Source organism: Monodon monoceros, unplaced genomic scaffold, assembly GCF_005190385.1.
Source record: "Monodon monoceros isolate NGI ecotype Baffin Bay Population unplaced genomic scaffold, NGI_Narwhal_1 Super_Scaffold_1, whole genome shotgun sequence".
In the NCBI taxonomy this organism is placed as follows: Eukaryota; Metazoa; Chordata; class Mammalia; order Artiodactyla; family Monodontidae; genus Monodon; species Monodon monoceros.
Window position 1 is genome coordinate 16,791,409 of NW_021703765.1, and position 72,089 is coordinate 16,863,497.

The 72,089-nt window shown below is 44.2% G+C and overlaps 1 protein-coding gene across 1 annotated transcript; it reads right to left on the reverse strand.

The window, feature by feature from the left end:
• Positions 1 to 7,421: 7,421 nt before the first annotated feature.
• ST8SIA3 (ST8 alpha-N-acetyl-neuraminide alpha-2,8-sialyltransferase 3) lies at positions 7,422 to 45,788 on the reverse strand. The gene is given in 6 exon segments (XM_029217679.1): positions 7,422 to 8,188; positions 10,707 to 11,264; positions 13,537 to 13,656; positions 15,052 to 15,525; positions 15,527 to 15,548; positions 45,680 to 45,788. Coding segments are annotated over 6 exon segments (1,566 nt in total). The 3' UTR covers positions 7,422 to 7,905.
• Positions 45,789 to 72,089: the final 26,301 nt, after the last annotated feature.

The window sequence follows — 72,089 nt, forward strand, 5'->3', positions numbered from 1 at the left end:
TCGGTGAAGTTCTGCTATGGACTTAGGTGACTGTCCTATGTGAGTAAATGAAGCAGCATTTGGTAAACCATGGTATTTTTGTTCTGTGTCCTGGGTGAATTTCAGTGCTAATTGCTGATATTCCGTGTTTGGATCTCAACCCGTCAATAAACCCCTGCCAGGGTTCTTGGCTGTAAGGCTGCATTCTGCCTAGTAAGGGCTTAGATCTGGATCTTGAAACGGGGTTAAAGAGTATTTCTCTCATGGATACCAATTATACTAAGTCTTGCAAAATGGTCTGGATTCTAGATTTCAGAGGGAAATCTCCCCTTCCTTTTTGAAAATAATTAAATGACTTTATTTCACCTACGTACATTGACCAAACCTCTGTCCCATTATCTACCAGATTTTCTCCCTACCCTCCCTAGCTAAAGATGTTATGGAGGTGGCTGGTTCCTCAATGCTGGTTTTTCTGTCGATTTATTCATCATAAAATGGGGGCTACTGTCAAATCCCTTCTGTTTGTAACTATGGACTTAACCTCTTTGGTGTCCAGAAAAGAGCCAGAGGATGAAGCCCTACTTTGTGCCCAGGCTCCATGCAAATCGTTCTGAATACAGAAGAAAACATTTTAACATGTACCTGACTCATTTAAAATAAAATGTAGTGTGTTAAGTATAGAGAAACAAGCTCATTTTGGTAACTGTTAAGAAGAACAGAAAACAGAGGCATACCCTGGCCTTTGGAACATAATATAGAAAATGTCCAAGTTGAGCTTCAAACATTCACAGTCTAGAAAGGTTTTACAGAACCTATAGGATATTTTACTACAGCAAGGAAAGCAGATTTGGTCCTTTATGATCTGTTTTTGATTGACTACATGCAGAATAAAAACCTATGGCCACTTATTGTATGTAAGGAATTAAGTACATTTTTTTTTCCAGCATTACCTTCCAAAGGACTTAATTAAACCCACCTAAGAATGACTTACATCAGAAAACCTTTAATTTGCAAACAAAGCTTGTTCTGTGGCTCACTAGGGTATCTGATTTCTAGATACTCAGGAAATAGGGCTTTCACTTATAACTAGTGGTGAGGAAGAAGGAAAGTCGTGCTCAATGCCCAGGGACTGCAGTGGCCAAATGTTTTCTGGTAGAGTTTTTTCAGGGTCCAGCCTTACACTAGCTTAGCTGAGGGCAAGGCATCATATGGTGCCTTCCTTTACAGTTTTCCCAGTAGTATTCTTATTTAGTGGTGTTTTTAGCCCACTAGGAATTTTCTGAGTGCAAATAAAGCCCAGCTGAGTGCATACTCAGGCTCCAGATATGGGCATGATGCTTAGCTGAGTGTCCCCCTGGTAAGGCAGAGACATTTGAACTACGAAGCCTCTCCAGGTGTAATGGGTCCAGGTAAGCATATTGGATGTGTTTTTTCCCCTGCTCCTTTGCAGGCACTAATTTCTGGATGCCTGTCAATCTTGTGCCAGAAGGTTGAGGAGAGGACAGAGAAAATTAGAGAACTGGGGAAACAGGCGATGGACTACAGGATGTAAGAAAAGATCAGCTAAACGTGGTTTCAACTGGCAGTTAAAGAATGTTTACCTGGAAGGTCAACTTTAGAAATCAGACAAGCCATGGCTAGTAATTTCCTAAGGTTCTGAGGGGTTTGTTGAGTGCTTCCTAAGAGTCATATGGCTAGGGAATGTTTTGAACACCTTAGGGCCCTTAGCCTCAAGGACCAATAATATACTAAAAATTAGTAGAACTGATCAAGGTGGAAATGCCTCTCTGTGCGGAGGGGTGGCCCTTGGGAGTCCCTCCAAAGCCACTGCTAGTCGTCCTATTTGGTATCACTGACTCAGAAATTGTTCAGGCAGTGCTGTGCTGGAGCCAGCTCATAGTGGCTCTTGAGAACATATTGTGACATTTTCAGCTGGTTGACATCAAGTTAGTAGTTTGAAATTGGCTATGATGAGAGTATTTACACCATGGAAACTGGCAAGTCCTACAGATCAGGGCTTCATCATTCTTCATAGCCAGTTGTTAAACATTTAGCAGCACACCAGAGAGCTAAAGCTGTCTCTTAACCCCACAGAAGGGAACTCAAAGGAGATCTTTAGTATCTCTGATGATTAAAGGCTTTGCATGTGCACAGCTATAGTAAGGAGCCTGGCCACAACTTCATTAGGATGGAGGCATCTCATTCAACAGAGGCTGGCACAAGGCAGCCAGTGCCAACTGGCCACCTCTCTTATACTCACTTGGTCTTAGAACTTTAGCTTCTTGATTTTTTTTCTTTTTTGACTGGTTTCATTTTAACCCGAAGATGTGTGCATTTGGGGCATTACCTGGGGGTTGAGAGATCAGACCACTTGAGGAATATTTTAGGCTCTGGGAATGACATCTAAGTAGAATCTGAATGAATTGTTTAACTTCCCTGTTTCTCAGTCTATCTATTTATAAATATGAGTGACCTGAGATCTGTCTCTTAGTTTGAAATATAGTGAAACATAAAGAGCTGGCCTTGAGGTAAAGTATGTTAAAGCTATGTTCCCCGCTCTGACTGTCTTCAGGCTTGCATCCATTCTGACTAAATTAACCAGTAACTGTTCACTTACGAATTAGTGACTGGTCAGTTTAGCCAAAATAGTTGAATGGTTAAGTCACTAAGACTGTGTCTATATTGCCCTGATAACTCCAGGGAACAGATCTGATACTAACTGCATGAAGAGTGATAAGCATTCAACTACTTTGGTCAACATGGCATACATGACTTTGCTCTATATTTTTGTTTCTCAAATTGTGGCCACAACAGAATCACCGGGGAATCTTTGTAAGCTGGGCTTATTCCAGGACATTCTGAGTCAGAGGTCTGGGGTGGGGAGCAGGGATTGTATTAGCTTCTCCTGTCATTCAGCTTTGCTTGTCGGACTGTGAGTCCATTGTAATTAACAACAAGAGAGTGAGCTTCACTGAGGATAAAAACATCTGTTCACACACATATATCTTCAATAATAAGTCATCACAATAAAAAGAAATTTTAAGAAATACTGCATAATACAATAATGACATTCTAAAATGTTTCCCATTTCAAATGTTATATCTATGTGGCAAAGCACTCAAAGTGTGAGAGAGGCATATTTAGTCATTTTGGTCCTTGGTATCAACTCACCTGTGGCCTTGATTAATTGGGCCACAGAGCCCAGACAGGTCCATCAGGTGGCCTAGGGGCTCTAAGTCCCCAGCACCTATGATCCTCCATCTGGGCTTTTCAGCCACATACACATAACCCCAACTTTCTTTGTAAGCAAAAGCATAGTTCTACACATTCAGGGAGAAGTAGAAGCTAAACAGAAACTTTTGCCTGGCACATTCAAACAACTGAGGGGAAAAGGACTTAAGGATCCAGAATTATACAGAAAATTGCTAAGTCTCTCATTTTGCACATGAAGACCCAGCCCAAATTATTCATTATTATTTGCACATCTTCTTAGCATATTGAACTAAATGCAATAACGTGGAGTCTGTTGTTGCAATTACTTATAATATGGGAGGCATTGACAAAATGTATTTTTATCTCAAGTGGCCTCAACTGAAAATCATACATATGGAGTAGTACATAACCATCTTCAGTATTCAACTTTTAAATTGTGTATACATATTACTAAAACACGATTTTATTAAGACGAATAGATTATTAGATAAGAGTCCATCTGTCAACTGGGAACTGTCAGTAACTGAATTGTGATTTACCAGATTTATCAGAATCATGATTTACCAAGTAGGTTTACTCATTTTAGGGGAGAATGTAGCTTATTACCAGTGGACTGTTGTATACCTAGGCAAGCATCTCCTTTTCCATTTTTCATTGAGAAATAATTTTTTTTTTGGTGGGGGGAGAATCTTTTTTCCTCTTTTACAGCTTTTATAACTTATTTTCTGTGTCTTGTGAACCCAAGACCATAATCACTTTCCCTTTGAACCCATTTTTATTTGATGCTGATAAGCCAAGAAGTACTAGATGAGGAGTCAGAATCCCTCCACTGATTTCCTGTGCAATCTTGGGGAAATCACTTAGCCTTTCTGTTTCTTCATGTCTCATTTGGAAAGTCAAGAATTAGGACTAGAGCTACTCAAAGGCTCTTCCATTTCCAGCGTCCTAGGGCTCTAGAATTCTGTCCCTGCTACCTTTGCCCTCAAGTCAACACCACTTTACTGTCTGTGAGTGTCTAATAATTAGTAATTTGCCCTAAGTCAGAAGAAATGCTCTTCCATTCCTCAGCTTCCCCACCAAGTTAGGTTACTCCTGGCACTCACATTCATGGATAACTGGAGGCCTGGGCACAAGGAGGCTGGGGGAGCCTCTTCTTTTGCACATCCTGGCTGGTAACCCCATGGTCAGTGCCTGACATCAAAGTTACACACAGACAGCACAGAGGTCACAGTCAGCACTGCTAGGCATATGCACTACTAAACGCACGGCACTTCTACAATGATCAAGGACAGTTAAGACACAGGAGCAAAGGCGGAGGAAGCCTAGATGTTTAATCGTCAAATATGGGGAATATTTTCTGGGTTTGGGAGGGATTCATAATACCACACCTTAAATCTGCCTCACCTGGATCTGCATGTCTGCACATGACACTCAGAACAACTGATGAAAACTGAGGGACTAGCATTAAACAGGTGGCTAAATGTTTGTGGTTTTTTTTCCTCTGCAAGTGAATTGGTCATTTGTATTGGTGTCATGTGTAGACAGACTTGGGGGCTTTATGGTGATATTTATTCCAATAGCTGGGGGTGGGCTCTGCCGTGAGTATCTGAAAAGAGGAAAGATTCTGACAAAAGGATGCACTTAACCTAGAACCAATAAAGCAAGGGCAATGCAAATGCCAGGGGTTTGTACCTGTAGCTGAATCAGGAGGGAGGACCCAAAAGGCCCGTCTGCCCAACTCCCTGCTCTTGACCACACAGCCCCGGGAGTTCTGCCTACTTACACCACTGCCTTTCTAACCTGGACTCCTGGGACCCACCAACTCTTTTGGTCATGACAGTGGTTATATAGGTTTAATCTTTGAAACCGTCTTTAAAAACAAGAAGAGTTTTTGTGTGATCAGCTAGAGGCTGCTTTTCTCTATGCTGGAACTGTAGGTCAAGGGCATAACTAACAATAAAAACAACAGTAAAAGCTGCCATGTAGTATTGAGTGCTGACTACATGCCGAAAACTGGGATCAATGCTTCACTCAAATATTGAATCTAATTTTTGCAAAAGGAGGATTTAGGCTGCATATAAAGAATTTATAAGAGAATTGTGGTTAACCACTATGGGAGGACTTGGGATTTTCTTCAGAGTGTTTTCAAGAAAAGGGAAGTATGGTCTTTTTGGATCAGCTCCCGGAAGTCCTACCTGGAAACAGGGGTTGAGCCTGATCTCTTAAGTTCTTCTAGTTCTGGGAGACAGGTCTGTTTCTTCAACATTTTAAGTTTTTTGAAAGTGATGGATGAAATGATGTTGGGAGATGGCAAAGTCCTCTCACTCTAGGTTAAAATGGAGCCAAGAGTGAAGTGAGATTTACAAAATCTCCCTGAACTTAAAAAAAAAAAATCCCCAAACTTGCCATTCTGATATCTAATTTAAATGGTCCACTAACAGACAATTAACTGGTTTTAGGGATTTTGGTCTTTTGCTCTTTTAACCTTCCTGGTTCAAAGTGTCTACATATTTATATTTAGTGAAATCTAATGGGCACATTGGCATTAAAACTCCAGAGGCAGAAGCTGGCTCATATAATATTGGCATTAATATCACTTAGCTGTAACCAAATGAACTAAGTGCTTAGGAAGAGCCAGCTAAACACTCCTGTCAGTTATCCATCTCTCAGTGACCCTAACAGAGAACAGCATGAGAACTGTAGTACTTTCCTCTTTAAAGTGATAGGGAATAAGCATGTGGTTTCGGTGCCCATCAAATTATACCATTGAACTTTAAAATGTTTTAAATATCTCTCCTTCTAATTATTTCAAGTTTTGATCTGTTTTAGTGTTTCCCATTTTAAAACATCTATTCCTGTTTTTTCTTGTCTGTTTGGATGATTGCCGTTCACACAACATTGTGAGATGCGTCACAATTGGTAACACGTTTGCACCTGTATGATTTTTCTTTCACTGGTTAGTACTGGATCTACGTAACCTGCTCTGATTAGCTTTCTGGAAAAAAATTAGAATAAAACCCCCCTTTAGGACCAGGCAGAACATGAGCATAAGGACTGAGTCTTTCCTTACTGAATTTGGTTTGATTTTAGGCGTGATGATACCTTCTCAAGGAGGGGCAGTGAGCTGATTACTGAACTATAGTAATTATTTGAAACGGTATTTGTAACATGACAAGCAATCTAGATGAAGATTTCTGGAAAAGAACAAGCTACCCCACCTCAGTGTATTATAAATGTGCTTGACTGGTATTTGGAAAGAAGAAAGAAACTCTTATTAAAATTTAACATCAACTTGGCCAGGCTTTGGGCTGAACTGGAAGAACAAAGTGCTGCTCACTGAAAAGCCAGGGACAGGAGTGATGGGATTTCTACTCCTAAGGCTGAAATAATGGAAAAGAGAACAGCGAGTGAATTCCTCTGCAGCAGGCCTATACATCTCCAATTCCAAGGGTTTATTTAGTACCAATCTTGCCACTACACGGTGGCTTTTCCTTTCGAAACGCTTAATTTGTAGGTGTAAAGATCCAATTTCCGTGGCAAGAGGGAGTATGTGGTGTCTACGATTGTCTTGAAGTTCTGGAGCAGTGCTGACGGACACAGTGATACTCAAGATGACCTCGCCTCAGTGCTATTCACATGGGGACCTGGCCAGCCTCAGAGCATCTACTCTGCTTTAACCCTGCTGGTTCTCAGAGGCCCTAATCATAGTTACAACACTTTAGGGGACATGGGATCCATAGCAACTTCTAAGTATTCTCCTTCCAGGTTCTTAAGCTGACTCCTTGCCTCTACATTCTGAGAGAATTCCCAGCCCAGTGCTCGGGTTGGGACTGTGGGAGGCACTAAACCCAGGCTGCAATGCCCTGCAGACGTGGCAACAAAATGATCTGCCATAACAGCCCTCACGCCAAGAGATGAGATGCTGCCCACGACCTAGGCTTTCTTCGTGGTAGTGAAAGATGCACTGTATTATACACCTCTGCTGCAGAATGACTTCACGGACTGGTGAGAACTTCATAAGAGGCATTTCTTATAAAGGTAATCATAAGGGGATCCCCATCATGATTTGCTCAGTTTGTCATGAAATATCAAAGTTACCCAGAGCCTTGAACATATCAATTACAGATGCAAGACATACAAGCAAAGCTATTTCAATAGGATTCCTAGCAAAAATATTAAACTCCACGGTGGCGGGGGGGGTCAGGGGGGGGGGTGGGGGGGGGGGGGGGAGAGAGAGAGAGAGAGAGAGAGAGAGAGAGACAATATACGCAAGCCAGTCTTTTATGTTATCATTTTAAAGAGTCTGATCCCACCCAGGCAAAACTGAAATCCTGCTCAAGTTGGCCAGAGGCCTCTGATTACGAGGACTGTATCTGAGCAAAGCTGCAGAAACTACAGCCCTAATCCTCATAAAAAACGGGAGGCAGTTTATTATTAAAATACAAACATGAAAATACTTCAGACCATTTCGTTAGCAGCATAGTTCCAAACGCAACATTCCTTTTATCAATCAAGTTTAAGTCAGGTGGCTTCCAAGCATCTGTCCTGCTAAGACCCTTAAAAGAGCAGTGCAAAAGGGGGAGAGAAGACATCTTTCCTTTCAAGTGGCAGACCACCCTTATAAGACATTCTCTAGGGCTCTATTCTGTAGACTATTCAGTGTGAGTTGGGGCACTTTTAAATCAGCCATTTGGCACTTCCTGTTCGCAGTTCCTAGGCACAGCGTGACAGAGTCAGCTTGGTGAGCCCTTCCCCGTGCATTCGGTACAACAGCTGAAACTCAGCAGGCAGCTGGTGGGACTCCTGCCACTTGGTAGTAAATTTGGTTCCTTTTTTGTCATAGTAATGGTATGGAAGATCTTCCCTTGTGTTGGGGTCAAATCCAAAAGGCCAAAATCCATACAAGTGGATCTCTTCACATATTGCTGACGCAAGGGTGTACATGAGAATACCTGTGCTCAGCCGTTTGGGTGACAAATGTTTGTTTTTCCAGTACCTGTGGAACAATAAGTACAGGTGGATTCAGAGGCCAGTGTTGAAGGTTCTGGTCAGACGGGTCACTGTGACTGGTTTGGGAAGTGAATTTATCCAGGTAACTTAACCAGTACTTGCTTTGAATCTTTTAGACCACGGAACACCTCAGGGTAGGACCGGCTACATAATTTGTGAGACCCCGTGCAAAATGAAAATGTGGGCCCTTTATTGAGAATTTCAAGAGGGCAACAGCAGAGTATTAAACCAAGCGTCGGCCTTTCTAAGCGTGGGCTCGTGTGTTACTATAGAAGTCACACATGTTTGAAGCCATCCCTGCTCTGGGTTGTCCTAAAGAGTGGTGTCTCTGACTCAGTGGTGGTGCCATAAAAGCCCACCAGTGAGAATGACTATGCTTCTCACACATAAAGGGCCCTTGGGCTAGGGAGGAGGTTGTTTAGTCAAAGGGGACCTCCTCTGTTACTTCCTTATCCAAACTTAGAGATTAAATCTGTCTTCTTGGGTTTGGAAAGATTGTAGGGCCTTATTTTTTTTCTACCCGCTCATAAAAAAATCACATTCCCTGTTCCTTTGTCTTAACCAAACGCTCCCAAGCCCTTCTTTGGCGTGCCAGAACCTAAAAAAAGTATTTACACACTTTCCGAATTTTAAAAAATGCTAAATTATGGTTGTTTCTTCCACGTTTAGATAGTAATTTCAAGCCTTCCTACCTAAACTGCCAAATATCTGAGACTGCTGTGGAGTGAGGGTGTGTGTGTGTGTGTGTGTGTGTGTGTGTGTGTGTGTGTACGCACACACGTGTGCCTTTATGACTGGCTGTGCAGGCATAATCAAACTGTTCATGAATCAGGTTTTCATGGACTGTACTTCCTCCAAGTTTTCATTGAACCAGCATGTTCAAGCCCGAGCTGTTGAAAGGCTGGGGGCCAGGTGGGCCACACAGGCCGCTTCCTGAAGGTTCTATCACATGCAGTTCCTTCTTCACTACCTGAAGGCTTCATGTGGCCATTTCCCTTCCAGGTGAAATTCAGAAGTTCAGTCTTTGTTTTAATATTCTTACCTAAGGAGTTAGAATGGCTTCTGATGTTTCTTTTGGTACAGCTGTACTTAAATAGAACAAGAGGGGAGCAAAACGATGGTCAAAAGACCACAGGGCAGGTTGGCAGGAGGCCTGGCTTCTAATTCTGGTTCTGCCCATTTTGGGCAGTGATGTTGGGTAAATAACTCGTTCTTTGTACCTCAGTTAATGTATCTTTAAACTTAGGAGTTGGGTTATATCACCTCTAAAGAAGGTAACCATACATCCTGCGAAACTGGAACAGTCCCAGTTTTTGCCTATTGTCTTTGTTGTAATTCTTAATAGTGCCCTTTTTCTTTCAAAGAAAAGGTTCCAGTGAGCACTGTAAATTCTGGCATCACCCTACCTGTTAGACACATACCGGCTGACTACACAAGAATTCCTCCTTATATGAGAGGTCAACTACACAGATCTTAAATTTGGAAGGCTTTAGAGGACTACAGAATACACTACTATGTACCCATCTACCATGGGATACAGTCCTTGTTTACCAGACCTCCTAGAACCCACTCTAACTTGCAGTAACACCTGGACAGGACGTTAGGACACTGGGGCTGCTCGCATAGGGGAAATTAGAGTTGAGGCAATTTCCTCAGATTATTTAAAGAAAAAATTCTGCAATTAATCTTCCTTTATAAAATGCCCTGCATTTTACAAATGCCTGCTCCCAATTCTGGCTGCTTATTAGAATCAGCCGGGGAGTTATTAAGACATACCAAGTGCCTGAGCCTCTCTCCTCCCCCACCAGACAAATTACATTAGAATCTCTTGAATTAGAGCCCAGGCAAGAGTATTTTTTATATCTCTCCAAGTGATTCTAAGGTACAGCCAGAGTTAAGACTCATCGGACTGGACGAAAATATTGCATCCTGGTTAATCAGTCTTTCAAATTACAAGGGATAACGATGAGCTGATAAAATACTTTTCACATGTTTTGGCACTCAAATCTTGAATTATAAAAGCAGATTATACAATTTTGATTTGTCTAGGTGGTTTTCTAATCTTGGACATCTAACAAACACCCTAATATCAAATAAAAAGGAACATTTAAAGTCGATTCATCTTTAAAAAAAACCAATTGATTTGTCCACTTTAGTCATTGGCATTATTGGGACATGGCTATCCATTCAAAGAAAATTATTGATTTGTGGTGATTTCCATGACTGCTTGTTAGGCTTACCACCAAGGAAGGGGACAGGGAATGGAGAGGAGAAGCTGACGAAGCACCAGTCCCTCCATTTGACACTTGGTTACCAGCTGAGGTAGGAGACTGAACTTCTTACCTAGAATGATCCATTCATTCATTACAAAACATAAGCGTTCATTCTAAGGTACTAAGCTAACCGCAACAACTAACTAATCAGTTCGCTACCACCCCCAAGAGATTACAATATTGATTTGCCATCTGGTAGGGTATGAGTTAAAGGCAATAAAATATACACACCTGTTGACATGTTGCATTATATTTCCAGGCCAAGCCAGTTGGACCTTTAACTGACCTCTGTGTTCAACAAAAAAGTCAACTAGTGTCCTGGTAACAGTTGCTGAAGTGTGGAAGAAAAATGCAGGGATCCAAAGAATGGCCCCATCGAGCTTTTTTAAACTGAGAAAAAAGTTGTTACGGTCCTGAATGGTCAAAAGATTGTTGTAATATTTTTCCAGGATGCTGGGGTTGAAGGTGGTAAGGTTGGTTTTCCTTCCAACATCTCTTTGGAAGGCCTCCGTAGGGGCAAAATTGCAACGGAAAACAAAATCTGACTTATCTATTTGTTGTCCACACCGGCTCCCTGTCAGGATCCCACTATTTCCAACCACAGCACAAATATTATAATGCTTATTCACAATGGGTGACACATCTGGAAGCAGCGATCGGAAGTTATTACTAATAGAGAAAACATATTTATGGCTGGAATAATCATAGTGCATCAGTTGTCCAATCCGAACACTATTCTTGGTCAAAGAAAAATTTTTTATTACATCGACATGCTGAAGAATTTCTTGCCTAAAATAAAAAGAAATTCATTAAATATATCCCATTCAAAAGAACTGATTTTCCATCTTATGTCTTATGCTATTTCATTTAGACAAGAACCATAGGCACTGAACCCAAGAAAGATTATACATTCATAATTGAAGGAAGAACTGCTTCAGAATTTACAAACATGTGCTAGTCTCTCAAATTCTGGGTATAGTCCTTTGAAGCTTGTAAATGTTGTAATTTATGGTTTTTAGCTGCCAATTCTTTGGTTTTCTGCTCTACCTGAAAAGTGTATTTGATCAAGGGGGAGGCATAGGCTAAACTGTGTCAGAAAATACAGGGAGACAATTTACACAGGCCCCAAAGAGCTCACATTAATGCACAAACATTGGTGGCTAAAAGTTTGTAACTAGGGACTACTTGTTTGCTATTGGACTGCAGCATTCAAGGAATATCAAACATCACTGGTGTCCAAATAAGAGGCAAACAGATATGAGTCAGTATGGTACTAACTATTATTAAGATATGAAAATGGTAATAGCAGTGGGTGTAGTTGAATATTTAATAGAAATGAGATGATAATCTCATTAATGTCCTTTAAATAATGAAAAAGGAACATTTTTCTACTTGATTATATAGAAACCCATTTAAGTTAGAGAAACCTAATTCTTAGAAAAAGAAGCTATTGTAAATCCTGAAAATGTGTGCATATTCTAAGAATTCAGAGGATAAACAAGGCAAGGGTGATACTTAGTACTAATTTCTGGTTGCTTTCATGTTGAGCATTAAGTGTAATTAAGCGTATCCTCTTAAAGTCTCTGCTATTTAAAATATTTAAGAGACACCGGTCATATGTTACTCTTCTAGTAGGTTCTTCAGTTCTAAGAAACCACATTGAACCTCCTGGGTCTTTTGCCTAAAAAAAATAGCAGGAATGAAACTAAATGCTTTGCATATCATCATTTTACCTGGAATCCTATTTTTTAAAAATTACTTCATTTGACAAAATACAGAGAAACATAAACTGAAAGCTTTAAGCCAGAACTTCCAAAGTTACTAACAGTGTTCATTACAAACTGTTACAAAGGTAAAGTAAGTTTAAAGTGATACTGGGAAAGTTAATTAAAGCTTACCTAAATGGATTAAAAGGAGGGAAGTTTTGAGAAGGCAATATTGTTCTAACTGGTTATTTGGGTCACATGGCCTAGTGTGGGAAGAATATTTTTATTGAGTCAGAAATATGTTTGGGGAAAAGGTATACTGTATTCGACCCATGAAAAATTTCTGGGCTGTCTATAAAATTAATATTGGATTAAAACCACAAAAGTAAAAAAAAAACTTCAGAGTTTTAGAATTAATCAATTATTGTCATGGACTAACTTCTAATTAATGTTTAAAAATTTTTAACCATACTCATGTGACTGTGTGTCAACCTTTCAAGTAAATATTTTCATGACACCATGGATAGCTACTGAATTTGTTTTAATTCCATCATTAGATTAAAATAAAAGAGTGCAATAACTAGAAATTCTATGACCAAAACACAACACCCTAAATAGAGTGGTAAAATAAGTATTTGTAAAATAAGTATTCATACCCCTAATGAATACACTAGATGGCTCACATTCCATTTAGCAGCATAATAATCCCACCAAAGAGGAAGGAGAAATGACTTATCTGGAATTGCTAAGAGTTGACCAGATATCACTGAGGAGAATAAATACTTTTGTATAAATCTCATCCTTCTTCCCCCACCTCCAAAAAACAAAACAAAACAAAAACCCACACACATAACACAAAAACTCCTTCATGTATAAATGAAGCTGCTACAAGACAATTAAGAACAATGTTGGGTAGCTTTTACAATATGTTAAAAGCTATAAAAATTTAATGAGAAGAAACACGTAAAAAACCCAAACCATAAAATACCTGCATATATTTGGGCAGAGATTTTCACTAGTAATTTGTTAGGGATGAAGTGTAGTGTCTTCTGTGTTTCAGTGGGACAATACTTTTTTACTTTATTTAAAAAATTTTATTTCTAGTCAGGGAATGAAAATGCATTGCATGGTATTTTTGTACTTAACTTTTTTTTTTTTTTTAAATAAATGACTTTGGCAGTATTAGCCATAATGTTAACTAATCAGCCTTTGTTCAGTCAGGCCAAGAAGACAATGCAAATACACCTCGGGTTGGGGGGGGGTGTAGATTTTTGTTGTTTTGTATTATTTCGTTTTGTTTTGTTTTTGAGCTCCAGAATTCAGAACACCTTTTGGATCTTTTCCCCCTATCCTACCTTTGATGTAAAAACGCTGTCCGATTAAATGTCCACTTAGGTCTGGCTTGGAGTTCATGAGTCAGAGAATGCGGAAAGGGCACAAATGACGGATCTAGAAGCTTCAGCGCAAACTGTGACCTGGAGAGGAGTATGAGTACACAGACAAACGTGCTGGCCTCAGCTAGGGGAAGCCAAGGTAGCCATTAAAGTCCAGCCGGTTGGGAGCGGGGCAGGGATGGGGGGGCGGCTGGAACACGTACTGGCTACATCCCGCCCCAGAGACCCTTCTCATCTGGTCCACCTTCTGTCCCCACACACACCCGGGAGGAAGAAAGAAAACGAGGGAAATCCGTCTCCATTGTCCATCCCTGCGGGTGCGGGAAGGACCATAAAATGGCCGTCTTACGGAGAGCAGGGGCGGGAACCCGGCGCTCTGCTAGAAACGGATGCGCAGAGAGGACCAGGGAGTCAGCACCGCGGACAGCGGCCGCACCACTGCTAGCCCTACCCGCGCCGCCCCCGCGGTCCGGCCGGATTGATTTTTGTAGAACGGACAGATGAACCGGAGACCTAGGGGAAGGCTGGGGGTGGCTCCTTCCTTAACCTCTTCCTTCCCGATCCTAGGTCTGGTTTCACTCCCTGTCCCCTGACTGGGGACCCCCCTGGAGGCCGCTGGCCAGCTCCACTCCTCTGCCCAGGTGGGGTTTCTCTAGGTTTCGCGTTCTGGCCTGGCCTGGGCCACAGGGTGCACTCTGTATTTCCTACCCGCCCCTCAGAGGCTCTGCTGGGGGAGCTCCTAGGGGGGCACACTGGGGCAGAGGCTCTCGACGAGCTGCGCCAAGCTTCGCCCGGAGCCTTCTCAGTCCTGCCTTGCGCCCGTTGGTGACTTGGAGCTGGGATGAGGGTAGGCGGCCCTTAGGAGGCTCGCTTCCCGCAGAGGGCGGGGGAATTGCAGAAATCCCGGAAAGGCGGGGGGGCGATGGCGCGGTGTGCGGGGGAGGGAGGGAAGGATGGAGGTCGAATACCCCAGGGGCTTCCGGAGAACAGACCCGCGCATCATCTGATGGGGTGAAGGGTTGGGGAGAGGAAAGGAGGAGAGCGCAAGAGGAGTCTGGCGCCTGCGCCATTAAATCGCCCCGGACCGCCCGGAGCCCAGCCGTGCAGTCTGCGGACAGGGGCGCGGGGTAGGCACTCACCTAACGCATGTCCATCTCTCCATGCCCCTTCCCAAATACACACAAGGCCTCTCCCTCCACCATCATTCTCCTTAAACCCTCCCCCCATTTTTGAAATGGGGGAAGGGATGCCGAAGAAGAATACGAGAATGCAATCACATTGATTAGGACAACGGCTTTTAGGGGCTCTGGGTTAAAAAAAAGCACGGGAGGGGTAGTGGTGTAAGAATCAGAGAGATGAATGGAAGGACCACGCAGTTTTCTTGCCCAAAGTGTCTCGGAGAAGGCAAAACACCCTCCTCTGACCTCCCGCCCCCATAAACCAGATACCTGAGGGCACTCAGAGGCCCGCACTCACCGGAATCCCGCGTGGAACATGTACATTCGGGGCGCCCCCGGGTTGGCATACTTGGGAGTGGTGAAGATGTTCTCCTTTTTCAGGGACACGTAGCTGATGAGCGATAAAATCAGCAGGGCGACGCTGAGCATAACCAGCCCCAGCACACTGGCGACCCGGGCCATTTTGCAATTTCTCATCCCGGGCTGTGTTGGGATCAGGAAAAGCGGGGAAAGCGGTCCATTGAGCGGCCAGCAGCTCGCTGGCGTGTCAGTGTGTGTGAGTGTGTGTGTGAGTGTTCGCGCGCGCGTGTCAGCGTATGTGCCGGGGGGGTGGGGTGGGGAGGGAACCGAGCAGGGGAGCCGCGGAGGGCCAGGGCGTAGGGGCGGGCAGGAGCCCCAGAGAGAAGCCAGGCCCCCAAGGCAGGGGCAAGCGGGCCAGGAGGCTGAACAGGAAGATGGAGGGTCTGCGCGGCGGCGTGGCGATGTAGCTGCGCGCCGTGCGTCTCCGACCGCCGGCTCAGGCTCCCCAGCGCGTTTCCAGCGAGGCTGCCGTCTCCTCTGCAGCCTGCAAGATAAATGTGATTGGAATAACGTTACAGTTCGATCTAAGCACAGGATTTAATTAATGAACTCTCATCTCCCAAATAACCGGGGGAGGGGCGGAAGAGGGAGGGATGAAGGGGAGGTGGCAGAGGGAGGGGAATTGAGGCTGGAAGGCTGCAGCCCACGTCTATGGCCTTCCCAGCTGAGGGTGCGGGCGAGGAGGTGTCTCTGGCCAGACAGAGGCCCAAACTTCGTTCAATGGACAATTCAATACATTATCGTGGAATATAGAGATAAATAACTGGAGTTGCTGTCCTGGAGGATCACAGCAGCTGGGTGCTTATGAGATGCATTGAGAGTGGTTTTAGAAGTAGAGATTTAGAAGCTTCTCTCCTCACCACAGAGCACAGCCCCGGGCCCCACGGATCAGCACCTGCCCCAACACCCCAGCAAGGAAGCCCTAAATAGCGGCTGGGCCTTGTGAGCGCTTAAAACCTCCTTGGAATCTTCCGTAATCTCTCCCGTATCTGCTTCCTATGCCCAGTGCATGCTACGCTTCTCTCTAAAAGATGGGTGGTGCCTAGCAGAGTTGTAAGGTGAGCTGTGAGTGTGGAGGGCCCGGCTTCCCCTCCCTTTCCTCCCAGTGTCTGACTCCCAGCACCCTGCACGTAGACAACCAGCATGCCCCAGAGGTAACCAGGATGGAGCAGTTCCCTCTGATTAAACTCTCCATTGCCCACTTTTCTGACTCATCCCTGTGGCCAGGCCTTCAGGATGGGCCACTCAACTTTGCCCTGAAGCTTAGCTTAGCGTAGACCAGGAGCTGGGGCATCATAAACCTCTGTCCATTATAAATGCCCAGAACTCCCTTTTGGAGGAACTTAGGAACCAAGTAAGAGATGCTGCCTCCGAGGGTGGAAGGAAAGCTCACTGCCTAACACTTTGTGTTGCTGTTTCAATTTGTTTTAGCATATTCACATGTTATCTGTTTTAATATACATTGGAAATAAAAGTTAATTCATTTTCGGTCATGCTGTTGGATGCTCAGAAGGCAATCTACACGTTTCTTTAGCTCTGTCCTTTGCAAGTAACTTGTGACGTCTTCCCCCTAGCTTTACCCTTGGCCTGGTCCTCCCAGGACAGTAAGCACTAAGGAAAGAAAGAAGCTGGAGGTGAGAAATCGGCCTTCAGGAGCCTTTTCCAATAAAGCAAGTTGATGTTTTCCAAGGTGGCTATGATTTCTTTCTCTCTTGAACTTCTGGTTTTATGGGCTTTGGTGGACCTGATGTTATGGTCTGTCTGTGGGCTATGAATTCTTCAAAGCAGTGAGCTCCTGGGCTGTAAGCTCCTGCAGATCCAGGACCATGTCTTCTTCTGCCCTGTTTCTGCATACTCCCTGCATACTGTCTATGGAGAGGCATGCTTAATAAGTGTTTGAGGACCTAATGAGCTCCCTGTGAAACACGTCTGGTTGTGGACAGCAGTGCACAGAATGCAGCTGTCTTTTTCCATTGGAACAGAGAGTTAGTAATTTTGCACCTACTCAAGATATTTTATATCAAAATCTAAAAATGTAGGTTAAGAGGACACAATCTTTTCCCCATGGGACTTTTTAACTATGTAAAAATTTTAGAGAAGTCTTACATGTCCACGCATGATGAATACTTGAAGCATATTTTTTAATAAATACTATTTTTTTAAAAAGAGCTCATATGAATATAGTGTAAAATGCCAAAGGGAATAAGATCTTATGAGAGCTGTCTGGGAATTACACATATTGGGAAAACTCTTCTTGAACAAGAAGTAGAGGGACACACCGTGGAGGCCAGAGTACTGGTTACAGCTCCAGGCTCTGAAGTCAGCAGACTGGACCTCAAACGCTGACTCTGTGACCTTGGATAAGTTGTCAGCATCTCTGTGCTTCAAGCTCCTTATCTACATAACTGAAATAAAAACCTCCCAGGATTTTGGGGAAAATTAAACAAGGCATGTAAAGTCCTAGGTACAGCTCCTGGCTTGTATTAAGCAGTTAATAAATATGAGCTAAACAGCTTGGGCAAGTTGTTAGTGTCTTTCTCTGACCCCATAAATATCCTGCTTCAGAATGCATAGAAAAGGATGTACTTGGTGAGGCATCTTCCTACGGAAAATGACAAAGATCGAGAAGCTCTTTGGTTCTCTTACAGCATTACAGGCTTTCCTGGAACATATGATATGGACTCATTCTGCCTGGATTTAAAAGCTGATGTATTACTTATGCTCAGCACACCTCTGCGAGCCCTCTAAAGAAAGTCCTGCTAGGATAATTCCCATATTGCATATGGATCACTGACGGTCATGTGATGTAAAGGAACCAAATTAGCCAGAAAGTAAACAGGCACGCAGGAATCCTATGCCAGGCCTGAGGGTGACGATGGATTGCTCAGTAATTACCAGAGGAAAACATCTTGGGAATGCTGCTTCACAGAGTAACGGCAGCTACTGAATATGGTATTTTTCAGGCCTGGGATTATAGCGACTTAGTAAATTAAAAAAGAGGGTACTTTTACAAAATATCACTTTTTCAGATTTCATTGGAAACCAGACCTCTATAGTAGTTCAGGAGGGCAAATACAAGAAATACAGAAATGGAAGACTCCTTTGACTTAATATTTTCTAGGGGAGTTTTTTTTTTTCTTTTTTGCGGTACGTGGGCCTCTCACCGTTGTGGCCTCTCCCGGACCGGGGCACGAACCCGTGTCCCCTGCATCGGCAGGCAGACTCTCAACCACTGCGCCACCAGGGAAGCCCTAGGGGAGTTGTTATTTTTGCATACAAGTACTTTCCCACTTTTTGTTTGCAAAAAGTACCCACATTTTGCAAACATGGCTCTGTTGCCCTGTGTAGTTCTTCACCAACCCATGTATAGCTCCTCACCAACCCATACCTACCAAGAATAATTTATAGGCACCACTTGGATGGGAAAGCTGGGAGGGATAGTGGCCCCACTATCATTCATTCATTTATTTCTGTTTTTTTTCCCATCAATTCATTAAATCAAATGTGTTGGTTGTCAGACACTCTGATATGCAGACTCAGGGGTTATAAAATTATTCTTGACCTCATAATGCTCATGGTCTTGTGAGGGGAGAGAGGAGTAAGCATTCTGGCAGTACTATGTAACTGGGTTATAAACTGTGTCTGGAGAGGTTGGTGGTGGGGTTCTTCATAGAGGGCAACCTCTGAGCTGGATTTTAAATCATGAGTGGGGTTCATTAGGTAAAGAAGTTTAGAAAGGATGTCCCAAGTAGAGGGAAAACAGGAGGCAGGGAAGATTATGGTGGGCTTGGGGAACAGCAAGAGTGTGAGTTGACTGCCACAAAGAAGAGCCCACGAAGGCTCCTGATGAGATGCCGTATCTTCAGCAGTGCTGTTCAGAACTGTCCAAAGTTTGTAGAGAGGAACCAGTCAATCGCATTTGAACCGAATGGGTGTAGGAGCAGCTGGAGTCAGGCCCACGGAGAGATGGAAACAGCGACTGCTCACGTGGACGTCAGCTGATGTGTCCAGGGGCCCGCCAGCCTGTTTTGTGCCTTAATTTATGAATGAAAAAAATTGACCATTTTCTGTTATGAAACATTTTAAAAATTTTATTTATTTATTTATTTATTTATGGCTGTGTTGGGTCTTCGTTTCTGTGCGAGGGCTTTCTCTAGTTGTGGCAAGTGGGGGCTACTCTTCATCGCAGTGCGCGGGCCTCTCACTATCGCGGCCTCTCTTGTTGCAGAGCACAGGCTCCAGACGCGTAGGCTCAGTAATTGTGGCTCACGGGCCTAGTTGCTCCGTGGCATGTGGGATCTTCCCAGACCAGGGCCCGAACCCGTGTCCCCTGCTTTGGCAGGCAGATTCTCAAACACTGCACCACCAGGGAAGCCCTATGAAACATTCTTGAATAAGGCATCATGGAGTTGACTTTTGGAAGGGCAAGTGACCCCTCCAGACGACAGTCCACTGGGAAACTCCCAAAGAGCAGTTTCCCAGTGGACTGTCCCCAAGCCACATGTGATGGAGTTCTTTCTGTACACTGTTGCCTGACTCCTTCATTTCTACTAGGTCTAACAGTGGCCACAGAGGAAAGATCTTGGGGTCCTCTGGATTTCTACCTCCTATTTCCCCACAGAAGATAAATACTTTATGAGTTCAGAGGTGGGAAAAGCCATTGTGGTCAAAGAGAGCTTCATGAAAGCTCTCAGATGGAACTGAAACTAGAAAGATACATGGAAGTTTCCAGAGATGGAGATGGTAACAGGGGCAAGGCAGTCAGGGACAACGAGGCTGAAAAAAGATGCAGAGGCAGAAGAGAGAAAGGCGTGTTGGGGCCAGTGAATAAATAAGCCCCCTTGGAGTCAGGTGAAAACAGCCAACATGTATAGAGCACTTCTTAAGTGCCAGGTGCTTCTTATACATTTTCTGTAATCTTTGCACCAATCTGGTGAGGAAGGTATAATTCTCCTCACTTTATAGCTGAAGAAACTGATGTTAAGGATTTGCTCAAGGTGAAACCTCTTGACTTTAAAGCCCACCCTTTCTACTGCTGCATACTGCTTGTAAGCAGGTCCAGAGACAGACAGCTGGGAATATGTGCAGGCCTGGGAAGTTTGAAAGCATCATCCTTTGACAGTAAGAACCAGTTAATGCTACTACCATTGAAGACGATGATGATTTCGTCATCTCACTTTTATTGCACACCTGCTGTGTGTTGGGTATTATACTAGGCATTTGACATAACTAATCTCATTCAATCTCCGGTCCATCCCTCTGATGGTATAATGACTGCCGCCATTTCAAGAATGAGAAACTGAGGTTCAAAGAAGTTAAGCAACTTGCCAAGGTCACACAGCTACTGACTTTAATGTGTCCACTGGTATTCCAGGGCCAAGAGGAAGTGGGCTTTAAACCTCCTCCCTTGGTCATTGTGTCTCAGGGCTACTGAGGAAGAGGATGCATACTAGCCTCTTTAAAAAAGCCATTTAATCACAAGGGTTGGGGGGGGCGGTGCGTGGCAACAAGGAAAAGACCACAGTGATACATCTGAAAGGCAGTGGCCTGCTCTGTGGCTGGGAGAAAACTGAGTAGGGCTGGAGCCTCGGCACAGGGGTGGGGGGGTGCCCAGCCATCCCGTGGGGACAGCCAGGAGACAGCATCTTATTTTCATTGTATACTTTAGTGCCAGCACAGCACCCAACACAGCTGATGCCCAGTGTGGAAAGAAGGCAAGGAGCTTCTCTGCTCTATAGCATACCTGAGGCGCAGGTTAGGGAGAAGGTCAGTTTCCAGTACTGATTGTAGGGAAAGATCATTCACCTTGAATGGGATGCGCGAGTTGGCTTGCTTACTGAAGAGAACACGTTCAATTAAATACAAAATGTAAAGCACAGGAGGGATGCACTGAACAGTGAAACGCCCTCCTACCCTTATCTCCCTAGAGACAGCTGCTGTTACCATCCAGAGATGCTCTGTGCATTCATAGGCATTTGAGTATGTATTAATTTTTATTTTATTCTTTTTAATATATATATTTTAAAATTTATTCATTTATCTATCTATCTATCGTTGGCTGCGTTGGGTCTTCATTGCGGTGTGCGGGTTTCTCATTGCGGTGGCTCCTCTTATTGCGGAGCATGGGCTCTAGGCGCACGGGCTTCAGTAGTTGTGGCTCGCAGGCTCAGCAGTTGTGGCTCGTGGGCTCTAGAGCTCAGGCTCAATAGTTGTGGCACATGGGCTTAGTTGCTCTGCAGCATGTGGACTCTTCCTGGACCAGGGATCAAACTCGTGTCCCCTGCATTGGCAGGCGGATTCTTAACCACTGTGGCACCAGGGAAGTCCCCTGAATTAATTTCTAAAACATAAATGCTGAGACCAGTTTGAAATGATTTTTGTTTCAAGGTTTTTATCTGTATCTTTTACAAAAGACATTTTGCATAAAATTTTAACACTTCAGATGTTTGCAATGATTACATTTTCCAGAAGCTGAGGAGTTACTCATTTTGTACCTACAGACTTCTCATAAAGCTCAGTGAAGCATCTCTATGTGAAAGGAATACAAGAACTTCAAATAGCCTTTTCTTCAATGAATAAATAAAATATATTTGGAAAGCCGTCTTAAGGCTTTTTGCGGTCCAATCCCTAGGAAATCGTTGGGAAGAGCTATTATGTTCAATTGTGTTAATCTCCTGGGTCCTTGTATAGAATTTCGACTTTTCAAATGTTTGCAGCGATTACTTTTTCTAGAAGCTAAGGTATTATACTTGGAGAAGCTACTGCTTCTTGAAAAATAATCTTACAGTTAAGCTTTAAGCTATTCTTATGTCTATTGTGTCTCTTTATCGCACTGACTGTGGGTACAGGAAATCATCCATGGTGAGAGCAGCCACAGTGACATTTCCTAGGTACCATCAGGGGAGGTGTTTTTTTAAAAAAATCTCATTTTAGCCTTCATCTTGAGTTTTGGGGCAGTGTTTTGTTCCTTGTGCTTCTGAAACTGTAATTGTCAACAACATATCTTTGAGAGCAGGGGGAAAAACACTTTTGTTTGTATATTATTATAACAAAAAGCGACAAAACTTCCATGTAATTTTAAAAAAAAATGCACTACCACGTGCTGATTTATCGATGAGTACAGCTTCCACAGAGGAAATGGTAGGAATTGTTGAAGGATGGACTGCTAAGTATCCCCCCCCCCGGTCTGTGGACCCCCCTCTCCCGATTATAAGCACATGCCTCTAGCTGAGATTTCTCATATTGTGTTCACAGGAAATTCACAGGAATAAGTGGTCACTGGACTTCCCAATATTGAAAAACTCAGTCTCAGTAGGGCAGTGGGGAGACTGAGCTACATCATGTTATATACTATGGACCTCCACGTTCTGTGTCATGTTCACAATAATGCTATATGATAGTATTTTATTCCTTGCTGTAGATAAGGGAAAAAGAGACTAAGGGGGATTAAATTACTTGGCCAAGTTCACAGCAGCTATTTTAAAAATGGGATTTTAATATAGGACTGAATGACTGCATAGTTACTCCTCTTTTCACCAATCCTCGTTGCCTTCCATGCCAGAAGCTTAGGGTCTATACACTGGGGCATGAAAGATGCTTCCTCAAAGTGAATATTTCTCATTTAAAAAGGAGTCAAGGATATAGTATCCACCTTGGCTTCTGTATCCCTTTCTCCTCATGGTCAGCTTTTTACAAGGATGGTTGAACATGAGGAAAGTGGCTTCTCAATGGATGAGATGATCAATGTAAACTTGGGAAGAATCCTTTATATCTTTATTTCAAAATTCTATTTTACTTGGTAGTTTGACATGCAAAGACTCTAAGTCCTGTTGGAGGTGGTGTAAGATGAGGGAGTGTCTAGCTTTTGGTGTCTGTACTTGTGTTTGGAGGAGGGCAATTTTGATGTAAGCCTTTTTTGCAGGTAGAAGAGGTTGGGTGGAGACTTGCAGGCAGATGGAGAATGTAATTACCACCTTCTCCCTAACAGCAACCCGAGTAGAAGGAGCCAGGGCAGGCTCAGAGGCGAGAGGGAGGTAACTGATCTTCCCCAGCATCTCTCGGATGCCTACACCTGTTACCTGACACCTGGCTGAATTCCCATGGAGGAGCTTTATTCTTGCTCTGAGTTCAAGCTGCTCATTAGAAAAAAGAAACTCAACCATTATGTATGCCATGTCCTTCACAAAGAATTGTATTGATTTTGTATTTTTCCCAAAGGAAAATGTCCAACCAAAGTGAGTAGAGAGCATGTTGTAATGCTATTTTTCTCCTCTGTGATCATCTAGGATTACAGAAAGCCTCCCAATTGGACCTTAGTCACCATCAACAGGTACCACTGCTCACCTGGGGACAGGTGCTACCTCAAGGGCAATCGGACTCCAAGGTGGTTACTGCATTCTGCTGGTTTTGGCTTAGACTTTGGACAATCTTTCCCCATCTTCCGGAGGAATTAGGCTTTTCTGACCCTGCAGCATTGTCTGCACTCCCAGATGTCCCCCAGTCTGTTCTCTGCCTTCCCCATTCTCTGTGACAATTAGGACTGACAACTCAATGGGGACCTTGTAACATCAAATTTTTAATCTTTACAGCAATATCCTTCAACTCTTTAGTTTTATGTTGGATGGCTGTGCATTTAGCAATTTTAGGTAGGATTTGCAGAACTGTGGAAACTTCATCTATCATAGATCTGGTGTAAGACTAGCTGTGAAAAAGTGAGGGTTGCAGACAGCATTAGACCTTTAGATAGTGGCTGTGAGCACTTATCAAAGGATGCTCTCTTTGTGAGCTCAGAGTGGAAAGGGATTCTGGTTCCACGTAGGTCATTACAATTGATAATCGCGATCTTTGGGGCAAAAAACTGACAACCATATAAATCTTACATTTTTACAGCACTTCAATCTTTTTTCAAAGTACTCTCACATCTATTATCCCATCTTGACCTCCCCAGGAAACTGTGAGTTGGGCACAGCAAGTATTTCTATCCTGATTTCATAGATAAGACACAAGGAGGTTAAATCCCACAGCAAGGCAGAAGGAGACTGAGACTAAACATCCATGTCTGATGTTAAGGCTGCTAGTCTCTCCACTACAAAAACCCTCTCCTTCTCTATTCTCTGCAGTCTAGCCTCTACGGTTGAAATCACTTTATTTAGAGCAGTGTTTCTCAACTCGCCCTGCACATTTAGGTCACCTGAGCAACCATTAATACCAATGCCCAGACCACATCCCAAACCAGCTGCTAATGCAACTGGATCTTGGCAGTAGCTCCCAGGCATCTGTATGTTTTAAGGTGCCTCAGGTGATTCTGATGCACAGTGAGGACCAAAAACCATTGCTAGAAGCTGACCAGTGGCAACGCTCCTGTCAAATTCAGTGGCTTTTCCTTCACTATTAGCCGGGAGCCAATGGATGTTAATTTCTTCTTTAAACTCACTCCTCCTTCCATAAATGACATTCTCTCGGTTCCCTGTTCTTCTCTGAGGGCGCCCTCCCAGTCTTATTTCTTCTTCACCATCTCTATTTTGTCTTCCCAAATTACATGACTTCAACCTCTCTCTTTTCTCTGCATGGTCACACAGGATACAGGGAACAGTGTGAGGGTTTGTGCAAAGGGTCACTTATTTTCAAGGGCTTAAACATTAGGAAGCAAGCCGAACAAGAGCAGAGGCCTCATTCTGATCACTGCTGCAGCTCTAGAACCTAGGACAGTTCTAGAACCTAGGATAGACACATGCCCAATAACTGGATGATCATCTACTTGACTGAGTCTCGTATCTGTGTATACAGTCCTGACCTGCATTCCAGTCTCGTCCCTCTAATGCCATCCCTCTTGGATGTGCCATCTTCTTAAACCTAACTTGTTCGAAACTGAACACGTCATCTTCTTTCCTCCTACAAACTAGTTCTTTTAAATGTTTCCCAACCATTTCGTCACTCCCAAGGGCCTCATCCTTTTCATCCTGTAAATCAGCCTTGAATCTTCTTCCTCCTTTACCTAGGCTTACATCATGATCACCCCATTTGGCTGACACTGCCCTGCCCGCAGCTCTGGTAGGGAAGCAGTTCGAGGCTGTGCTCTGTGCACTAACTGGAGCAGAAGTGGGTCCACCCATCCACTGGCTGGTTGCCCCTACGGTGACCAAGGAGAAAGGCTCTCAGTTCCCTTGGAACGTGGAGGGAGAACATGGGGAACATTGACTGGAAGAGACTGAGGAACTACCAGAGTGACTTTGGCAGCCAACTTGCATGGACACTGAATGGCTTTCTAGGTTTGGTTCTATGTCCTGTGAATCCTTCATAGACATTCCATTTTCTTAAGATCTGCTGGCATGAACTTCTGTTCTGCTAATACCCATAATCAATTATATCAGTGTTAGTGATAGTATTTCTTCCTTTGAAAATTGTATATTGTTTTCAATTTGCCTCTTCCTTTCTTTTTGTACCACCTAACCAAATTCCTAACCATCTCCTACCTGAACCAGGTAATCACTTTCTAGCAGGTGTACTTGAACCTTCTTGTCTCCTTCAACTCATCTTACTTGCTGTCGCTTCTGCCTAGACTTCCTACTTCAGTGTAAACACATGGGGAGCTTATGCTTGTCCCTTTGGAAATCTTTCTCAAGATTAAGGAGAACGAACAGTCCAGGGATTGAGTAAAAGAACGGGTCTGGAATCAGCCTGCCCGGACTTGAATCCAGAGGCCAGTTAACTAACTTGGTGACCTGGGAAAAGCTATTTAACTTCTCCACGCCTCAGTCTCCTCACTCAAATGAGAAAGAGTGATATATATGTCATAGGGCTATTGAAGGGATTAAATGAGTTAATTATGTAACGCACCAAGCTCTGTGCTGGGCATACAGTAAATATCAAGATATCTTGGCTTTGTTATTGGCATCTCCTCTGAGAAAGCATCCCCAGTTTCCTGTTCATTCCCCACTCTCTACCAAAGAGTTAGAATTAGGCACTTGTTTTCTCTGTTCTCATCAATGATATATTTTCCCATTATTTTATAGGCTAGCAATCTTTTGCATTCTGCGTTTCACAATGGTCATTACATTGAAATTTGGCTAACTATGCACCTTCTACCTAATACCTCAGAATGGCGTGAGATTCTTGGCTGGTACCTGGAATAGGCACTTTGGCAAACTCCCCAACCCTCATCTCCTGCTCAAGAACAATTCTCGATGAGTCTAATCTCACTATGGTGATTTCATTCTCTTGCCACATTTGGCTTTGCTCTGGCCAATAGGACATGAAAGGAAGTGTCTGGGAGAGTTTCTGAGAAAGATTACCTCTGTTTTAAAATGAGACCTGAGGGAAAAGCAGTCACTCTTCTTCCCCTGGACATTGTCATGTTTGTCATGAGGTTTGGAATGGTGGCAGCCACCTTGTGACCATGAGGGGAGATAGCTGAGGACAAATCTAACACTGGGGATGATAAGGTAGAAAGTCAGAAGGAACCGGGTCCTTGAGGATATTGCAAGGAATTGATTTAACTGATCTTGCAGCTTCCCTTTACCAGGACCTCTAGCTATATGTGAAAATAAATCTTCTTTACTGTTTAAATCAGTTGAGTCTGGGCTTAATTTGACCAAAGGCATCTTAACTGACATAATGCCATGCCACATTGTTTAAACTCTGATGTTTATTTTTTTTAAAAAAATATGGTCCCTCCTCTGATGTCCCTGGGACCTCCTAAAGAGAGACTTTTGAAGTCTTAAAGAGAGGCAGTAGTGCTAGCTGAGGCCAGTGTTTCATTACCCATGGGAGGAGATGAAGGAAAGACTGAAAGAGAGAAAGGAAAATAAAGGGGCGTGGGGAGAAGAGAGTGAAGTGGCTCTGCACAGCTCCCTGCCCCCACCCAACCTATGTGAAGGACAGAAGCTCCCCAAAGTTTCTTTCTTTTTTTTTTTTTTGTAGTACGCGGGCCTCTCACTGTTGTGGCCTCTCCCGTTGCAGAGCACAGGCTCCGGACACGCAGGCTCAGCGGCCATGACTCACGGGCCCAGCCGCTCCGCGGCATGTGGGATCTTCCTGGACCGGGGCACGAACCTGTGTCCCCTGCATCGGCAGGCGGACTCTCAACCACTGCGCCACCAGGGAAGCCCCCCAAAGTTTCTTATAAGGACCCCCAGGGGCATAGCCCAACACCTCCCCTACATGTGGACTCAGCTCTTCCTTTCTGGCTAGCCAGCTCTTGTCAGTAACCTGCCAAAATAACATGAAGCGTCAGGTTAATTTCCCCCTTACTTTCACTTAAAGAATTTTATGCTCCTAATACATTCCTCCAAAGCATCTTTGAGCTCATCTGAATAGCAGGCCTTTACCCACTCTTTATGTAATGAGAACATACTCTGTGCCCAAGTTCCATGCTCTGGGGATCTAGTGGCGAACGACACGCACAAGGTCCCACTCTCATGGTGCTAATACTGTGGGAGCATATGGTGCTAAGTGCGATGTAGAAACTGTAAGAGGAGATGTGATCAAGGGTGTGAGTTTAAGCTGATGCCTAGAGTAGAGCAAAGAGCCAGCCAGGCGTTCCAGGAATAAGGAACAGCAAGTGCCACGGGCCAGGGGTCGGACTTAGCTTGGCTTGTTTGCGGAACGGAAAGGGTGGTGTGGTTGGGAGCGTGGTGAGGGTGAGGTTGGCACCAGATCCGTAGGCCCCTGTAGCATGTGGAGTTGGACTTTATCCTGGGTGCAGGGGGAAGCCCTTGGGTGGTCTTAGCAGTGGAGCAGCAGGATTAGATGTGTCATTTTGGAAGCCATTCCTGATACCACGTGAGGAATAGTTAACAACACAGGGACAGGGGTTGAAGCAGGGAGAACGGTTGGGAGCCCAGCACAGTGGTCCAGAGGAGAAGAGGATGGTTGATGAGAGGACTGGGGTCCCTGTGTTCACAGGGCTTATTGTCTGGTTGGTGACATAGATAAACAAACTGGACATTCTGATAGAGCACGTGCTGCAATAGGAAAGCTTACAACCCGGCATCCTGTTGTTCCTCTATTACGCCTCCCGGTTCTGTGGGGACCTGGTTTGTAGGGGACCTAGTTTGGCAAGAGGCCCAGGGGCTGAGCAACTGGAAAGCAAGTTTCTCCTTCTAGTAGGGAGGGAAAGAACTCAGCTTCATCAAGCATGTGTGAGGCACATTTTGTGCTTTTTGATGTGCACATGCCTTGACTTTCAAGTGAGATTTTAGGTCTTTTGCAGTAAGTGATGCTTTTTACTTTTTGTAACCTAAGTGGAAGCTGGTATGTGTTAACCGTTCAATAAATACTAGTCAGTGTTTGTCAGTGATTCCTGCACTCAGTCGAGAGATGATAAGAGAGTCTGGACCTTCCTAGAAAAGGAACTCAGTCAAGGTCCCAGGAGGAAACAGTAGATAAAACCAAACGAGGCATTTGAAGAGAGTTTAATAAAGGTGTGGGCAGGGATTAGGGAGACCAGTAAGGGATGGTGAAGCATCACAGGGCTAACGGCCGTGGGGAGCTCTTACTCCCCTCCTGAAGGGCAGGAGAGCAAGGGGCCACCAGAATCCAGGGAGGGTGGGTGATGAGGAAGCCAGCCTGCAGGAGCCGTGGCCTCCAGTGACCAACTCATGGCAAACAACTGCCTGACTTCATGCTGTGCCCAGTCTCTGGTCTCCAGCTGGGGTCTTGCCTTAGCTGAACCTAAAGCCAGAAGGCAAGTGAACCCACAGATGCAGTCCAGATCCAGGCCCGCATCCCTGGGCACGAAGCAGAGTGGATCAGAGTGGAGAGCGGCTGTGGAGGTGCAGACAGAAGACAGCTGACACAGGAAACTTGCCCCTTACCACCTCCCTTCCTTTTGTAGCACCGACTTTAGAACGGCAGGGACTGTGTTTCGTTAGAATCAGAGTAAAGCCGTCATCCCCATCGTCATCATCATCGTCATTCCCATTTACACAAAAAGGAACCTGAACAGTTCAAGGTAATGCGATGCATCGGGACAGAGCGAGGATAACATCGGAAGCCTTGGGACTCCTGGTTCAGAACTTCCCACCATCGCACCCAGCATCTCCCCAGCCATCCTGCTCTTGTCGCCACGTGGATGTCTCATCGTCTTCTTCACAGTTACCCCACCTCGTGCCTGGCAGGTCACCACAGAGTCCCCCGAGTCTGCACACCAGGGAGCTATTTGCGATTTCGTCTTTGTACCACAGGCAGCATCACTCTAGGCCCCTGGAAACTGGGAGCCCAGGAGCCGCACCAGGTCCTAATGAAATTCCAAGGCAAGGACGGTAATGACCAAGGAGCTACCTGATCGGAATGGTCTCTCCTCTCAGCAAGCGGGACACGGTGTTCTGTGGCCGTGCCCGCTGCCGGCCAAGGCTGCCTTCCAGGAGAGACTCCTCCCGGGCATGTGCAGGGGGTCGGCCTCAGTGGGCGTGGCTCCATTGGTTTTGAGGTGAAGGGGCTGTTTTCTAGGCTTTCATCCTAAGAACTGTAAAATGGAGACAACGTGGGACTTCACTCAACCCTGTCTGTTAGAAATAGTGACAATTCTTGAATTAAGAATTAAGAGCACTTAGGAGAGTGGCCTAGTAATGACAAATGACAGGCTAATATTTATTGCGTTGATTATGCCAGGCACTATTCTGAGCACTTTTTCATGTGTCATCTAACTGAAGCTTTTCAACTTTATGCCGGAGGTATGGGCATTATTTGGGTGGTCCATCTGTATTTCCCGGGTCCTTTCATCTGCTCCACTCCTGTGGTTGCCTGGCACACCTTCTCCTCTCTCCCTAAGCCTCTGCACCACCTTCCTCATTCTCGCTCTCACCTGATGACTTCTCTGAGAAACTAAAAGCAACCACAGCAGAGCTTCCGCACCTGCATATCCTCTACCACCGTGTTGCGTCAACACGATACCATCTACCCTCCCTCTCATCCATTCCCCTGGATGAGCTGCAGCCCTGGAACTTGTGCACTAGACTGTCCCTGGCCTCGCCTACTCCAGGGCAGTGGTTCAGCCCTGCTCCTCTCCTGCATCATCAAAATGTTGCTCTCTGCTTGTTCCCTCCCAGCAGCCTGCCAACACACTTTAATTTCTCCTACTTTAAAAAATTCGTTTCTTCACAGATGTAGAGAACAAACGTATGGACCCCAAGGGGGGAAAGTGGCTGGTGGGTGGTGGTGGTGGTGGGATGAATTGGGAGATTGGGGTTGACATGTATACACTAACATGTACAAAATGGATAATTAATAAGAACCTGCTGTATAAAAAAATAAATAAAATTCAAAAATTAAATAAAAGTAAAAAAGAAAATTCGTCTCTTGACTCCATTTACTCGTCCAGCTGCCACCCCAATTTTCTGTCCTCTTTTTTTTATTATACATTTATTTATTTTTATTTATTTTTGGCTGCTTGGGTCTTCGTAGCTGCGCAGTCTTTCTCTAGTTGTGGCGAGTGGGGGCTACTCTTTGTTTTGGTGCGCGGGCTTCTTACTGCGGTGGCTTCTTTTGTTGCAGAGCGTGTGCTCTAGGCACGCGGGCTTCAGTAGTTGTGGCACGCAGGCTCAGCAGTTGTGGCTCGCGGGCTCTAGAGCGCAGGCTCAGTAGTTGTGGCGCATGGGCTTAGCTGCTCCGCGGCATGTGGGATCTTCCCGGCCCAGGGCTCGAACACGTGTCCGCTGCGTTGGCAGGCAGATTCTTAACCACTGCGCCACCAGGGAGGCCCTTCTGTCCTCCTTTATAGCAAGACTCCTTCAAAAGAGTTGTCTATCCTTTTCTTAGAAAACTTCATTGAGGAATAATTGACAAGTATAATTGTATATATTTAAGGTACACAACGTGACGATTTGACATACATATACGCTTGGAATGATTGCCAAGATCAAGATAATTGATATACCTATCAGCTTACATAGTTAACATAGTCAGCCTCCTCCCCCCTCTCTTTGTGGTGAGAATGCTTCAGATGTACTCTCAGCATCTCTCACGTATACAATACCTTACACTTAACAGTGGTGTTGTATGCTTGAAAAAATTATATGCTTTGATGTCTCCAATTCTCCCCAGAACCCACTCTAATCAGGCTTTCCTATTGCTAAATCGAATGGTCCATCTTTAGTCCTAAGCTTACTGGGCCATTATCATCATTTGACACGGACGATCACTCCCTGCTTGGAACACTTTTGTCTCTGGATTCTGGGACTTCATGCTCCTGTGAGTTTTCCTCCTGCCTCACTGATTTTTCTTTCTCGGTTCTTTGCTGGATTCTCCTCATCGTCCTAATCTCTCAACTGCGGGGAACCCCAGAACTCAGAACTCAGACTACTAACTTGTATCTACACTCATTCCCTGGATGGACTAAACCGGTCTCATGACCTTAAATACCTACATGTGCTGACAATGTTCAAATTTACGTTTCCAGCCTGCACCTCCTCCTATATTCCTGGCTTATTTCTCCTCCGTAACACTCATCACCATCTACATATTTTACTTATTTGTTTATTTTCCCACAGTCACATGTAAACTCTGGGAGGGAAGGGATAATTTTTTAGAACTTTGTATTATGAAACATTTCAATTATACAATAAATCCCTTATATCCATCATCCAGCTACGATAATCACCAACTCCTGCTGAATCTTGTATCATTTACACCATCCCTCCAACCCCACTGGATTAATTTGAGGCAAATTATAGCCATCATACCATTTAATCTATAAATACTTCCATATGTATCTCTAAGATATAAGAACACATAAAATACAACTATAGCAATTCCTTAATACTGTTGAATATCCAGTCAGTGTTCAAATTTCTCTAATAGTCTCAAATGATTTTTTAAATTGTGGTAAAAATATACATTACATTTTAATAATTTTGAAGTGTGCAGCCTGGTGGTATTAAGTACATTTACATTGTGCAACCATCACCCTCATCCATCTCCAGAACTTTGTCATCATTCCCATCTGAAACTCTGTACCCATTAAACACATAAGTGACTTTTTATAGTGTGTTTGTTTGTATCAGAACATGTAAGATCCATAGATTGCATGTGATTATTTCTTTTAAGTTCATAGGTTCCCCCTCCCTCTTTCTCACCCCTCTCCCTTGGTAATTTTTGTTGAAGAAACTGGGTGGTTTGTCTTGGATCTTGCTGGTTATATTCCCATCATGTCATTTAACATGTTCCTCTGTCCCCTGTATTTCTTGCAAGCTGGGAGTTAGACCCAGAGGCTTCTTCAGATTCAGGTTTGGTCTTCGGCTGTTTGCCAGCAGTACTTCATTGGTGCTCTGTGTCAGGAGTCACGTGGTGTCCGGTTATCTCTTTTGTGGGGTGTGAGCGGCCATTGATGATCATGCCCAGATTTATGGACTCAGTGGGCGTTGTAAGATGGTGATATTTTATCATTTCTTTTCTTTACTTTCCAGAACATTCCTGTAGAGTGAAACATCCCTGCATCAACTGTTTTTTTTTTTTTTTTTTTGCGGTACGTGGGCCTCTCACTGTTGTGGCCTCTCCCGTTGCGGAGCACAGGCTCCGGACGCGCAGGCTCAGCGGCCATAGCTCACGGGCCCAGCCGCTCCGCAGCACGTGGGATCCTCCCGGACCGGGGCACGAACCCGTGTCCCCTGCATCAGCAGGCAGACTGTCAACCACTGCGCCACCAGGGAAGTCCCCCGCATCAACTCTTGAGTTACCTTGAGATACAGCTCATTTAGGAAAGTTGAATTAAATGCTTGATTTTTTTCAGTTTTCAGAATAATACATCTAGCATCATCATAATGTGGCCATTTAGAAATACCCATGAGTATGAACTGATGGAGTTTTACAAATGTGATGCGTTTCAATCCATTGCCAGCGTTAGTCTTATTGATGCTGTTCCTCAGCTAGCGGAAGCCCCTTCAGTTTGGGTCCCAAGATCTTTTGACAGGACTTTGGATGGCTGCCTTGTTTTCTGGGGTGACAAGATGATCCAGGTTCATCTTATACATATTCTGACCTGGGATCTTTATCTGTTTTGTCCATTGCTGTATCCTCAGCATTGTTGTATGTGCCAGAATAGTGTCTGGTGCATAGCAGGTGCAAAATGAATACTTGTTGGATGAATGCATCCATCCCCATTTAATAAGGAAGCAGGCTGAGATAGTTGGGGCTTGTTCACAGGCGTGCAGCCAGCGCATGGGAGAGCAGGGTTTGGACTGAGGGAGTCTGCTTTCTGACTCTGTGTTCTTAACTGCAACACAGATGGTCACTCACTGGGCCTTAAGATGGGCCAGAATGAAAATACAAATTGGTCAGGAAGGTGTGGCACACATTCATGAATGGTCAGTCCAGAGGGGCTCCTGTTTCCGTGGGCATCCCCCAGCACTGTTCTCTACAGGGACCTCACATTCACTGTGCACCGAAGTGGACACTGATACGTGTGATTTTCTTTGCATTTCGCAGCAACCCTGAGAGCTATAGTATCTGAATTTAACAGACGAGATAGCCGTGGCTCAGGGGGTGAAGTGGCTTTCTCTGGGTCACACAGCCAGAAGGTGGAAAAGCCAGCACTGGAGTCCAGGCCTGATTCAAAGTGGCGGCATGTTCTTCCTGTGCTTTCCTGCTTCCAGCAGACTTTGGGACAGGATATTCATTAGGGCCGCCCCTTAAGGCATATCTTATTAAATGTTTGGAGACATTTAGCCCCTCTGCTGGGAGTCTTATTTCCCCCTATCCCACATGTCAGTGTCCTGCCCATCCTTCAGAGACTGGCTCAGACCCCAGGACCCCTCCGCTCTTCTGTCATCGCCCTGTGGTCCATCACTTCTCTTGCTTCCTGGCTGCTCCAAATCTGAGTTCTGTGTAGCGGAGGGCAGTGGAGATGGAGTGCTCCGGAGAGCAGACTCTGTGCTCGGGCTGGCCCACCGTACCCAGCACAGGGCCAGTGCAGAGCGGTCACTTAGGCACTTGGAATTGTTGTAGAACATGTAGCTGGTCCTTCGAGTTGAGGGCGATAGTTAATCCTCTCATCTCTTCTTCCCACTCTCAGACACATTCATCCAGGTGACAAAGACATTCCCGTCTGAGATTAATGGCTGAACAGAAGCACAGCACCTCAAACAAAATTTAAAGAACAAAAGAGTAACAGACAACGAGGTTGCTTGTAGCTGTGGCCTCCAACCTGGACTGTACCAGAGAATTGACTGGAGAAAGAAACATTAGATCTTTTATTTGTATTTAATTTTCAACTCATCCTTCAAAGATGCCTATTTTTGAATACGCTTTATATACAAATATATAGGTACCATTGTATATAATTTATACGTTTTTAGATACACATATATTAAGAGTGCATCTAACATATTTACTAACAGAGATGAATGATCAAAAATCTTTGGAGACCACTGATTTTTGGAAATTCCTGGCTGAAACCATCAGGAAAATTCCAGGCTGTCCCTCCTGGAGTAGAGGGGGAAGGAAACATTATTCTAAGGCATCAGTGCTTTGAGCAAATGTTTTTGCAAAATATGCCAATAGTTGATTTTTCCCAAGGGCCCAAATAGCTGGGTTGGCTTCTCTCCGGAGAGGTGGGTCAGCTTCTGCCTGGACCAACATTAGTGGGAGGTGCCAGCCCTTCCCCACCGGAACTGAACACCTTGGTGCCCCTGGTGAGACAACCCGCACAGGTATCGGGGCTGCTGGCTGCCTGCCGCGCGGTTTTGCTACCACACCTCTCCCAGCAGCATCCCAGTTCGTAAGTTGTTCTTTTGTTGCTCTGCTCAACCCTCTGCCCCACCCTACCCCATTTTTCATCTCTCCAGCTGCCCTAGGTGTTCTCTTTGGCCAGATTTATCTACATACAAATGTTGGGGGGAGGGGTCTGGCCAGGGTGTCCTGATCCAACATTGTCCCCTGGGCACTGAATTTTGGGAGGTGGTGTCAGAAATGCCCCCTCCTCACTGGTGCTGGGAAGTAGGGTTCTGTGGGTCTAAGGACAGCAACAGGGCGTCCTTTAGAACTAAGGGTGTGTGTGTGTCTGGGTTGAAGGAACTGCCAAGGCTGTGAGCCTGAGAGACGACCAAGTATAAATGCAGGAGTGACAACTGGGGACTAGAAGCAGGCGCTGAGAGCCAGCACAGAGGGTGGGGGGAGGAGTCCTGAGGGACCCCCTGCTTCGCTGACTGAGCTATGTGTACCCTCCGTGGGAGGTGTCGTATGTGCTGGGGGTACTTAAAGCACAAGAGAAATGCATTTTCCTGGGGTACCAATTTTACTTGAAGAATGAGGGAAAGATTTTTACACTAAAATAAATATGGAAAGAGTATGGAATAAAATACAAAAAGCACATGCATTTTAAAGGTGAAAACAGATTTTTCCTGCAGATCTTTTTATGCCTCTTCCCAGACCCCAGAGGATTTGCCTCCCTGGCATCTGCTTGTGGGAAGCACTGCACCAGAACATCTGCCCGTGGGTCTGTTTGGTGTGAAGGGCCAGAGGCGGAGACAGGCCGTCTTCTGCCCCAGGATGTGAACTCGAGAGGAGCTGCCCTGGGCTCCCACACAGCAGCCCAGGCCGTGAGCAGAGCAGAGCAGAGGGTCAGTCTTTGCCAGGGAAACCCGATCCCACCCAGGCGTGTGGTTTCAGTCTCACCTCTCTGCAAGCAGCTCTTGCTTCTTGGTGTCACTTGGCCAGGGAGCTGGAACTAGGGAGAAGTTTCCACTGTGTCAGAGCCAGGGCCTTTTCTAGGGGAGGGAAGAGTTCTTTCTAGACAGAGTCAGCGCTGCTCATTGGGCTGTAGAATCACTGAAGGTCAGAGCAGTGAGGACCTGATAAATCCTCTGCCTAACGCCATTGTCACGTAGGAGCCTCCTGGAGCCCAGGGAAGCAGTTGGCTGGTTAGTGGCAGAGGCAGATTCACAATAACATCTTTCTTTTCAATTAAAACAATGTAAATTGTATTGTGATAAGAACACTTAATATGAGACCTATCCTCTTAACAAAGTTTTAAGTGTACGAACACAGTATTGCTATCTTTAGGCACAATATTGTACGGTAGATCTCTAGAACTTATTAATCTGGCATGACCGAAATTTTATGCTCATGGGTTAGCAACTCCCCGGTTGTCTCTCCCTCCAGCCTCTGGCAACCAGCATTCCTTTCTTTGTTTCAATGAGTTTGACTATTTTAGGTACCTCATATACGTGGAATCATATAGTATCTGTCCTTCTGTAACTGGCTTATTTCACTTAGCATAATGTCCTCAAAGTTCATCCATGTTGTCACTTATTACAGGATTTCCTTCTTTTTAAAGGCTGAACAGTATTCCATTGAATATACATGCCCCAGTTTCTTTATTCATTTGTTGATGGACAGTTAGGCTGTTTCTATATCTTGACATCGTGAATAGCACTGCTATGGACATGGGAGTGCTAATATCTCTTTGAGATCCTGATTTCAATTCTTTTGGATGCATACCCAGAAGTGGGATTGCTGGATTGTATGGGAGTTTTATTTTTAATTTGGGGGGAACCTCCATGCAGTTTTTCATAGTGGCTACACAATTTTGCATTCCCACCCGCACTGCACAAGGGTTTTAATCTCTCTGTATCCTCCACAGCGCTTTTTGTCTTTTTTTTTTTGATAATAGCCATCCTAACAGATGTGAGTGATATCTTCCTGTGGTTTTTATTTACATTTCTGTGATGATTAGTGACATTGAACATCTTTTCATATACCTGTTGTCCATTTGTGTGCCTTTTTTGGAGAAATGTCTGTTCGGGCCCTTAGCCCACTTTTAAATCAAGTTATTAGGTTTTTTTTGCTGTTGAGTTATAGGAGTTCTTTATATATTCCAGAAATTAACTCTTTCTCAGATATATGGTTTGCAAACATTTTCTCCCGTTCTGCATGTTGCCTTTCCACTCTTTTGATTATTTCCTTTGCTGTGCAAAAGTTTTTCAGTTAGATGTAATCCCACTTGTCTATTTTTGCTTTTGTTGCTTGTGCCCTTTGTGTCATATCCATGAATTTATTGTTAAGATTAATGTCGTGAAGATCGTCCCCTATATTTTTTTATAGGAGTTTTGTAGTTTCACATCTTACATTTAAGTCTTTAATCTATTTTGAGTTGAGTTTTGTGTATGGTATTAGATAAGGGTCCAATTTCATTATTTTCCATGTGGATATCCAGATATCCCAACATCATTTGTTGAAGAGACTATCTTTTCCCATTGTGTATTCTTGGCATCGTCATTCCAGGGCTGTTTGCACTTCTCCAAGGCCTTTCATTTGAGAGTAATTAAAGGGTCCATCTGCTCCAACAAGGCAGTGGTCAGAATTTCCTAGAAGAGTCTTTGCTAGAGATTTATCATAACGAAAAGTGACTCATAGAAAAATATATGCACACGGATCTTTATAGCAATGTTATGGAAAAAGTAAAATAGAGACAAGTCAAAAGGCAGATTGGTTTTATCCATTATGTAACAACCTTGCAATGTAATAATTTATGTCATTTAAAATATTCTTGGGGAAGAATATGGACCGGCTTAGGGCGTCAGTGACAAATACAGGGTCAGTGGAAACAGTGATGTGATCCTCTGGATGCTGGACTGTGGGGTGGTTTCTACTTTCTTTAGAATTTTCTGTACTTTTCAAGTTTTCTGCAATGAACACGAATTATATTACTTTCAAATTATTTTACCTTTTAAAATAAAAGGGAAATGTCTCTTTGACTATAGTTACTCCTTAATGAAAGTTGCCAATGTGTTCTATAATTTCTGAGTTCATTGGGTAGCCCACATCTTACCTCTAGTTTGATTTTTCTTTTTGCTGAAAAACACCTGTTAAGTGATTTATGCAGAGAAGGAGCGTGGGTGGTAAAAACGTATTATTCATTTTTTGTACACTTAGTATGTGTTTATCTTGCCCTTACTCTTTCATGGTCACTTAGCAGAGTGCATCTTTTTTGTTACATTTTCCTTCAGCACTTTGAGAGATATTGTCCTGCTGTCTTATGGCATCCATTGCTGCTGTTGAAAAGATTGAGGTCAGTTTAGTGAGTGTATTTTTGTAGGTAATCTCTCTCTCTCTCTTTCTACCTTCATCTCTCTCTTACAGCTTTTACGATTTTGTCTTTAATATCCTATAGTTTCACTATGCTGTGTCTAAGTGGAGATTTCTCTTTGTTTATTCTGCTTGGCAGTTGATATATACTCTCAATTTGAGGATTCATCATCTCTCACCAATTCCTAGCCATGTCTTCTTTGGATATTGCCTTGCCATCGGTTCCTCAGTTCCCTTCTTCTAGAAGTTTGAGCACATGTATACTTGAGTCTTTCAATTTATTCTCTAAGTTTCCTAACTATTTAAAAAATTGTTTAATTGAGGTAAAATTTATATACAGAGAAATGCATAGACATTAAGTGTACAATTTGATAAATGTATGCACCTGTATAACCACAACCCCCATCAGGGCTTGGAACATTTCCATCACCAAGAACATTCCCTTATGCCTCCATCAAGAAATTCCCACCTCTCATAGACGCTTGTTCTGATTTTTTCCACCATGTATTAGTTTTCCTGTTCTTGAACTTTTTATAAATGGAATCATGCAGAATACAGTTTTTGTGTGTGGCTTCTTTCACTCAAAATATTTTTGAGATTCAATCATGTTGTATGTACCAGTAGCTCATTCTTATTTATTTATCTATCTATTTATTTTAGTCAGAATAATACTTCATCATAGAAAAATACCAGAATTTGATAAATCTATTTTCTTGCATCATCTGGGGAGAATGGGGTCCATTCTATTGAGTACTTTTTTCCTTGAATATTAGTCATGTAAAATCAGGAAAAAAGCTATTGAAGTCAACACTGTGTCACTTCCACCTCTCATTTCCTCACTCTCTACCCCCTGTTAGTACCTAATGTTCTTCTCTTACCCAGCTCTTGAGTGTCTCCGCTGATCTCCCCTGTCACCTAGCTGGGGAGAAATATGATTGCATCATTCACTCATATGAAATATTGGGGAATGTGGTAGATAGAATAATGCCTCTCCCCAAATGTCCATATCTTAATCTTCAGACCCTTTGAATCTGTTACTTTATATGGCAGAAATAACTTTGCAGATATAATTCATTTAAGGATTTTGAGATGGGAAGATTATCCTGGATTATGGGGTGGGCCCAATGAAATGACAGGAGTCCTCATAAGAGGGAAGTTAGATGGTCAAAGGCAGAGAAGGAGACAAAGGAAGCAGAGTCAGAAAAGGCGATGTGATGATGGAAGCAGAGAGACAGAGACAGAGGCAGAGACAGAGAGACAGAAAGAGACAGAGACAGAGATTGGAAGATGCTACGATGCAGTTTTCAAAATGGAGGAAGATGGCCATGAGTCAAGGAATGCAGGCAGCTCTAGAAGCTAAAAATAGCAAGGAACAAATCCTTTCCTAGAGCCCTCAGAAAGAAGGCAGCCCTGCTGACCCACTTTAGACTTCTGACCTCTAGAACTGTGAGAATAAGTTTGTGTGGTTTTAAGCCATATGTTTTTGGTAATTTGTTACAGCAGCAAGAGGAAACCGGTACAGGGACAGAAGGTTTGACCTCCCTAGAAATGTTTGAAATCTAAAGAGACCCAAAGGAGAAGAGTATTACTTAATTCAAATGAATGACTCTGTAATGGTGGGTTTCAGCCACACTGGTGGCCGCCATACCTTACCTACAAGGCCTGCGTCTGGGATGTTCTTCACACGTTGTAATGCCTACACCTCCTTCATCAATGCCATTGCTTTGGAATATGGCTTTATTTCTCTAAGAAGGCTCCTTCCTTAATGCTATTGAGCTGGGAGGGTCCTAGCACTGGGGTAGGTTTTAATTTATTAGCATCCAGACAGATACAGTGAAGGGAACGGGCTGTGAAACTATGAGAGGTTCTCAGCCTAGAGGCTAGAGGCCTTGTGGGGCCCTGGACACCTCAGAGGGGATGCCAGGTTGGTGGAAGGAGGCACCCAAGTCCTCAGCTTCATCCGTTGAGGTCTCGCCCTTCAGCCCTACAGGCCTAGCGAGGTCACATAACTCCTCTAACAAAGCGTACAGAGGAATGAGTTGCAGGAAGAAACAAAGGTGATTTTGCTTCCAATTCTTCTGAGACAGCAATATGTCAGCAGCCCCCAGAGAGGCTGAAAGTAAATGAATCAGTGCTAGAAAGTGAAGGATACCATCCGTGCTGAATGGTGAAAAGGACTCCTGAACAGTATCTTCATTGATTTTTTCTATAATTGACACAGCATCTTGGTTTGCCTTCGGGCTTCAGGAGGAGAAAACGGGGAGCCTGTGTACACAGCTTCCTTGGGTTGGAATTTAATAAAAAAAATTCCCCTGAATGAGCTTCCTTCCCTCCATCATTTCTCTTTCTCTTTCTCTTTGTATCTTCTCTCTACTCTTCCCTTCTTTCTGCTTTCTTCCTTCATTTCTCCTTCCCTTTCCAACCCCCTTCTTGCCAGTTAGCCTCTGCCCCGACCCCCACATTTCCTTTTGTACAAATAAGCGTTTCGACAATAGGTACCACAGTACGAGTAACCTATTTTTGCTGGATGTGACATGGAGGACCTTAGGAGAAAAAAAATAGCACATTCCATCTTTTGTCCGCTTAAATCTCATTGGGTCAGAAGCTCATTTTCTTCTGGAAAAATATCTCTCTCAAACATTGCCATATCTGAGCACTGCCCCCTGGGGTAGGATGCAGGGAGAAGTACCTGGGCTCCCTTCAGGGCTCCCAGGGGTCCACTCACAGGAGATGAAAGGATCATCTCCCAGCTGATGGGGCAGGCTCCCCACCCACCACCCAGGCCTCGGTGGGCAGAACCTTGTTCCTGGCTCTGTTACTGGTTATGGATTTTACAAATAGGAAGAGCAGAGGTCAGCCAGATAATTTTCAGGAGAGCTTTCTGAAATGAGTCCCTCCGTAGGGCAAGTCTGGCTCCTAAGCCAGAGGGAAGAGCTGTCAGCAGATTTATCAGCAGCCACCGGGAAGATCCAGGGAAACAGGATCGGGTGCTGGGGAAGGCAGATCATCTGATACCCTCTCTCTGTACCAGACATGCTTGCCTGAGTGTGCTCAGAGGAATGGGAGAGCATTTCAGACATTGTAGCATAAAGATATTCCATCAGGCACCAAACTAGTCTTGGCCCAGAAGAGGTTCAAAAATTATTTAACACGGCTTCCCTGGTGGCGCAGTGGTTGAGAGTCCGCCTGCCGATGCGGGGGATGCGGGTTCATGCCCCAGTCCGGGAAGATCCCACATGCCACGGAGCGACTAGGCCTGTGAGCCATGGCCGCTGAGCCTGCGCGTCCGGAGTCTGTGCTCCGCAACGGGAGAGGCCACAACAGTGAGAGGCTCGTGTACTGCAAAAAAAAAAAAAAAAAAAAGTTATTTAACAAAAAGTAAAAATGAACCTGAGGGTTTGTTGTTGCTTTTAAGAGTTGACTACAAATTCGCCTTTGTGAACCATGTTCACTCATGCAACAAATATTTATAAAGTTCCTGCTAAGTGCCAGGCACTGTGCTTCATGTTGTGAGCACAATGGTCAGCAAGAAATCAGAACATCCTCTTTTACAAGAAAATATAAAACTTCCAGTATGCTGGGTGCTATAGAGGAGAGATGGTGGTGGTCACAGGAAGGATAACAGGGGGGACTGACTTGGTCAGGGAGGTCAGGAAACAGCTCCCTGAGGAAGTGGTGACTCGGTGCTGGGAGCAAAAATCTGCAGGAAGAGCAGGAATTAATCAGGGGAAGGGAGTGGAGTGTGTCCAGGAAAAAAAAGGAAGGCATGTGGGAAGGCCGTGAGGCACGGTGGTTTCTAGGAATGGGAAGAAGCCCCACCTGGCTGACCAGTGCTGAAGGTGGAAAAATGGTAAGAAACAGAGTTGGAGATTCAGACCAGGGCCCAGGCTGCGGTAAGGATTTCTTTGGTCTTTATCTCAAAAGCATTTGGAGCCCTTGTTAACAGCTTTAATGTGTGTGTGTGTGCGTGCGTGTGCGTGTGCATGTGCATGTGCGTATGTGTGTGTGTGTGTGTGTGTGAAAGAGAGAGAGACAGAGAGACAGAGAGAGGGGGTATCATGAGATCTCAGTGGTATTGGCTGGGACTAGGGTGGTGGTGGAGAGGAGTGGATGGAGTCCATACACATAGATATTTTTAAGGGAAAATTGGCTGTATTTGGTGATAAGCTGGATGAGAAAGGTGAGCGAGAGGAAAGAGTTAATGAATTCTGGGTTTCTGGCCTGAGCAACCATGTGGACGGATGGATGGCGGTGCCATTGGAAGATGCAGAGATCCACGGAGAAGGAGTGGATTCAGGATGGGCATGCATTTGGTATTAATCCTGTTGGGTTTGAGGTGCCTTTGAAAAATCGAAATGGAGAGGTCAGGTTAACGTCCCCACGTTCTCCATGGTTCTTCATGACACTGACAGAGCTACCGCCATACGCAGTTTCATCTGAGCCGCCATAATATGCAAGTGGGCAGAGCAAGGATTATCATCCTCACCCTTCGGCTCAGAAAGGTGAAGTTGTTTGCCTGAGGTCACGCAGCTAGAAATTTGTAGAACTGGGGTCAGTTTAATTCTTTAGACCCCAGTGTGGGTCCCCTCCCACCTTACAACGCTGCTTTCTAGTCCCGCCACGTGAGTAACGACGGGCTTCCCGGCACTGTGGCAAACTGCTGGGAGAAGATGTTTTGGCAGATGGGTCTTCTGCCAGGTGGCCCCGTAGACTGCCTACAAATGAGGCTGATGCCACAGGACACCCTAAGTGCTAGTGGTAGAAACTGATGGTGTCAAACTGCTATCACAGAATGTTTAGTGTGTAGTCAGGGTTCGAGGTCAAAAGTCACATTCAAGGTTCAAAATTCAACTAAGAGGACTAACATTTATTGTTGACTCATTTATTCTTCACGACCGCTCTGTGGTGTGGTGGAGGTGGGTGTCATGATCCCCGTTTTACGGACAAGTAAACTGAGAGACCTTTATATAAGTTACATGTCCAAGGTGGCTCAGCTGGAAAGCGGTCAAGCTGGGACCAAAACTCAGGTCGGTCTGATGGCCAGTCCGTGCTCCTGGAATGAAGCCTCACTGATTCCTCATGGAATGGAATTACCCATTTAATGATTTGAATCATGAAAAGACTGTTAGGAAAAAAAGTAGCATTGAACATGATTCTAATGTGAACGGTCTGTTGCTTTATGTTATTTTTCCTTGAATACCAAGGGTCACCTCTGTGGTTGTGTGGAATACTAATGACCATTTTTGCCTGATCTTATATAAAAAAATCAAGCTCCAAATAAAGCAATAAAACAATTCTTATGGTGCTGTCTTAACAAGGAGAAATTGGGCTATTCTACTCCCTTTTTCCTTCCTAGCAGCCTGCTTTGAGCTTGGTGCTTCCCTAGGATTTACTAGGGAAGGGTTAGAAGTGGAAAGATTTAAAAGTGGCTTAAGGAACCAGAAGCAGGACAGATATCAGGCACCCACTTCGAGTGGGGGTAAAGTTTCCCCAGCCTCTTCTGCCTTCCTCTTGGGACTTCCTCTGCCCTTTCCTCTTACCTGAGTGTGTCCCCAGTACCCCCTCCTCCAAGATGTGGAGAGTGTCTTATATCAGTGAGTTGCCACCCCAGCTACACATTAGAATTGTGTGGAGGACTTTAAAAATATATATATATATATATATATATATATATATGATGGGCACATCCCAGACCAATGAATTCAGAGCCTTTGGCATTGGGGTGGATGATTCTAATGTCTCACCAGGGCTGAGAACCACTGCCCAAACGTTTGTGCCCAAAAACCTTCTTGGGATTTTGGGGAAGAGCTAGTTAGGAGGTGGGCATAGGAAGAGGAGCTAGTGAAGGCGACTGAGGCTAAGTTTCCGAGAGGTAGAAGGGGATGTAGGTGTGACCGATGATGGAGGAGGGTGTGCCAAGGTCAGGGGTGGTCAGTGATGTCTCAGGAGAGAGACGGAGAGAGCGAGGGAGACTGGGGAGGAGGGAGCGCTGGTTCCAACCCTTAGGAGTTCAACTGGAGTCATCGTAAGGGTGTGATGGGGGGATGGAAGCCTGCGTGAAGTGACACGGTATCAGGAGCCAAGAAAGCAGGAATGGGGAGGATTTGTTTCTCTTTCAAGCAAGTTGGTGGCAGAAGGAGAAAATTCTTGAAGCAGTAGCATGCTGTGGACAAGGTGAAGGAACTCTTTCTATTAAAATGGAGCACTTGAGCATGTTTATGCGCTGAAGTCAGCACCAGCTAGGAGGGAAAAATGTGAAAGTGATGGACAAAGCTTCTTCGACCTTCCTAGGCCAGGATCTGGTTTATTTTCAATCTTGTTACTTGTCTGTGCCTCAGTTTCCATATCTGTGAAATGGGGATAATAACAATAGCTGCTTCAAAGGGCTGTGGAGAGCAGAGTGCGCCTGGCACATAGTTAGCAGGATACGACACGTGCTTGTTGTCATCCCTCCCCCTCTCCCCCCACCTTCTCCACCATGCTCTTCTGTCTGCTCTTCTGTCCCAGGCCACATCCACCTGGGAGCATGGCGTGGGAAAGTGATGGTGGATGGGTGGCCTGGATGGGTGGTCTGGACGTGCTGCAGAGCACAGGAGGACAATTTAGCTGCCCTGCCTCTAACTCTGGCTTTTTGATGATTTCCTTTAACAGTCTTTAGTAGCCTTGCTAATTTTGTCACAAAAATCTATACTTGGTCCTTGTGGCATATGGTGCAATGACAAAACTCTCAGTGTAGCAAAGTGAGGGGGAAGGCTCACCGCCACGACTTTTCATTAAAAAAGGTGTTTTAAATGTGGTTAATGACACCCCTAGTCCTTGTCTGGCTGTCAGTTCCCGAGTCTGTCCCTGAGTGTGGGGCTGTGGAAAGACCTCAGGGCTGGGCAATAGATGACCTGGTCACAGCCCTTGCCTACCAGCAAGCAGCTGTGTGACCTCCGGCTAGTGGCTTCACGTCTCTGGGTCCATGTGACTTCCTGTAAGGCCACTGGATCTCTGTTCCAATGGCTGACCCCCATTTCTTGACCTTCCGGGGCTACTGCCCACTGCTGCCACCCACCCTGGGATCAGGGGCTTCACATCTGTCCACCGAGGCTGCTCAGCAAGGCCAGTGTTGGCCATGAGAGGAAGCCGTGAGGAAAGGCAGGATGGGGATTTAAGGGGATTATAGAAGGCCCGGCAGCATCCCCAGTGGACCCCCTTCTCATCAGGGAAATCCATCATTGGTACTTGATTCCTTTTGTGTCAAAGCCAAGGTCTGAGGGAACGAGGCATCCTATTTCAAGTCCTTCCCATCTCAGCAGGGATAAACGTCAGGTGCTTTCCCGAGAGCACCAGGGCCTTGAGGGGAAGGTCTGCTGCGTGGAGAGGGTGTCTGATCACAGAGAGGGGAGAAGGGGCAAAGGACTCTCAGCTCACAGTTGGTGGGGCCAGGGGAGCGTCACGTCTGTCACCTGTGCTGACTGTAACTGTCTTTCATTATCATCTGAGTAGTGTCTCCAGTGCTTCAGAGCTGGACAGACTGGGTTTGCGGTCCTGGAACAACTTACGAGCTGAATGACCTTGTACTGCTTCATAAATGCTGCTCTGTGCTTTGGCGTCCATATCCACAGCCTCCCTCATAGTGACAATGACAAACACCTGGGTGGCACTCGCCATGGACTGGGGTCTGTTCAGTCCTCACAACCCCATTGTGTTTCAGCTTGGTTACTATCCTCAATTTACAGACCAGGAGACTGAAGCTCAGAGAGGTCACAAGACTTACGGCAAGTCACACAGAGAATCACCGTCCGGGCTGGGATGCACACCCCGGCAGGCTGGCTCTGGCCTGTGCACTTGGCTGTTAGGCTTGTTGCCCCCTAAAATCCTGGCATTGATCTTGCGCCGTCTTCCTCTACCACCCGCTTCCCCTCCACGTTGCTGACATTCACCAACCCTGCACACATCCCCTTGTTCTTGAAGCCCTTACCTCCTGCTGGCCATCACCCTAGCCGATCTTCCTGCCATAATTCTTGGTAGAGGATCCTTTCTACCTTAGCCCACCTGCTCCTTGACCTCTCCACTTCCAATCCATCTCACCCCACCCTACCATCCTCCCAAGTCATACCCTTGACTGTCATTACCAGTCACCAGTCCCTCGTCTCCAGTCATCTTACTCTGTGACCTCACATCTCATCTACTCATTTCACTCCGTCTGTTCCCCAAATCTAAGAAGTAACCCTGACTCAGACTCTGCAGTTGACTGAGCCTCTCCCATCCTCTCTCTGGCCCTCATCTCCTCCCATCATGGCCGCACTCCCTCCTTACCCACCTTCAGTTCTGTGGCCCCATAATTATATTTACACCCTTACGTATGTGCTCCCCTTGCTAGCTTCTCTCTCAGAATTCCAACCCTGGTTAAATCCAATGGTCCCCTTGCCCTGTAATTGCACTCATGCTGCTGAACAGGACGGGAGAGATACACACAGCCCCTGGCCTTGAACTCACGCCCACTAACTTCCAGTGGGCAGTTCTACTACATCTCTTGGGTCCACTTACACTTTCACATTTGATGAATTTCTACTTTCTCTCTCCTCAAACCTTCCCCATGTACACTACAGTTCATGATCTTGGCTCGCTATTTCACTGAGAAGGTGGAAGCCATCAGAATAGAGCTTGCGTGCATTCTCACTATCAGATCCATCCACCAACATGCATCTGTGCCCAGCGCGAAAATCAGATGCAACATGGAGACCAGACTTGAAAACTCCCTGAGCAAACAAAACCATTTCAGCCACAGAAGCAAAACTAAATCTAGCTTATGGACACAAGCAAAACTTAACTTAGGTTCTTTCTTTAAATGCCTCTGATCATCATAAAAGAAACCTGATCATTTTCTTAAAATGGTATGAGGTACTCACTTCTAAATAATTCCCTGCTGTCCCCAACCCCAGTTGTAATAGCCTATCATTGTAAAGGTTAAACAACTTCCTCATTTTTACTTTGTAAGTCGTGCTGTAAAGAAACTTGCCATTTTCCTAAAATGGTATGAGACAATCACTTTTAACCAATCCCCTGCTGTCTGGAAACCCCCACTGTAATAACCAAATATTGTAAAGGTTAAGCAACTCTCTCATTTTCACTTTATAAGCCACCCTGTAACATCACGCCCTGAGTTTCATGCCAGTTTTGAATTTGACAGCTCCTAGTTCACGAACTGTTCTTATATGCATAATAAACTCTTACTCATACGGTTTTCTTGAACTGGCGTTTTTAATTTTGCTACTTCTGGATTTTTGACAATTTCTGACATCAGAAGTAGGGGTCAAAAAAGGTCGCCAATGACTCCAAGGCCGTTGGGCCACCAGGTGCTGGTTCCCACGGAGCCCCTGAGGTCACTGCTTTCTCACCGACCTGGAGTTGGGGGCAGGTCTCTCTTGGATCCGAGCTCTGCTCCCTTTGCGTTTTGAGTGCCCCGACTTTATTGTGCATACTTATGTTTTGTTGGCTGTAGCTTCTTGGTAAGTCATCCTGTTCTGTTCAAAAGGCAAGAAACACTGATTCCCTGTGTTTTGGAGTGGCTGTTGAAAAATAGGGTCTCTCATAGTTAAAACATCTTAGGGAATCTAAAGACAAAGATGGGTTCCTCCGGATCCAAACTCTTTCTCCCTTAAAAACTCCTGCTTCCTGTTTGTACACTGAATACGGACAGGGTCCTGTGGCTTTTTGGAAAATGCATTCTTGGATCGGTTTGCAGAAGCTTCTAAAAGACAAAATGACTCCAAAAACAGCTTCTCTAATTAAAAAAAAAAAATCCTTACAGCATGCAAGTAAAAAATCTGTAGTAAAAATCTTTGGCATCTGAGCAGCTAATCTTAACTTAGTCCTTCTGCCAGAAACACGATTTGGATCCAGCGATTCTTCTGAGTTTCGTATTATTGTACTTGAGACATGGCAAAAAACTTTAAATGAAAGTTATAAGGTCTCTGTGTCTGTTTATATGTTTGTGTATATATATTTATGTATGTATATTACATATATGTGATGTTTTTAAAAGAGCACTACTAAATTGGCTTGAATACAAATAAGTGCTTATATAAATTAAGTATTCCTAAAACTCTTAGAAATGTAGAAGCTAACCCAAATGTTTTTCAAGTTTACACAATCTAGGTGTTTTTGTTTGTTTGTTTTTTACGACTATGTAACTTTCTGTATTTGCCTTTGAGATCTTTTGTCGCTTTGGTTGAATGTATAACTGAGTATCAGTTCAGTTATCTGTGATCGTATTTGAACAAGTGTTTTAAATCTTTTGACACTTTTGACGAACTTCCCCAAATCAAATTCTGAATTCTTTTTGACTTCAAACTAGCTTGGGTTTTCCAGAAGATTTCAAAAGATTTGCTCTCTCTTCTTATAAGAGAGCAATATATGTATTTATATAAGTTCAATAAGAATCTGTTCTCTTTGTAACAAGACACAATTAGACAAATCCTTAACTTGGCTTCTTAGTCTGGAGAGACTTTTTAAGATCTAATCTGAGATTCCCTATTACCAGACAATTTTAGGGGACTGAGGTTGACTTTATGCCAATAAAGCCCCTTGGATAGTACCAAAGCTTTGAGCGGAATGTCATATTTGAGAATATGAGTAGAATCATTATGATTGCTAAATTTATGTAAATAATCAAGCCACATTTAATAGATCTAGACTTATTTTACAGACAAATTAGTTTCACTGTAATTATCTTTGATAAAAACGGGATGACTATAGAAAAAATTTATGTTTTAATAGAAAAACTATAGTGTACCTGTTATCAGATTCTAGTCCTGTCCATTGTCTTTGAGGTTTTGTCATCTACCTGTAAACCTCAGAGAAACCACCACAATGGATCGTATATGGACAAGCTTCATGCCTGCTGCTGTGTGGGCCACTCAAGAGAGTTCACCAGCACACACATCAAAGACAGTCAAACTGCAAAGAAGGAAAATCCATCAGATTGAAACTGCTTTCCTCATTCCACCATCTAAAGATGCTTCGAGCTCAAATCTAGGAATGTTCTCAACTGGCTGCTCTCCAAACTCAGAAACCGAGTTTATAATTTGTTCCAACTACTAAGCTTTGTTTTTCTTTCATTTCCATAGAAATGCCTTTATTAAATTACCTGATTGATCACACCATATAGTGGCCTTATTTATGTGGAAGCTCACCTGTAAGATCACCTCCTAAAATAAAATATCCCCTCATGTTTTTCCTGTCCCAAGTAGTCATGAGGACAAGTGACTACTCGTATATCATGTGTTCCTCTCTAAATAACTCAGAAAAAAAAAAGAAACCCAGTTACACATTACCCAAAAAAATGTAGGTTGACTTAGAAAGATAAAGCCTGAATCTGATTGTAACCTATTTGGTTTATTTAATTGGTTAAATACCGGCCCCTGGGAATCTCTGTTCCAGGGAACTTTTCAATCCCTGGCTATTATTCTCTTTATAGTTGTCATATTAACCTGTCTAGTACGTTGTATTCTTTCAAGGGTTTTAAATACCTTTAGGCAGCCACTCACACACCAGGATCAGACAACTGGAAGAACTCAACAATGACCGTACCAATGATGGTAACAGTGATGACGTGACCCTCTGTCCAGATAACTCAGCTCGTGGAAACAGTGATTATGTTTTTCTTCGTCCTGACTATATTGGAAGTGGTAACTGAGAGTAACGCCCTGCTAGTTGGTCATACTTTCAGCCTGCTGAGAGAATGGCCAAAAGGGGGGAATTATTAAATTTAAATACAAAATGGAGACCAGACTTGAAAATTCCCTAGCATGCAAAACCATTTAAGCCACCTAAGCAAAACTAAATCAAGCTTATTTAATGAACAAAAGTGGAACATAACTTAGATTATTTTTTGTAAATGTCTCTGATGATCATAAGAGAAACCTTAGTCATCTTCCTAAAGTGATATAAGGTAATCACTTTTAACCAGTCCCCTGTCATCTTGAAACCTCCGTTGTAATAACCAATTATTGCAAAGCTGAAACCACTTCCTCACCCTCTAACATCGTGCCACTGAGTTTCATATCAGTTTTTTTAAAGACATCTCATCATATATTTTTATTTATTTTTTTATTTTAAATTTATTTATTTTATTTATTTACTTCTGGCTGTGTTGGGTCTTTGTTGCTGCACGTGGGCTTTCTCTAGTTGCAGTGAGCAGGGGGCTACTCTCCATTGGGGTGCACGGGTTTCTCATTGCCGTGGCTTCTCTTGTTGCGGAGCATGGGCTCTAGGCACGCGAGCTTCAGTAGTTGTGGCACGTGGACTCAGTAGTTGTTGCTTGCAGGCTCTAGAGCGCAGGCTCAGTAGTTGTGGTGCACGGGCTTCGTTGCTCCGCGGCATGTGGGATCTTCCCGGACCAGGGCTCGAGCCTGTGTCCCCTGCATTGGCAGGCAGATTCTCAACCACTGCGCCACAAGGGAAGTCCCTCGTATCAGTTTTTGAACTTGAAAACTCCCAGTTCACAATGGGAGTTGCGAAACTCCCTGTTCTTACGTGCACAATAAACTCTTAGTACTATTTTATTTATTTGGTGCTTTTAATTTTGCTGTTTCTTGATTTTTGACACCAGAAAGTTCTGCTTTTCCTCCTTTTGCTATGGATGAGCAATCTGTGTTCCTTTTGGTCCCAAATCTCAACTTTTACACTAGATCCCATCGTCTCTCTTCTATTCAAGGACATAGTTCCTGAAATTAGCCTTCTCTCTCCTGCATTATTAAAATTCCCCCTCCTTACTGGGTCATTCCCATCATCATGTAAACAAGCTGTAATTTCTTACATTCTTACTAAAACACAAAACTCTTGTCCGTCTCTAGCCATTGCCTCATCTTCTTGCTTCCATCCATGGCAAAATCTCTGAGAGGTTGTCTATACTTGCTGTATTCAGTAGCTATCCTCCATTCTGCCTTGAATCCACTATAATATGGCTTTTGCCTCCAACAATCCAAAGGTATTGCTCTCATCAGGTTTGCTGATGATTTCCATGTTGCTAAAACCGTTGAGCGATCCTCAGTCCTCATTTTATTTGCCACAGAACTAAAGTGTATCCCCTTTGCTCAGTGTATCCCTCTCTCCTCTGTGGCACGTCTTCTTCACTTGGGTCTTTGTCACTTCACTCTTCTGACTTCCTTCTTACTTTGTGAACTACACTTCCTCACAATCCTTTGCTGGTCTCATCATTCCTCCAGCCCCCAAATGTTCGCATGCCCCAAGGCTCAGTCCTTGGACCTCTAATCTTTTCTGTCTTCTCTCTCCCTCAGTCATCTTATCTAAGTTCCTGGGCTTAAATATCATCTATATGCTGATGTCTCATAAATTTCTATTTCTAGCCAGGTTCTCATCCCTGAACTTCAGACTCATATATTCCGTAGGCATCTCAACGCCTCCACTTGTCATCTTCGAAACTGAACTACTGACCTTCACCTCCAAACTTGCTCCTCTCACAGGCTTCCCCATCTCAGCTTCCACATGGCAGTTGCATCTTCCAAGGGTCCAGACCAGCCTGGGTCAGAGACACAGTTAGATAAGCATCCCTTCTCCAGGTTACCTGGATGGCCCTGGGGAACTGACACATACTGTGACCTTGAACTAAGCAATGGAGGTAGTTCAAGGCAGCTAATTTAGGTGCTCCTGAGGGGAGAGAATGTATAGCAAATGAACAAATGAAACCCAAGCCAAGAGCAGAGGCCAGCTCCCAGGCCAGGCAGTCAGGAAAGTTCCCATTCTGGGACCTATTCATGATAATTCCTATTGGAATTCCAAAAAAGATCAGGAAAAAGAGGCTGGTCCTAATATTACTTGTGTCCCTCATTGACAGTTTTGAGACCAGGAGCCATACCTTATTCATCTAGCATGGTGCCCAGCATACAGTAGGTGCTCAGGAAACCTGTAAAAGATGAATAAATTATTCAGAACTGTGTCTTTGGCAGGGAGCTAGAGAACGTGAGAGATCTGAGTGCTTATTTAAAAGGGAGTATTGGGATGCAGAAGTGTTGTCTCCATGAATCTGGTTTTGGGCAGGGGTGGTTACACACCTGAAGATAGTTTTAAAAGCCTATTTACCCAGAGCCTGTTTGTGTGCTGGGGTGTGAAACTCTATGAATGCACTATCACCAGGGCCTTAGATGGGTTGTGTGATTTGCTTTGGCTAGAAGCAGGCTACCTCTTCACACAATCCCTGGGGGCAGAGAGACTAGCCAGACCACCTGCTACTCTAATGATCCACACACACGTCCGCAATTAATGCAGGAGATGTTTTGGTCTTTAAAGGAACAGTCTTAGCTTGCTCCAAAGGTGCAATGTCCAAAATGGTAACCTCTAGCCACATGTGGCTATTAACACTGGAAATGTGGCTAGTCCAAATTTAAGGCTTAGTACAAACAAAAGAGTGTAAAATCCCTCATTAGTAATTTTTATATTGAGTAGACAATGAAATGATAATATTTTGAGTATGCTGCATTAAATAAAAATTTTATATTACAATAATTATTATCTTTTATTTATTTTATTATTATTTTTTTTTTGTGGTACGCAGGCCTCTCACTGCTGTGGCCTCTCCCACCGCGGAGCACAGGCTCCGGATGCACAGGCTCAGCGGCCATGGCTCGCGGGCCCAGCCGCTCTGCGGCATGTGGGATCCTCCCGGACCGGGGCACGAACCTATGTCCCCTGCATCGGCAGGCGGACCCTCAACCACTGTGCCACCAGGGAAGCCCTATTATTATCTTTTAAATGTGGCTACATAAAATTAAAAATTTCTAAATATGTGCTCACATTATATTTCTATTGTACATTGCTGCTTTAAAAGATACTTTGTCAGGGAGCCCATTCCTAGAAAGCTTGTATTTCATTTAGGTCTGGAAGAAATTATAAACTCTGAATAGATAAGAGGAAAATAAGATCTTGCACGGGAAAAATGCAGATACCTGACACCACAAGGTGTATTTAGCAAAAGAGAATAGCCCTGTTGGCCACAAACCCACCCCTAGTTTTCTCTGTATTTGATCTTGTTTTCTGAGGACTCAAGTGTCAGTTTCACCATCATTTCAATGTGCAGGGAAAGAAAGCACGATAGTGACAGCCAACATGATCGAGCTGGGAACTTTCTATGACTATTCTGGCTATGTTCTATCACTGAGAACTTGCTGTGTGCCTTGGGCTGTACTAATTACTTTACCTACTTTTGCATTAATGAAGTAGGCACCTGACTATCCCCATTTTACAAATGAGCAGAGTAAACAGATGGCACACAGAAGGATCAAGACGGTGGAAGTTACAAGAAGTGGGGGGTAAGGGACAGAGAGTAGTCATGAGTGTTGCCCCAGTTCCTGGCTTGACTAGTAGGTGAACGTTGGACCCGTGCCGGGGTGGAAGATGCCAGGAGGGACCGGTTTCCTTGGTGTCCTCCCAGCAGACACCTGGCAGAACGCCTGTGTGTAGCATGTGCTCATTAAACATTTGTTGATTCACCACCTGAGCCTTCTCCCTTACCCCTCACTTTAATGATGCTCCTTCCTTGTTCCCATCACCTCTTCCCAGGAAAACTCCTCCTCTTTATTGCTGTGTGATGGACAAAGGATGTTCGTTAGAGTCAGATGGACTCAGGTTTGGAGCCAAGTCCTGCTACTTACTGGCTGAGTAAGTGGAAGGAAAATCCCAGTTAGTTTCCTCCCTTGTAAGATAGGGGGAACTAACACCCACCTCCCAGGCTGTAACGGGATCCTAATGACATGTTGAAAGTAACAAAACTGCAGGAATACGGAAGGTCCTAATAAGTATTACCTAGTGTCATTATTTGTTCTTTTCTTTTTTTTTTTTAACATCTTTATTGGGGTATAATTGCTTTACAATGGTGTGTTAGTTTCTGCTTTATAACAAAGTGAATCAGTTATACATATACCTATGTTCCCATATCTCTTCCCTCTTGCATCTTGGCTCACCTCTGGTTCCCTCTCTAATTTCCTGCTCTGAGTTGCTGGAGGAGGGGGCGAGACTGATGGTCTGGGGGACCAGGGACCAGGGATTCGAAAGGAGTGACTTCTGTGCTGAGGTCCACTGTGACCTCCACCTCAGGCCAATTCACTTGTAAACTCCTTGAGATCTAAAGAGAGCCAATCTCTTGGTCTAGAAAGATATTTTTTTCTTAAGCAATTCTATCTATGAATATTTTGAGGACTTTTCTTTCTTTTAAATATCGATGTATAATTAGCGAGCCTGGGCAGCTGCCCTTTGGAAACTGGTGACCTGCTTTGCATGTGCAGGTCGCAAACAGAGGGCAGAAGCCACGTCAAATGTGACTTTCTTCTGGCTCTCCATTGTCATGGTCCTATGAGCAGCCATGTGTCACAGACACAGAGGAGCTGACCGAGGACACTTCCTTCCATTACAGCACACGCTGAGGGGGAGCCCGGCCTAGGGCTAGCGGACCTGGATCTCCGCTCTGGATCCTGCACTCAGGTGCAAGATGGCTTTGGGCAAATCTCTTTTCCTCTGTGGGTCTCGGTGTCCTGTTAGGGTCTTATGGTCTCAGCTCCTGAGCCCCTTGATGGCGACTCCAGAGGCAGAGACTGACTGTATCCTTCTGTTTGTAGCTGCGTCCCTCGTGCCTCCCATAGTATCTGGCATTTAGTAAGTACTCAGTAAGTGCTTGTTTAATAAATGACCCTCAGCAGTCGTAGCTGTGGCCATCAGTAGACGCTGCTGAGCCGTAAACATTTCTTGGGAGAGATGAGTAATAAGGGGACTTAACAGATACACGAGATGCTTTGGGCAAGCTGAGCGGTTCTTACCATCTTTCATCTTTCTTGTCCATATGCTACGTTCATGCTCTGCCTGAATCTACACAGAGCACAAAATAGTAAAAGGAGGGATAATAGTAAAGCTATTTAATTCAGTCAAAACCTCCTGAGTGTATTGAAGACAATGAATAAGCTGTACATATTTAGTTACTTTTTGGTTTAGTATATAAAAAATACTATCTGATTTGGAATCAAGAGAAGGAGCCAGCAAATGCTTAATGAATTGTGTCAGTTTGTATATATGGAGCATCTCACATAAAGGCTGAATTTGGTTGGCGGAACTGAGAGAGAGGTTTCCTTCTCAGCACCTCGCAGACCCCTCTCAACGTGTGTGCCCCTGAAGGTGGGCAAGAGTAGCTGAGGGGACCCACAGACTCTGTGAAGTCCATTAACTCTCATCCCTTGACCAAGCCAATGCCTGCAGAGCCTTCCCAAGGCCATTCGGTGGACGGGGAGCCCATGGGATCCTCCTCTTTAAGTGGAAATGGTGCTCACTTGAGCATTTGGTCCAGGAAATTGCTCAGTGTTCTCAGCACAAAAAAGAGGGCCCTGTGCCTGAAATTATGAGCTGTCTCCTGGACAGTCAGGATGGGAGAGGATAGCAGGTTGGGTGCTGATCTCAAACCTTGAAACCAGGCAGGCATAGCTCAACAGCGGGGAGCAGATGAAACAGGGCCTTGGGCTGAGGAAGAACTACAGGATGGGGCCCCGAAGCTCCTAGATTTCTCTCTGGCTCTCCCTCCCACCCTCCTTCTTGCTTCCTTGCTCTTCTGAATCTCTCTCTCTCCCTTTACACACACACACACAGCCCAACCACTCTGAAGACTTGCCAGACCAGAGCAGTGAGACACACACACATGGAGATGCACAAAGAAATCACACAAATGGAAGGGGCGTCATCCAAACAGGATGATTTTCCTCCTAACCCCTGTCTGATTTTATTTGCGATTTATGGTCATTGTCACATTTAATCCTTTCTATTTTCTAAAATGCTTCCCTCTGAGAGCCCAAGAGGGATTACTTCTCTCCATCCTCCTTTCCCAGTTCCCAGGGGTGCTCTGGGCGGTGCTAGGACAGGAGCGGGCTGCCCTAGCCGCCCCAGCTGCTGATGCGATGTCAGTGCTGCTGGCTGCAAGTGCCCAGCACTCCTGGTGGACAGTCCCATTCTGCCTCAGGTCGCTCAAAGGCCAGAGTAGTGGGGCTGCAAGTGAGACAGCCCCCTGGGAGGCAGGAGCTGCAGAAAACTTAGTGCGAGGCCCCTTTCATTCTGAGTGATAACAAGTCCCTGCCCTGGGCATTGGATGGACACCACAGGGGGGAAAGCAGGCTGGATCTGTGTGATTTTCTCTTTAGTTACAGTGTTATAACTAGAGTTGCAGAAAATGTCTCAGTCTGCCAGAGAGAGGCTGGGTGGATCTGTGGAGCTTGGCCTGGGCTTTGAGTCTGGGGACTGGACTTCTCACCCCACCAGCTCTCAAACTTTAAGCCAGACCTATCACCTCAGCTTCCTTATCATTAAGTGATGATGATGGTCCAGACCGAGCCACTGTCCTGAGAGGTGCTCTGTGAAAATGGGGCTCCAGGATCAATGTGGCTGACAGCACAGCTCATTCTAGTAATAGCCAACACTTAAATAGTGCTTGGCTTGGTATCAAAACATATTAACTCATTCAATCCTTGTGAAGCAGCTGCTGTTGTTATTCTTATCTTACAGATGAGGTACAGAGAGGTTAAGTGATGTACCCAAGGTCACACAGCCGGTAAGGGGCAAAGCTGGACTCTAGCTTCCAAATCTGTGCTCATCACCATCATGCCCCCTCCATGCACACTGCAATAGTGAGGCAGGCCTCTGAGAAGTTTTGCAGCAGCAAACCAGTTTAACTTCGTTTAACCCAGCAATTCCCAAACTGATTTGACCAAAGAGCCCTCAGGAAGCATCAGAGTACGGTGGCTGAAAGCGCAAAGTCAAGAGTCGGACATGGCTGGGTTTACACCTTTCCCTTCCACTTATACAACTGTTGTGACCTTGGACAGTGCTCAGCCTTTCAAAACATCATTAAATCTATAACATGGGGATGATGTTGATAACAGGGTTGCTGAGCGGATTAAAGAAACCAATGCATGAAAAATTCTTTGCAGAGTGCTTGGCTTATTGTTTGGATGTCAGCCTTTACTATAGATAGATAGATAAATAGATAGATAGATAGTCATACAGATAGATGGACAGATGAAGAGATAGAAATATATACTGTAAAGATATCTATATGCTATATATATAGATATATTTATCTTTATATAGGTCTGTATCTGTATATTATATATAATTATATATTTATGTATAAATTTTATATATCATTTAAAATATCTTAATATATAATTTATATAAAAAGTTATATATAATTTTAATATATAATCTATATGTAATATATAGATATAGATAGATAGATATATAGATAAATATATACACACAAACACACACGTATACACACATCCTATTGTGAGTCTGAAGAACTAACATTCCTGAAAGATGTTTTGGGAAATGTTAGTCTATCAATCTCTAAGGTCCTCTTCTTTTCGTTTCCCCCTGTTTTGATTTCTAATTTTGAATTCTAAACTTACTAAGATCTTATTAATGCATATGTCACTTCCTGTGTGGAAAGAACTCACGTGCACAGGACGTTATAGCTGGAAGGGCTTTAAATAGAGATCATGGTGTCAGACTCATCTGTCTCTTGGAGAGCTGAGGCCTGAGGAGGTTTATGACTTGTCTAAGGCCACTGTCCATGGTGCCATCATTGGAAAACAGTGTAACTATATGAATTCATGGAGTTATAGGATAGCACCTCATCCCCTCTCTTGCCCTGGTATGGGGTGGGACTTCAATCCCTGTGAGCCTTTAGAGCAGTGACCCCCAACAGCCTCAGGGTAGTGTGCTCTGGGCTTTCCTGAAAATCCACTCAGAGGTTCTCACAGGTTAGTTAAGGACTCCCTAGAACCCCCTCTTCCAGCTGAGCTCCTCCTGGCCTCTCTTTGATTTCCTTCAGGAATATGAACATTCTCTAAGATCCAAACAATGTTTAAGGAAGGGGTTGCTAACTCCTTGGCCTTCCTGGCCAAGCATATAACTAAGATGGGTGTTGGGTCTGTTTGAGATACTTTAAGAGATTGTCACTGTGGCATCAGAGGAGTGCAGGCCCTCTCTGAAGTCATTCCAGTCCCCAAACCCCACAGTGCTGGTCACCAAGGCTGGCCTCTGCCTGGATGGAGATTTCCAGGCTTACGATCTGTCATCACCGTGTAAATAGCCCTAAAGCACCTTGCTCTTTCTTTCCTCCTGACCTCGGTCTCAGTAGTCTATATCAGACTCTAGCTCTTCCACTGTGACTGTCTCCTGAGTTTTACATGCTGCTGTGCTGGGCCGACCTCTGACCTTTGTCCTCCGTGGCTAACTTTCCACTAATGTTTTGTGTTTCCCTTTTCAGAGAGTTGTTGCTGGAAAGTGGCTGACCCGCCAGACATCATAGTTCTCATCCGCTTGCCATCTAGGTGGGGCAGTAAACTGACTTTAAGCCAATGGGATGTGGGAGAAGTGTTGTGAGCCCCTTTCGACCCTGGACTATATAAACCTTCCACGTGACCCTTGCCCACCTTCTCCCCATTTGCTGGGTGGATGTTGAAGCTCTGAGTAGCCTTGAAAGGCATGTATTGGGGATAATGGAACCCCTCACAGCCTGGAACCCTGAATGACTGTATGGAGAAGAGTCCCATATCCATCCCCACTGCCCAATGGCCTTTATGTTAGCAAGACATTAACTCCTATTATGTTAAGGCACTGATATTTCAGAGTCTTTTGTTACTGTAGCTAGTGTTCCCCTAATACATATTCATATTCCCTCAACCAGTGATGTTTCCCACCCCTAACTCCAGCTCAAGTCCACCTCTGTTTCAAGTCCTCCTGGCCCCCTGATCTCAGTGGGCCCCATCCTCTGCATTTCTGTACCTTACATTGTCACACTCAGGCTGTTCCCACTTTGTTACACATGGGCTTGTAGCGCTAATTGAAGAGGACAGAGATCTTGTTCTCTACTCATTCTGCATCTCCCAAAATGCCCAGCGTCAAGCCCAGCAAACAGTAGGCACTCAATCAATACTTGTTGATCGATCTGAGAGAGGCTGGAATGATCCATATCAAACTCCAAGCGTCATCTGGGAGCTCACTGATTAAACAGATGAATCTTGCAGCCTTTCTTTAACGCCACCAACCCAGCCTTTGCTGCGGGGGAGCCCCATGTCTGAGCCTCTAGGCTGCAGAGCCCTCCTTGTCAGCCAGGTCCTGACTGACTTCCCAGGATCCAAGGCACTCCAGGCCTTTCTCAGATGGCCAGGGCATCCATCAGTGACCTGTCGACTGAAGGTTATTCTTTGTTCTCTTTGACCCTCCTGCAAAACAAACAACCCACAGTAGACCCCTCTCTCGAGGGCTCTTGTTTCTCTTTCTCCACCTATCAGGGGAAGAATGGACTAGAAGTATCTTCCAATTACTGTACCTGTATTTTAAAATATATATTTATGTTATAAGGTCTCATGAAAGTGTCATGATGAGGGGTCTTGGAAGCTCAGACCCAGAACAAGGGGCTTGAATACTGGTTAGCAGCATAGCTCGCACCGGCCATTTCTGCTCTAATGCTATAGCTGCTGACAGGTTAGTGAGAATTCAGCCATCCCAGGTAGTTGGAATTATGGTGATCAAAAATATTTTAGAGCCACTACACTTAGTTTCATTCATATATTTATTTTTCCCATTACTTTTTGTAGAAGAAGCAATATTTGTTTAATGAAAAATGAGAGAATATGGATAAGCAAACAAAAATTGTTGTTCACGTCATGTGAATTTCTCTGAGTCAAAGATAGCTTACTCTGAATATTTTGGTGTACATCTTTTCCAGACCTTCCAGTGCCGAAATATACATTTCTAATATACATACTCTACACATACTGGTTTATAAGTTGGTTTTTACTTAACATTTTTCTATCATAAACAGTACCATTTTAAAGGACTTCATATTATTCCATTTTATAGAAATGCACTGTAGTCCAGAAAACTATTGTTATCTATTGTTTAAGTGTTTTTCTGTTTGTTTGTTTTGTTTTGCTATTATAAATTCTTTGATGGGCATTCTCGTAAGCATGCAAGCTTAGGATAAATTCATAGAAGTGGAATTACTAGGTCAAAGGGAATGTAGATTTTAAAGGTGTTTGACACCTGTAGCCATAAAGGTCACACCAATGTACCCTCCTGCCAGCATTCTAGCTAGTTTTAAGTTTATTCAGTCAAATAGGTTTGTGTATGTGGATACAAACAGGGGAGAAGTAGGATGCGGAGAAAGAATTTAAAGTTAATGTATTTTTAAAGCTGTTTATCTTAATTCAATCTGCTCTGGTTGAATTCTGCTGCTCGTTAGAACAGACTTATGGGTTTAGATCCAGTTTTTGTCTGATTCTAGGTTTGTCTGATGCCAAACATCTGAAATCATCCCTTTGCATGAGTATAAAGGAGATGGGTTTGTTTTCAGCGTAATTCAAATGGGCACAAGCCCTGTGATCTGGAGAGCCCTGGGTTGTGGTGTGCGTGTGGGGAGGTGTGTGAATTCATCTTGTAGCTCACAGTGCACCACCCCTCTGGCCCCTAAGTCAAGGGGTGGTTGCTTCAAAAGGAAAAAAAGAAAAGAAATCTTATTTTGAGATGCTCAAGGAAAAGAAAAAGCAAGGTGATGTGTGAGCTGTTTTATCTTGGCAGGAAGAATGTAGGTGCGGGGAAGAGCTGCATTTGGGAACTGGCTTTTTAGTGTGTGCAGATGTATTAAAATTCTTTTACTTAATATGTCAAAGTAAAAAATAGAAGCAGTTAATATCTCCCCCTCTCTCTTCCCTGCCATGCTCCCTTCTCTTGTCTGCCTTTTGACTCCCATGCTGCCAGGCTGCTGTCGGATGGTGAGAGGGCCACTCAGTGTCTGTGGTGGGCTTTGCGGCAGGGAGCACCTCTGCCTGGGGACAAGACCCTTCACACTGCCCAAGGTCGCTTGTTCTGATTAGCTTGGCCCCTGAGGAAGGAAAGGAGTTGGCTTATTAATGAATCCCTGGGCAGGATCACTTCTGGAAGTGGGGCCTGAACTGTCGTGTGGAGAGGAGCCGGCGAAGTAGCTCTGGTTAAACCCTATTCTGGGAGGTCCAGTCAGTTGTCCAGATTATGGGTTTGTGCTTCTCACAAAGAGACACTGGAAGAGAACTGGAGTTGAGCCAGGAGTCTGGTGCGGTGACTTTGCCCAAGCCAATAGCTCTGAATCTCAGTCTTAATATGTCAAACGGTGATGACAGGGTTGTTGATGAAGATCAGATGGGCTAATCCTTCTGGGCCCACTGACTCTGTGATAAAAATATCCCTTGAATTTCTAATGGAAGTTTTCCCTCCCGTCATTCCCTCTTTGGTACTCTTATAGCACACTGTTAATGTAGCTCTTATCACACTGAGTAATGACAATTTTCATAGTTTCTGTTCTTTGCCGGACTGTTGTGTGAATTAGGGTAAAGTTGGTGACCATGATGAATAAAACCCTCAAGTTTGAGAGCCTTAGCCCAATAGTTGTACATTTATCAATTACTTGATTGATGAGCGCTTTCATGTAAGAATTCAGGGACCCAGGTTCCTTCTACCTTGTGGCTCTGTTATCCCCTCGATCCTTGGAGTCTTATACACTTATAAAGTATACACTTATACAACCAGAAAACATGGGATGAATATATGGAGAATGCACACTTGCTTCTTAACTCTCTTGGCTTATGAGTGACTCGCGTTACTTCTGCTTACATCTCATTGGTGAGAATCATCACATGGTTCCACCGAGATGCAAAGGAAGCTGGGAACTACAGTCCTTGGCTGGGCAGCTGCACCAGAGACAACTCTGTTCAATGAAAGGGCGAGTCTTAGTCTTTGGTGGGCAGTTAACTGTCTCTTCCACACCTGAGATCTCTGTGAGGGTAGGAGGCTGTCTTTCCTAGTCTTAGCACCCTGCATCATTCCTGACACAGATGTTCAATCCAGTAGACTTGCATCATCTGTTTATTTAATTTTTGTAAATTTAGCCACACAGAGAAAGGGAGGGAGAAAACCATCAAAATAGTGCCTGTGGTTTTGTTTACCAATCCCAGGTAGTGGGTGGACAACTAGAAGATGGGTCTGCCAACTACAGATTGTGGGTCATACCCTGCTTGCTGTCTGTCCTTGTAAATGAAGTTTTATGGGAACACAGTCATTCATTTACATATTGTCTGTGGCTGCTTTCCTGCTACAATGGCAGAGTTGGTTGGGTACTTGTAACAGTGACTGCCAAGCCTAAAAAATTTACTATCTGGCCCTCTTCAGAAAAAGTTTGTGGACTCCTGCTCTAGAGAGAGAGTATGAGATGATAGACTTGAACCTGCTGTTCTTTTGTTAGTTTTCATCCCCTTAAGCACCTGAGAATGAGCATCTCATTGTGCCAAATGTGATTATCAGCCAAGTGTTTAAAGATGCATGTTTTTAACACAATATAGTGTCCAAATGCAAACCAACTCCTTGGTGAATGCACAGACCATGTATATGGTACTTTCTAGGTTATTTAAGAAATTTTTAAGGTTCACGTTTACCTTACACACTCTTAGAGCTTACTGCTCCTTATGAAATGTAACACCACTGTAAAAGCGTGTTGAATGAATGCATAAGTGAATATGACAACCCTTTGGAAAGTTAAAGGGATCCTACAAATCACAGTATTACTATTACTTTCATTTCTTATTATATTTCAGAAAACAGAGATAACCCCTATCTGAATCCAAGGAGATGCTCTATTCAATGAAAGGGAGAGTCTCAACCCCAAGATGCTCATTAGGAGTTGGTATTCTGCTGGTTTTGTGATTGATTGCCTCTCTCTTCTTGGTTAGTGCATTGTCATAAATAGAAAATAAAAGCTTTAAAAAAAAGATGGGTGGGGACATTACAGTTACCCTGACTTGCAAATAGTGAAAAGGAGTTTGACTTCTAAATACATGCCACAGTGGCAACATTACCTTATTGGCTTCCTTCCCTTCCTTCACTCAGTTTTCTGCACTCTCACTGATGCTTCCTGGGATCACCTTCCAAATAAGCCACTTGCACTCAAATCCTTGTCTCAGGGTCTGCTTCTGGGGGAACCCAAATTAAGACAGCTTCTCCTTTTTAAAATTTTTGTTGCTCAAACTAACCGTTGAATATGGACTCTTGGAAGTGGAAAAGGAAAAGAAAGGAAAAGTTGAAAAAATTTTCAGTTTCAGACTTTCTCAATCTTGAAGCTTTTCATGGAAAGAAACCAAAGAACTATCCAGGGAAAAAAAGAATAAAAGAATACAAAATCAGACATCCCCAAGTTTGAGGACACGAAGCACAGTTGTGTTGACAATATAATTTGGAGAATTATAAAAATTGTTTCTTCAATGAGAAAATCAGATTGCCCCTAATAATAGAAATAGTCACTCAACAAGAGTTTTTTAAAATTACCACAAGTAATCCTTATGTAAAGCCAGGACTGAGAGTTACTGCTCTATATGTTTAAGTCCATGACGTTAAAATGACATCATAATAGCTAGTATTTATTTTCGGTTTCGCTGAGCCAGGCAATGTGCTGAGTCTTTGCAAATGCTGTCTCATCTATTTCTGACAGCAACTGCCGGGGCAGGATTTTTTGTTAACTGCACTTAATAGATGGTGGGCCTGTGCTGAAGGAAGTTAAGGAACTTGCCTGAGACTGCACAGTCCTTGCTCTGTGTCTGAAATTCAGGCTGAAATTTAGCTTCGTGCCTTCCTCAGTTACCATGTGTTCAAGTACTTTCTCTTTCTTAGTCAAACTTGCCAAAGATTGGTCTCATCAATGTACCAGTTTTATTTTATTGATTAATTTATAATTTCTTTTTTTCTTTTATACTTCCTTCCTTCTACTTCCTTTGGATTATTTTGTTGTTTTGTTGTTATTTCTTCCTGATCTGAAAGTCAAGTCCCTTTATCTTCAATCTATATTTTGTATTGATAAACTTGTTTATTACTATTCATTGGCTTCTCAGTACCACTTTGGCTGCATCCCATAAATTTTGCCAAGTAGTGCTTTTGTTTTCGAGTTATAAATAGCTTGTAATTTGCTTATATTTCCTCTCTAGCTTGGGAGTTACTTAAAAATATATATTAACATTTTTAAGTGTCAGAAATCCAGAAATAGCAAAATTAAAACCACCAGATCAGTAAAATAGTATTTAGTAAGAGTTTATTGTGCATAAAAGAATAGTTCTTGAACTGGGAGTTTCCAAATTCAAAATTGATGTGAAACTCAGGGGCATGACATTACAGGACAGCTTATAAAGTATAAGTAAATGAGGAAGCAGTTAAACTTTTACAATGATTGGTTATTACAGTGGGGGTTTCCAGGTGGCAGGGGACTGATTAAAAGTGATTATCTTATACCATTTTTTGGAAGATGACTTAAATTTCTATTATGCTTATCAGAGACGTTTACAAGAAATAACGTAAGTTAAGTTTCACTTATTTAATAAAAAATAAGCTAGATTTAGTTTTACTTACATGGCTTAAATGGCTTTGTGTGCTTGGAGGATTGTTAAGTCTAGTCTCCATCTTATTTTGTTTTAACACAAGTATAGATATTTTTTGTAGTTAACTTTTTGTTGTTCATTTCTAACTGTGTTGCATTGTGGTCAGTGAAAATACTCTACATGATGACAATTTTTCATTTTTGGTCTATAATAGAAAAAGGGAGGTTCCAGAATTTCCATCTGGATAGAAGAGAAAGCTCTATTTCCATAGGCTCCATAGATTTTACCTAAAATTGAGAAAACATAAATTATCCAAGCTAAAGAATGGAGGGGGGTGGCTGAGGGAGATTATAGGAAGACTAAATCCTTCTCCTTGCCCTCAAGCCTGCCAGTGATACAGACTTAATTGTCTTTGTATCCCCTCCTCACCTATTGTATTCTCTAGCTTGGGGACTTGGTCAGAATACATCGTTGAATTGAATAGTTACACCCATCATAAAATAATTAACATTATATACTAATAGAAGAAGTATCAGCAGTGAGAGCAAGAAGAACTAGAGTTCAGGGTGACCAGGTGTCACCAGGTGCACGAAGGAGGAAGTGAGGCTAGAACAGGCCCTGTGGGATGATTGAGATGAGGCCAAGTGGAAGGGAAGGGAGAGTGTTTCTAAGGTGGAAAGAAGCACCATCAACCTGTAGGCAGGTTGATGAGAGCAGCCTGAGAGCAAACAATCATGTTCATTTGCATGAAGGTAGAAATATAACAAGTAGAGTTTGACTGCAGCAAATAATTCATGCTTTAGAGTAATGGGAACTCTAGGTGATTAAGCAGGATAGGGCTGGCATGTTTAGGGATATTAAGTTTAGAACAAGGACGGTAGTTTCACATGGGAAGTGGGAATCGCTGTTGGAAAGGCTCAGGGAGTGTTTAAGGTGGCAAATCCCTCAGTGATGAGCAGCATGAGTTAGTAAGGAGAATGGGGTGGGCATGAGGGGTAGCGTGAGCCTGGGAGACGTTCTGAAGGAAGAATCAATAGCAGTTGGGCTCTAATTGAATGTGCAGGCTGAGCACAGAGAAGAGTCGAAGATGATACCTTGGTACCCAGCCTGGTAGGCTTAGAGATGGTAGTGATGTTCAAGACACAGGAAAGTAGGTTTGAAAGGGGGACCATGAGTTCAGCTATAGATATGTTGAGACTGAGAACATCCAAGAGGAAAGGTTCAGAAGTCATCAGACTGTAGAAGAAAGAGGTGGTAGAAAGGCTGCAGAGAAAGCCACAGAAACCAGAAGAGGGAATTTCAAGGAAGTGTGTCTGGAGGTGGGAGGGGCTGTCAAAAGTGTCAGATGCTATAGAGAAATGAGGGCAAGGTGGTCAGGTGAAGCACCTGAGGTTTGGCCTTAAAGAATACAGTTTCAGCTAATGTGGTGGTGACAGTCAAGTGGCAAAACGAAGGCAGAATAGGCAGCAAAGCAGGAGAGGCCATGGCCCTAAAGGGCACAAGTAACGTTACCTTGTCTAACCACCTGCCCCTTTCATTTCGCCCACAGCTTTAGACAAAGACCCGAGGAACGGGGCGGCACTGGGGAGCAAGGAGCTGGAAGAGGCTAGGAGGTAAGCCTGCCGGGTGCCACGGAAACCAAGAATGACTTCCAAGATTTGGAGGTCACTGGGATCACAGCAGGGAACAGAGGGCTGTGGGCCATTGCAAAGTTGGGGTTAAAGGAGAAATTAATCCACTGGAAGCTTCTAGGCTCGCAAAAAATGGGTCTCAGGGGCAGTAGGGAAGGTGACGAAGGGAGCAAGCTGGGGCCAGTGTGGCAGGCGTAGACTCTGCACGCTGGGCGGCCGGTAGAAGCTGGTGGACTCAGGGACCGCCTCGCCTTTGGAGAAACGGGTTGAGAAGGGGAGGCAGCCCTCCCCACTGTGGCAGCAATAAGTGTGGTGATTTGGGGGTTTCTGTGGTGATCAGAAGTCACCACTCACGCCCCAAGAGCTTCCACTTGTGGAGATTGCTGTCTTGAAAGGTCCTGCTGGCTCATTAAGGTGGGGGGCAAGAAAAAGCTCCGCACTCTGATGGGCCTGAAAAGTTCATACTCTTTCCTTCCAGGTCATACTTAGCACAGATGTTAGACGTTATTAGCTGCACCTCAGTGTGAGAGGAAATCTCTCAGGATTAAATATTTATGGCTCAGGAAACCTAGGGCTCTTCCCAGAGGGACTAAGTGGGGCGACGTCAAGTCCTTGGTGCAGGGAGGGGTCTGAAGGGAGTCGGTCAGATTTCTAAGAAAAGGAGGTCTTTGCTTCTCCTGCTGCGTTGCTGGGATGCACCCAGGTCTGTCTGTTACACATGTGCACTCACGTTGCAGACACAAGCACGCTGGCCTGAGGTTGGGAGGACTTGGTTTTAGATATAACTGGGTGCACTTGGCTTAGTCATTCACCCTCTCTGGGCCTTGGTTTCCTCACCTGTAAAATGGTGGGCCTGGCAGCGGCATGGAAAGGTAACCTATTGAGCTATTTTGCGAGCTAAAGTTCTCTGTGAGTCCAGGAGGAAGCCAGTGTCACCTAGGGAGGGGGAGAATGGAGCAGCCCATCTGTTTTGCGGAAAGGCCCTGGCCTGCTTGGGGGAATATGGGGTCCAGGCCCAATTCTGCCATTGTCAATGGCAAGTCACAATTCCCTGCCCCCAGGCCTGTCTGTCTGACTTAGAATAGATGGTGCAAACTACTGTTTAAAAATGCACAGGAGTACTGTGGTCCTTTTGTAAGAGACAAAAAGCACATGGCTTAGAAGCCTGGTGGAACTTAGCCCTCTGAGATTTCATAGGGCAAAGGCCATATAAACACTAGGAATCCTTGCATCAGGGGATTGGGGCCGTCATTTCCCATGAAAGGAGACCCCTATGCTTCATAGAAGAGGGGGTTCAAACATCATTATGTGATTGGTTGGCCAACCTTGATAGCTGGGTGGTATATCAATGTCAAGGAATAGCTTTGGACTTTACTGTTTTATCTGGAGAATTTTCCTGCCAGATAAACCGTACACTGATGGCTACATTATCGCTCGTGTATATGTGTGTGTAGGGGGGTTGGGGAGAGGAGTGTACATATTTAAAGAGGATGTTCTCTGTAATCATACGTCTTGAACTTCCCCATTTCTATGATGGAATCATTTTAAAACTGGGAGAGACACCTCTCCAGATCCTGTGTCACCTTCATCTGTCACCCTGTTCTTTTCTCCCTTTCACAGACAAACTTCTCCTCGATCATATTTGCTATCTTTGGTTCTTCGCCTGGTGCTCATACCTCACCCACTCCTGGCTTCCACCCCCATCACTGCACAGAAATGTTTCTCACTAAGGCCTCTGTGCAGCTAGGTCTAACAGACATCTCTCCTTCGCTTAACTCCTCAGCAGCATTTAACAGAGTTGAGTTGTTCTGGATCACACTTTCTCCAGCGCAGTGGGCTATTGTGTTCTTCCTCCTTGTCTTAGCCTTTCTCCTTGTCCTTTCGGGCGCTCATCGAGCCACTAAATGGTATTGTTCAAGAACCGTCCAAGGCTCTCATTCCTGTCTCACATTATGTTCCCTCCCTAGGCAATTTCATTTATACCCTCGGCTCTCATAACCCTCTAAGTGCCAACTGATACCCACATTTGAATCACGGCACGATCCTGCGTGCTCACCTCGGGGTCAGAGTGGCTTTCCATTTCTGGTGCCAGGGCCCTATGAAGGCTGTGAAACATACATGATTCTGCTTAAAATCAAATCATCTCTTTTTTCTATTCAAGCAAGCAGAATACTTGGTACTCTTGATCAAGATAACGCAACGTATAATGTTAGGGAAAAGCTTGGCCTCACTCTGAAGAAGGCTACAATTCAGTTGGAAAGATCAATTATGTGTATGTGAAACAATACATCCCAAGGCAAGCTGTGAAGGAATTTACAGAAGAGGAGAAGCCGTGAGCGATATTATGGAAAAGAATAACTGAATCTGAATGAGGTGCTGGAGTTCTTCCCTTTGCACAAAGACATCTATTAGTCAGAAAGAGAAGCCAGCATTCTATAGTGTTCTATCAGAAATTAACACCGTCACCAGCTCTCATCACAATAACACATGAACAGTACATCTAAAAGCTATTTAGCAGAACCACTCAACATCACATGCGAGGTTTGAAGATGCCCACTTTGAAATTGCTCCTTTTAATCACGGACTGGAAGCAACAAGATGTAGGAAAAATTATTCTTGCCTCAAATTAATTAGGATTCTCCCTGGTTGAAAGCTTTTTCAATGAAAGAAAAGGAAAAATAATTAATGCCGCATAAAAGATGATGGTGGAAGAGGGCCGTGTACGAATGCAAAGCCTGTTTAAACCACCCGCTGCTTGCAACGCATCCAGGACATCCTTCAGGGACGCTGGTCATGGATCCACTGAGGAAGAGGATTCCTTTTACTTCTGAGCCAGCGGCTCTTAGAGCCTGTTAGAAGTGGGAGGAGCAATGTTGTAGCCATAGATTTGAAATTGTCCAAAGGTTGATGCTGAGAAAGAAGGCTGACTGAAGGCAAACCTGAAGCAGTGGAAGCTGCCTGCATCTGTTCCTTCCCAGTGCCCATACTATGTTCTGTTTCCAGATGTCTCTTGCTAACCCCTGGGATCCTGGTCCCATAGTGGAATCTTAGTATACCTGGCCAAACCCCGACACCTTCCAGCAGCCCTCTCCCTCTGTCACGATGCATCTGCCCAACATTCCAGCTCCTCAAGGCCTTCCTCACCCCTACTTGTCTGTGTCATGTTACCGTAGGTAAACTAGGTTTTACTTGAACAGTAGCCGCCCAAAGGTAACGGTGTGGCCCAAAGGAGTGGCCTGCAGGGTGAGGTTTTAGACCACCTGACAAGTATGTCCCGTGTAATCACAGCACATCCAGTGTTAGGGGAAGTGTGTTGACCTCAAAGTAGCGCTATCTTGATTCCAGGTGGGAGGTCCTACGCATCCTAGCTGGGAGTACTCAGGCTTGTGGCTTAACCTCTCTGAGCCTCAGTTTCTTTGTTTATGAAGGACAGATGGTGATATCTACTACTCAGGGTTGAAGAAGATTAGAGATAACGGATATCATGGGCTCAGCCCAGTGCCTGGAACAAGGTTGATGCTTGTTAGTGTAAGTTGTTGTGATTGTGTAGGCCCCTGACCCTGCCTATGGAAATGCCATTTTTTAAATAAAAATTCTCCTGATTTGGTTGAAGGAAGAGTAATGATGGGAAATGATGGTTCTGCACCAACCGGTCGTGTGCAAGCCCACGCGTCAGTCGTGTGTTCATGCTGGCTGCCTGGGCAAAGAGAGTACCAGGCCTGTGTTCCAATGGAAGAGCCCTCACTGATCCAGGAGCCAGGATGACTGGCTTCTAGTTGGTTCCACCTCAAACTGGCCGTCTGGTCTAGGGTGAGTTACATTTCCTCTGAGAATTCAATGAGCAACTGTACGTGGAAGCCTTTGAAAAGTGTGAAGTGCCATGTAAGTGTTGGCTATGAAGAATATCACTGCCAGTTTGGCTTCACAGAGTCTTGAGGGAGGCCAGGTCATGGTCAAAGGCACTCAAGTTCACAGCCAAGGAAGTAGAGGAGAGGGAGGACCACATGGATTGTCTGGAGAGACATGGGGACCTTATTTTCAGGAGGTTTTGCAGAGATTGTTTCTCAGACCTGACTTATGTAAAGACGTTCTCTTCTTCCTACAGACACCTCCGTTTTCATAAGGAAGTGTCATGCAGTTGCCTCCCTTGGATCAGGGAGGGGAAGCATTTCATTTTCCTTTCCCAATGAGTAGCTTAGAAAGGATGCCCTTGCCCAAATGCTGACCCTTTTTAAAAAACTGAGGTATAATCGACATACAACATTATATTACTTTCAGGTGTACGACATACTCATTCAATATTTGTATATACTGAGAAATAATCACCACAATAAGTCTAGTTAACATCTGTCACATACATAGTTACAGATTTTTTTTTTATTGTGATGAGAACGTTCAAGGTCTAGTCTTTTAGCAACTTTCACATATGCTAGACAGTATTATTAACTGTGGTTGCCATGCAGTACACTAATCCCCGTGACTTATTTTATAACTGAAAGTTTATTCCTTTGATCCCCTTCACCCCTTTCTGACCTCTTCTTATACTGCAGTACCCTCTCTTCAGTGATGGGGGTGATAGGGCAGGTTTTAAAATGGCACCCCTCAGTCACCTGTGGAAGAAGGACCCAACTGCTGTGTGTTTTCTAGACTAAGAACGTCCTTCTCAGCCATGGATATTAGCAGGAATTCCAAACAACAGGGAAAACCTGACTTCACATTGGGTCATCACGTCGCTTTGCCACCAAAGTATGGGATATTATATTTAGTAGTGGGAAGTCTGATGGTGGCATTCACATTTATTTAACCAGAGACCCTCAGGGGTGTATTGTAATTATGTGTGTGTCACACAATGGCCTGGCTCGATACCAGCAAAATCGCCAAGGTGAGGGCAGACTGAAGGGCAGAGAGCATTGAAATATTTTTCTGCTTAGCCACTGCTATCCCATTTACGTAGCATTTAGTGGACACCAGCACTGAGCTGGTGATTGCAATCGATTGGAGAAAACAGACATGCAAACAGTCAGGATGCTGGACAAGATGGAAGATGTGCGAAAGTTGGGTAAGAACGCCGGTGCTGTGGAAGTGCAGAGGGAGGAACAGTTAATTCAGGTGGGGCGATCAGAGGTGGCTTCAGGAAGATGAAACATTTGAGCTGGCCTTGCAGGTGAGTCAGGTGTGAAAGGTAGAGCAGGTGGTAGAAATGTTTAGATGTATATATGGATGAGCAAACCTGGTCCAGACTGATGGTGTAACACAACCGGCCTGGAGACAGATACAGGAGCCCAGCCACCTGTGGCAGGATTGGAGGGATGGAGGAGGAAATGGGGCTGGAGAGACAGCAGGAGGCAAGGCTTGTGAGGGCATCCCGAGAAAAGTAAGCACCCTCCAAGGAGGACCTTGTCTGTTTGTTCATCTCTATTTTTAAGACCTAGCCAGCAATTGGCACATGGCTGATGTTCAATAAAAACTTTATTAAATGTAGGAATGACTATTTATTTTTTGTAATTTTTACTGGGGTATAGTTGATTTACAATGTTGTGTAAGTTTCAGGTGTACAGCAAAGTGAATCAGTTATACAGATACATGTATCCACTCTTTTTTTAGATTCTTTTCCCATAGAGGCCATCACAGAGTACTGAGTAGAGTTCCCTGTGTGGTCCTTATTAGTTATCTATTTCATATGCAGTAGTGTGTATGTGTCAATCCCAATCTTCCAATTTATCCCTCCCCCCCCCTTATCTCCTGGTAACCATAAGTTTATTTTCTACATCTGTAACTCTATTTCTGTCTTGTAAATAAGTTCATTTGTAGCCTTTATTAGCTACAAGTTAGCCTTTGTATGAATTAGCCTTTATTAGCTACAGTGTTAGCCTTTATTTTAGATTCTACGT